This window comes from Myzus persicae, unplaced genomic scaffold, assembly GCF_001856785.1.
Source record: "Myzus persicae strain clone G006 unplaced genomic scaffold, MPER_G0061.0, whole genome shotgun sequence".
NCBI lineage: Eukaryota > Metazoa > Arthropoda > Insecta > Hemiptera > Aphididae > Myzus > Myzus persicae.
This window is the reverse complement of record NW_019100581.1, coordinates 877,179-949,267: the sequence shown is the minus strand read 5'-3', so window position 1 is coordinate 949,267 and position 72,089 is coordinate 877,179. Positions and strand designations below refer to the sequence as shown.

The 72,089-nt window shown below is 32.4% G+C and overlaps 2 protein-coding genes and 1 long non-coding RNA gene across 3 annotated transcripts in view; 2 read left to right on the top strand and 1 right to left on the bottom strand.

The window, feature by feature from the left end:
- Positions 1–43,821: 43,821 nt before the first annotated feature.
- On the bottom strand, positions 43,822–57,265 carry LOC111034718. The gene is made up of 3 exons (XR_002604575.1): positions 56,958–57,265; positions 45,784–48,277; positions 43,822–45,077 (listed from the first exon to the last, which is right to left on the bottom strand). It is a non-coding gene; the product is annotated as an uncharacterized LOC111034718 (long non-coding RNA).
- On the top strand, positions 50,089–55,509 carry LOC111034710 (maltase A3-like). The gene is made up of 11 exons (XM_022316045.1): positions 50,089–50,235; positions 51,426–51,628; positions 51,715–51,894; positions 51,976–52,148; positions 52,606–52,731; positions 52,794–53,032; positions 53,244–53,448; positions 53,620–53,866; positions 54,537–54,732; positions 54,813–54,956; positions 55,106–55,509. The coding sequence occupies exons 2-11, from the start codon at positions 51,442–51,444 to the stop codon at positions 55,290–55,292; spliced, it is 1,884 nt and encodes a 627-aa protein (XP_022171737.1). The 5' UTR covers positions 50,089–50,235; positions 51,426–51,441; the 3' UTR covers positions 55,293–55,509.
- Positions 57,266–69,511: 12,246 nt separating the features above from the next.
- The window catches only part of LOC111034518 (maltase 2-like), a 6,339-nt gene continuing 3,761 nt past the window's right edge, over positions 69,512–72,089 (top strand). Inside the window, exons 1-4 of the mRNA XM_022315791.1 lie at positions 69,512–69,794; positions 70,646–70,825; positions 70,902–71,059; positions 71,625–71,753. Of these exons, the coding sequence (XP_022171483.1) occupies positions 69,614–69,794; positions 70,646–70,825; positions 70,902–71,059; positions 71,625–71,753 (648 nt within the window). The 5' untranslated portion in view covers positions 69,512–69,613. The remainder of the gene's footprint in view (positions 69,795–70,645; positions 70,826–70,901; positions 71,060–71,624; positions 71,754–72,089) is intronic.

Sequence of the window (72,089 nt, the reverse complement as noted above, 5' to 3'; positions counted from 1 at the left end):
TTATTGAACCGACTGTTGCGCAGTTGCACAAGAGATTATATGTGTATGCGGCAATATTATCATACAAAGGGGTGGATTGCATAGTTATATTACATGTTATAACTTAGCGCACTGTTCGTAAACAGTGTCGAGCACAGACCACAAAACAACAAATATATATAAATAAGATATTATTTATTCAAATTTATCGATTAGGTACTATTAGGTATACCCAATACAATAATATGACAGATGTTTTTAGACTTTGTCTATTTTAAATATTTCGTGTAACCCATTATTATAATTCATGGGTTTTGCAAAAGGAGTTCAAAAGTTAGGCTATTACCATGTGTTTGCTAATGTGCTGGAACATAAAGTCATTTTTTTTCATATAACTTTGAGATCATGAATATTACTTTATATTTATGCAGACTTCAACTAAATTTTAAAAGTTCGTATTGTACTAGAGTACTTAAAATATTTTCAGAAAGAGTGCAAAACCACCGTGCTTATATTTGAGGTAAGAAAATTATTTTAAATATATAAATTATACTTCAATACTGCATAATTTTATCTGTGAAACAAGTATGAGATAAGTATATTATTATTCAACAGAATAAAAAGAATATGTGACCAATATAATGTTATTAATACATTTTAAACAATTGGCTTATTTCAACAAACTGCACACAGCCATTTGTTTAGAACTATTGGTACTCTGATGACTGGTACATAGGTGCGTTAGTGCGTTACCCTGGCACCCCTATATTACAATACATTTTAAATTATGTTCTTGAGTGCATATTAATTATTAATTCATCAATGTTTCTGATTAAACATCAGGAAGATAACCAAATGTCCGAATAAGTATATAATTCAAAGACAATACAAAATTAGTATAATACCTATGTTGACATCATGTGTTTTACAAGGCTGTGTGAAAGAGTTGGCTGCGTTTTTAGACGCCACTTCAATTCACCGAAATCAACACCGAGAAAGGTTCTTTCTGTATACCACTGCAGCGTGTCCGTGATGTTATCTGTTTCGCATTTGATCACAAAATGTTCTTAATACTTTGACTGCCAGTGAAAACACCTAAGGATAGTTCGGAAGATCCCTTTAAGTCTCTCTCCGCCCAAAGGGATCATTGATTGTTACGAATTCTTTTTTTTTCAATTTCTCGGCATTGCACTGTTTAACATAATTAATCAGACATAGCTATTTGCCATAATACGTATACAGGTACCTACATGCACGGTAATATAATAATATAAACTTATAGAAATACGGCAGTATACAAGCACGTATTTTTAGTTTTTTAAATCATCTTCACGATAAGGACGGTGGTCGCGACGCAGTCGTGACAACAGACCGAATAGAATTCGTCTTATCATCGGCGACCAAGACAGCCTTATAACTTATAAATTATAATATGGCCAATATGGGTGATCGGTGTCTGCAAAAAGTGGCCACCGGTTGTATTATGGTCTTCACGCGTAGCAGCAGCAGCAAATTTCGTTTACGTCATTTATTATATGTATTATTTTTGTGCTCATAATATATAGGTACGCGTTTTTTACCATAGGTACACATATATACCTACGATACATATAATTGTAGGTACGCATAATAATAACTGTGAAGTATCGTTCTGCAAGTTTCACACCATTATTTTGTTTCCATCGTGCGTATATGTCGTATACACATATTGTTCTCAAGACATGTGAATGTAATAAGAAAATCATAATTTACAAGCAATCATTTTGCTAACATATATATAGACTAGAATATCATAAGTAAAAATAACAATAACAATACCTACGCATTACATTGTACAAAATTTTAAAACATACTTTGTTTGCATTTTTTATGTTTATTTAATTTAAAGTAACTATAATGAACTATATAGAAAAAGTTGGCATTTTTTAAAAAATTTTCAGGATTTTAGGTTATAGTCTGTTCGTAAAACGAACGTAGGAATCGTGAATATTTTCAATTTGTTCGTGTCTAAACACGTTCTTGTATTTGTGGCGCAATAATTTATGTATTAAAATGGTAGGTACCTATTTATATTTCGTGATTAATTCGCCAAAAAATGGTAAATAATAATTTATCGCGGATTTCTGGTTTAAAATTTTCGACGAAATCGACAGACACGTCTGAAGTATACCGTGTAATTATAATTTGTTTATAATGTTATAAAATCGATAAACCCTAGAAATCGAATTTTTTTTGACCGACGACATAGTACGTATTATGTACTATATTTATCCACTGTATAGCTGTTTATAAAAAAAAAATATCAATACGTACCAATTACCTATATTTACACTACAGCACAGTATGTACCAACAAATAATCGGTCACATCGATTCATCGCGCCGATGACGTGTTTCTATGCTGAAGTGAGTAAAATGTACAATGGACGTGCTGAATGTTTAAAAAAAAAAAAATAATGTTTATCACATTTTTCCCGCATGAATACTCTGTTCTGCAGAAGAATTTGCGGATAAATGCTTCAAAGAAGAAAACGGGATTATAATCGGGCGCTGGGCACGCTTTTTGCAGTCGGCCGGCACCCTTATATTATCCTCTGCCAGAGTGGTCCTGCGCCGAAACGAAATACGATTGGTTCGACTTATTAAATTACGTATGTAACACCTGTTTTAGAAATTTGAAATAAAAAAAAAAAAAAAAAAAAAAAAAAAAATAGAACCAGTTTTAAAAACTCATTAATTTCATTTTGTTCCGGTGCGCGCAACATATTTTTCCTCTGCGCCGTCGATGCGAAAAATATAATATTATTTATCACTGCCCCGAGTTGTTGTAATGATGCGATGTTGTAGATACCTACGATGTTTCTTTTTCGAGAATTATTTTAAAGATATTTTTTTTACCGGGCACAAAATGTTATTATTGAGTGCAATAATAATATAATATAATAATAATACATAATATATACATATACGGAGGTAGGTACAATCGTCGATACAAAATGCATCATCGTCGAGATAGAAATCGTGCAGTTTTTTTTTATTTTATTATGTAGGTACTCGTATATTCAATGTATTATAATAATATAAATTAATAGATATGGGCACACTTGAGTGACGTCTAATTAAAATGAAAAAAAAAAAAACCTCAACAATTTGCCAATTAATAAAATGTGTTCTCCTACCCATATAAATTAACGTATTGTCTTTGTCTTATTCGAATATATACCTATATGCTGTGCGTAATGCGGAATGAGATTTGAAACCCGGTCTGCTGGTGTAGGTTTTGTTGAGAAATTCGCAACACGAAATAATAACATTATAATATCATATACTTTACGATAATATTATTTATTACTAATATCGCCATCATCGTTATTATTATTATTATTATTCACGTCCCGTCCGCGCCGTATCGATAAATCATGATCGAGCACGTCTCGTACCTACGTCAAATTAATCCCATCGGGTTAAGTACATTATAATATTATTATACAAGTGGGAAAACTTGGCCTGTTTGTATTTTGGTGTTCCTCCACTCGCCCGCCACGTCGCGAGACCTGTCATTGCGGTCGTTTCGTCACGTATTCACACGTCCTCTCCGTCCGGCTAGACCGCGTCACTCATTATGAATGTATACACGAGCCCGGAGTCGTCTCTATTGCTGTCATCTGTGCGCCGGATCCAAACGGCCATAATGCCATCGAATATTAAAATCTAAATAACAATTATTACGTGTACGACGCGTACACAATAATACGCGCACCAATACGCTGCGTTATTGAATATTGCCTCGCTCTGCATGTATATAATAATATAATATAATATAATATGTACCGACTGGCCCGACTGGCCCGGCTATTGATTTTTTTCCACGATAGTAACACACACGCTAATCGATTTCTCCTCTCCATTCGATACCTATGTGTCGGAACGTCCGCATGAATTAAATGCACTTATATTATATACACGTGTACGTGTACGTATATACTATTCGTTTTGGACATTCCCGCTCGCGGACAATCGAACGCTCGCGATATCATTACAATACGTTATAGTATAATATGTGCTGTGAATTGTAATAAGAATATTTCAAAGAAATGTGCGTGTGTGTGTGTGTCCGTGTGTGTCCGTGTGGGTAGCTAGGTGACGTGAAAATTCATATGGAAAATAATAACAATATAATAGTGTACAGACTTGACATACTTATGCAAAATTAATGCCAACATTATTATACATATTATTAAGTATAAGCTGCTAAAAAGCGATACATATTATGTTTCATTGTTTCGTTGAATAATTAGTTTCTATAATTGTTTGCATACACTTGTGAACTCTCCTTATACTTACACGAGAAAAAACATTACTCGTTAAATTCAAATTTTTTCCCAGTATATTTTATTGGAGTCCGGATTCTTTGTACACATAATTATTATAACTTATAAGGTATAGGTACGGATTTGTAATTATTTTTTATGCAATAAATTATGTATGATAAAATTTACAATTTGTCAGTCAAGTCAGTGGAAAATGAAAATAAATAATTGTGTGTTCCTTACTCCTATGTATTATATGTACACCACAAACTATATAGCAATAATGGTAACCGGTTACTGTAAAATGGAATCATATCATACGAAACCATTGATTTGGTTATAATAATCATAATTATTATCGATGCAAACGCACATACTTATAATTGTATTTGCAATTTATTTAAGGTGTAGGAATAGAAATTCATTTTATATAATTATATATTTTTATTTAAAAAAATAGAAATATACACCGTATGCAGGCTGTATAGAAATACTTTACCTCCATATAAACAAAATAAGTTCTGCTCCCTATAAGCTTAGTATTGCGTTTTTTTTTTCGTTTTAATCTAGTTTATTTTATTAATTTATGTTTTTGTGTTTCTAAATACTGTTTACGGCTACAACATTTTAATGAAAGTAATAATAATGTTTGCGAGAAAGCTTACAAAAAGGCCAACACTTGGGTATTTAGATTTATAATTAATTGCGGAGATACTATAACACCGGTTGTACGATTTGTTCACTCTGCAAAATAAACAAACATGTAATAATATTATTATTTTTTCTCTGAGAAAATAGTGTGATACTTATTATTAAATGCAGCGGCGGTAGAACGATTTACTCTGAAATTTACTACGGCAATTTAGGTATAGCACTTCGCCATATATGTATAATAAGTAAACATTAAATTTTATATTTATCATTACGTATAAATAACGAGTCCCGATTATTCGAGTTTTCATATGCGAATTCGCACGCTTAAGTTTATTCGAACGTTTTAAATATTATGTAGTTACCTACTGTATACGAGTACGTTTGGCAATAATATAATAATATTAGTTTTGGGCACAACAAAAATACTTAAACAATAATTGTCGTTGCACAAAAACGGTATGTAAATAATACTAAAATAAATATTAATTTACTGGTTTTATTTTAAACATTCCACATATTTATATCTTCTCCTCGTGATGACGATCCTGCCGCAAATCATCTCGATTCAGTCTTTTTGGCGGACCGTAGACAAAATATTTTAGGTGTGACATTTTGCTGTTATGTGCTAACTATCACTAGACTATTATGTGTTTTTTTTTTTAATACATTTTCAACTCAAGTTCTACAATTTTTTATCCGGTCGCATATGTCTGCATGCCCATACGTCTCAATTCAAAGGCATTTGTATTAAAAACAAAGCCAGCTATCTGGGCTACTAAGCGCTGAATTCGGGCCACAATTTTCAAATTTTATATTTTTATTTCTTGTTAAACACCACTTTTGAAACGTGCATAATATTCTTTTCCAAAACATAAATAACACGTTTTGTTATTACTATCACACTGTTGCGTATTTCAATCTAATTTGTATACATACGTATAATTTTCGTTCCTACAGGGTTTAATCAGCTGTAAATCGTAAATAAATAAAACATGAATAAAGTTTAATACCATTGTGGCGTTATTCGAAATGCGAATAATCGAATGCTGCTTCGGCCGCCACTCGAATTACGCCCAGAGCCGTAGTAATAATGATTAAGCGATCCTTCCATGTCCTAGGATCACCTAAAATAAAGGCCGTGCAATTAACAATACGTTTATCTGTAACACGCATATTACGGACACAATATATGTGTGCTATATATTATTGTTTTAACCCCTTGATATAAATCAAAAACGCAGTCGTGACAAACAATAATATTCGGTCCTCGTGTTGTTATTATTATTTATACATATACAGTATATAGGTGGGTATATTACATGTTATAATATACGCGCGGCCGTCTCGCACTCTCGCCGAGATCGCATTCCAAACCGATGATAAGGAGCAGGAGGAGGCGCACATCCTGGATTCATGAATGAACGACGCTGCACGCGCGTCATATTATATATTGTTTTTAGGTCTGCCATGTATATAAAGTATATGTATAATACGTACATAAAAAAAATATACATATATATTGTGGAAATAACGTATGGCTCGTACGGTATTATATTATATACATATTTCTTCGAAATTTATCGGTGTACTTTATTTTCGGGGAGGAAGGAGAAGAAGAAAAAAAAGTTACTACACATAATCGGACAGCCCGTAGTCCGTATACACAATAGTAATAATAATAATAAAAAAAAAAAGAAAAAACAACAAGGACTACGAACGTAAGCGCGAACCGCGGTGCCAACCGAAAGCCAATCCGGTCCGATCGGTTTTACGAATGTCATTATGATATACAATTTTCGTATAGTCAAACGTATCCAAAATATTTTAATTTTATTCATAACAATAATAAGCGTGGTGCCTACACGCGTGGAGCGTCTCGGATTTGACTTCATATCAATATTATTTATTACATATTATTATGTAAGTACTAAGTACACATTTCAATAAATATTAACGAGTGTATTTCCATTATTTTACTATTTTATTATATATAGGTGCTATCGGGACTTGATTATTGAGAGCGCTTATAGTCACTCGCAACAATTATTGGCATCAATCGTAGCCCGCGAGGTGCTCATATATTATATCATAAACTAAATAATGTAAGCTCGAACGAATATCTTATTTATCTTAGGAAAATTGATACTCACGGATTTATACACGGACTTATACAATATTATTAGGTACTCGAGCAGTGTCTGTCCTCCGGTCCGGTGACACTTTGCTCCGTCGCAGTACGAAAACACATAATATTATTATTATTATTGTTATTATTAACGCGCACACTCCGATATTTTCGAAATTCCATTGACGTGACTTGCCGTCGAGATATATAATATATATATTTTGCATATACGTAACATTAACACCGCGTATGGAGGTACTTTATCGGACTGTCCTCAGCGCCCTTCGCTATACGATGTGGTGGTCGGTGTCTGTCGGCCAGCGGAGGCGCTACGCGTACGACTCGGCATGGGGTCGCCGTGTGAAATGAGTGTGACTATTCGGACTCGAGCAGTACATAATAATATCTACCACATACGTATATATATATAATATGATATTATTTACTTGTTATACTGCCCCGTATGTATATTACGGTCGGTCGGACGGATAGTGTAATAATAATAATAATAATAATATGGAAAACACTCTCGGGAGAAACCTAACGGCGGAGACACTATTTTAAAACACAATATTATTACGGTGAACAAATATATAATAATATAATATTATGTGTATAAATAAACGATATTAAAAAGATAAATATTCATCGGGCCGGCCGCCGTCACCGTTGTCTCGGTCGGGTCTACTGCAGGATATACACAGTATAGGTACACATTATTATTATTATGTAGGAGACGGCGTTCCTGCAGCAGTATATACGGGAATTCCTCGGTATATCTAGTTTAAATATAATAATAATAATAATAATAATCGTAATCGTAATGATAATGTGGGCATTATAATATATTTGACGTTAACGCAGCGGGGGAAGTTTAGACTGGTCCTTGTTTTATGCCAACAGATGATATATCGCCATAACGATGATTGCTTCTCACCAGTCTTATTTTTCATTTATTTATTTTCTTTTCTCGTTTTTTTTTCTTTCGTTTCGTTTTTTTTTTTTTTTTTTTATTTTCATTTTTCCCATTTATATTTTATTTTCGGATGTTGTTACTGTTGCAGGGGCTCGAACAAAATATAACGTATTGGTGTAGGCGCTTATAACAGACGCTTGATATGTATATCCTACACATATAGGTACTCGCTGTACTGTCTGTGTCGACCGCTCATATAATAATATTCTACTATAATGTGGAAAAATACGTAACAATATTATTACAATAATTCATGCTCGTAAATATTTGGTTGTAATAATACTGTCAGTCTAATCTGCCACAATGTGCTGAAAAATTAAACAAGATGAAAATAAATATTTACTAACAACGCTTCTTGGAATACTGCTGATGATGGTCTATACCTAATTAATAATAATCATAATATATTATTATAATGTACTTCAGTTGTTCGGCCAAAGAATAAGACATTTCCTTACGGAAACAGTTTTAATTGGATTAATTGATTTAAGTTCACGATTCCAGCAGAGACTAAACACCTGTACTCGAAATTCGTAATCTTTAATGAGTTTTATGATAATAATCGTATAATATCATACAATATTTTAAATAATGGTGGCCACGGTTCTAAGTTTGGTGCTGTGGTCGATCGTACTATTAAAACTTTTAAGACCTTAGTTTGGGTATAGTGGCGGTGTGGTCAGAATTTACAAATTAAATTTATAGCTAAGTATCATTATAATATTTTATTGTTGATTTAGTTTTATTAATGTACTAATGCTTCCAATACGTTTCTCATACAATTACGAAAATTATTAAAATCAATAGGTATTGTCATAAATAATATTATAAATGTTTGAAACAAATTTTAGATAAGAATTATCATTCAACATGTAATTTCAGTCAATTCTAGGGTTCAAGATACAATTTTCAAAATCTTATTACTAAGGCGAAATGTAAATATTAAAGTTATTATTCTATAAAAAAATGCTGACTGGTTAGACGGCTTAAACTCGATAGAAATATTTATAATACTTCATCGTAAGTAGGAGAATGGGGAATGTATTTAAGTACAGCTACACTCCTTACTCTGATTACATTGGCTTGATTAAAGTTAACCAAATTGCATTTAAGTAAAAAAAAATATATAGGTACTTTAAGTTAAAATTATGTTTATACATATCTATAAATATAACAAGACTATAATACTAATAATAGAGAAAATTCTGTAGCGGAAAACGTTGCAAACATTGCAAACGCTATGATCCAGCGTTTGGCCTGTTTAGTTCTAGTAACCAGAACCGTGGTCGAATTTGTTTATACTTTTACCACTACCGCTAATCGCTATCACTATTCACTATTCATATTTATTCATATTTATAATGACTTATCACGACTTTGTATATCTTACACCATGGTTACCCAACATACCACACCAAACCAAGAGCTTACGAATTTTTATCTCTCAACGTTTCAAACGTTGGAGTTCTTACTGCAAAACGTTTTTCGCTACAGAATTTCCTCCTAGTGAATAATTATTTATTTAAATCATTCTTCAAATATTATTGGTTTGAAACGAAAATAGATAGATAAATATTCATTGATTTAAGAATTTAGTTGATACAAACGTGTCATTGCCTAAACGTCGAAACCATTATTATAGACTGTGTGGTATATAACACGCAATGAACAGTAAAATGGATTCTCAATCAAATCTTTGAAAGTTCCTCAAACATGGAGTGTACCATGGTACTTTAAAAACAATAATTAACTTATATTTATCTGAGTTAAGCGAGTACTTTTCTCAAAACTAACTTTAATATTTCAGAGTCAAATATTATTGTCAGTTAAGTTGTTCACCACAATACTACAATAACTGATAATTTAACGTCGATTTGACTAAACTAACTTGGCATAATTTTTTTCATTATTTCGTAGATAAATTTAATCCGATCATCGTATAGGCGACAATGTGACACGAAACAGTATGATTTATTACGCCATCATAATATTGTATAGACTATATTTTAGTGGCATATTTTTCACTTAGGAATCAACCGACAAGTTGGATGTATCAAACACTCAACCGATTATTATTAGGCTATACCTCTTTTTCATATGACGTTAAACGTCTTAAATTCGTAGTGTAATTTGTTGCGTCGTTGTTGTTGGATTTCGGGCAATAGCAGCGTTATTATAATCCAGCTTGACCGCAATTTACATAATTAAACGGGGAGTTTTTTTTTTTTAATATCCGTTTAATCCGTGTGTTGCTTGTATAATAATGCTAGAGGTAGACAACAATAATCCGTTGTCGTGTATACGTGAACGACTCGATAGTTCCCATATTTGTGAGATTATCTGTATTAGTATAATATACGCCTGTCGGTATAGTATTATTTTTCGAGTGGCCCATTATCCGTTTGAATTCATCGTGTCGATTCTCCACACATAAATACTTGGATATTATAGCCACATCACTGTGTCATGTTTATATATATATATAATATATTAAATGTATCTATATAAACGAACATTGGCAAGTGTTACATTGTTCGAAAACGGACATGTTTGTATAAAAACTCATGTTGCAGCGGCCGTCACAGTGTCGGAAATTGTTTTTGGATATTATTATAGGTATACATTTATAATATATTATATGGATTTGATTTGATGAGATTCGAAAAAAAAATAAAAATTTTAATTACTAGATGTTGCTAATAGCAGTAATTATATGATAGGGGACTGATACAATCGTAGCCGTTGACCCAAAAAATCAAAACCGAAAACTAAAATTCATAACTGTACCTATTATTTGTGATATTTATATAGTATTATCAAAAATTATTTGATTTTATTTATGAAAGAAATTGAATTGTAGAATTGAATTTAAATTATTTAACAACAAAGCATGTAAAAACAAAAATAATCACGCTATCTAGGCATTTAATTTAAGTAAATGAATAAACATAATTTAATGTCTATAAATACTCGATGACCATTTGAGGACTACAGACTTTATATGGGGCCCGTGTTGAAGGCACAAATATATTATATTATTTTATTTTCTCTCTCTCGCTCTCCGATTTACAATCCGGGGATATGTTTGCAGAAGTCATCCGGCCCGCTATTCTCCGTCGCTAAACTATTACTCATCTTTCGTACTTATTGTATCCTATACCTTTTGACACTTACCTACATGTTTTCCAGTTTCCACGGGAAAGAAATAATTTCTGTTAATTAAATCTCGACTAACTATTAACACTTATTTCAGATTAACATAAGTTACCTATCAAATAAAAACTAAAAAGTATATTATCTGTGATGTTTCATTTTATTTTCCTTTTAAATATTTATTAATTAGATTTAAAAAAAACATAATGTATTTGGCTCAAAAATGAGGTTTTGAATATTTTTACGGTGGTAAGTCGTGCGATAAATCCCGTTTGAAATGTTTAAATTTTAGCTAAAACATTTTATTTCCGTTAAATGAACGCACTCTCGCCCGAAGAATGCTTCGTTTCGAGATAACATACCTTTACTACATATAAGTATCCCGCGTTGGCCGATTTAGGGTGTCAGTTACATAATATGGTGAGATAAGATCTTCACATGACACACGACGTCCTGGACGGTTTTGGACAAGGTGTAGGGGAGGAAAAAAAAGAGTTGTTTGCTCGGACTTCTGGTGTTGTTTACAACGTATAAAACGGGGACTTCTGTTGAACAGCACCCGCTGTTTGTAATGGTGGTCGACGATCATATTATGTACATGATATCTTACGTGGAATTCGGGTGGAATTCTATAGCGGCAACAAGGTCTAAAATTGATCAAATCTCGATCGCAATAATCGCAAGTGACTAAATAAAGAAAATTAAAAAACCGGTTTTATATTTTAACCGTCATCCAAGTGAATAGAACACATTTTTTTTTTGATATTTTTATGCGAAAACAGTTAGTATCACCACTGTGTCAAGTTTACGAACTCGATTGACAATGGTACCTATATGATACTGCATTCATGTACAAACAAATTTTCCAATTAAAAAAACGATAGGTATATAATATAGATAGGCGTTGTCAACGTTGTAATGTTAATGCACAAATCTAATACTAATATAATATTGTTACAAGTATTTATCGGATTTTTCATTTTATGGTTACGAATACTACAATAATATAATAATATTATACAGGAGTCATATTTCCGGAAATATATATGTTAAAAATAGGGTTTTTTTACCTATGGTTATTATGTACATACATGTAACTCTCTTGACTGCGGTTTAATGGCTCCTCTATGGTTAGAAAAGCTCACCTACACTTCCGGGCGAATCCTGCAGTTAACATTGAGGCTAATACAATTAGTAATGAAGAATATATATATATTGATAGGTGCAATGGTCGTACAATAAACATTAAACATGTAGGTACAGTAGAATTATATATCATTAATTACTACCAAATTGTTTTCGGTGTAATACTCTAATCATATCACACATTTACACCTGCAGAATACAGGCAGACACCGAAATTGTTCGACTCTTGTCGTCAACTGTTTAATGTATTTCAATATAATAATAACAATACATAAAGTTTGTGGTCGCATGAAGGACTAATCGAAATCGAAATTCATCAAACCACATACTACATTCGAGAGCTGAAACGTGTACGGCGATTTTATATGATTTTATATTGACTATTAGCTGTCGAACTCGAAGTATATCATATGCGGTTAGGATAATATAATATATACATATATTTATGATCATACATGTACATAAGGTACTTGGGCCAGTGTATAATAATACAATAATGCCTACTGTTCGTACGTCTGGCTGCCACTCGAACTCGACATAGTGCGCCACTGTTATCCGAATTATAACGTGTAGGCCGTTTGTACGTATACTATACGTACATGAGTATATAGATAAATACCGTCGAGTGCATCATGACTTGAAGTCGTAATCGGTATGATACGAGTATATATATATGTGTGTGTGTGTGTGTGTGTGTGTGTGTACAACATATTATATACATACCCGGTATAATATATACGACACGGTGATATAAGGCATAACGATTAATAATGTTTTCTCGACCTCATAAATTAGACGTATAAATAATATAATATGTTATAAGTATGCTCGTATTATGCGTATACTTATATATATGTATGACTGCAGTGTATATGGATACGTTTTAAATAAACAATAATACGCGGTACACGGTGAACGGATATCACGTTTGTAGATTTCACAACTATTTATTAAAATGAAAAAACAATATTTTTTTTTTTTTGAAATATCATCAATCATAGGTATTATATATTATTTTTTTCTGTTATAATTATTATGGGATTTAATTTTTCTAAGTCGTAGAGAAACGAGTTTCGAAGTTGATCGCGAATATTAGAATTTCATGTACTTACAGAAGACATTAGACCATTTGAATTAATACCTTTTGCGTTCAAGTGGAAATCGGATCATACCTACCTATAGACGCGTTATCAAAGCGTTATCTGTTGTTATACAATATTTAATCTCTATAATTTGCATATATACCGTACAGTGTATACATTATACAAATATACGATGAGTAGAACCTCGATTATCTCAACCAAGGGGTCACACCTGCAGGTTCGGTTAACAAGAATATTTTTGTTATTGGGAAATCAATGCATACATGCTACGAAGAAGCATACATAATATTGTGTGAAACATATTTTTCATTTTGTTTTTTAAGTATTTTAATAAAATAATCTAGGTGTAAAATGTTGAACACCGTCGAATCAGAACATATTGTATATACGAGTATTTAATTCTAATTTCTTGTTTACGAGTAGCTGCAATACTCAAATTTGTAGTGCTAAATTTCGCAAACGTTGAGAAGAAGTAACTGTGGCCTGTGCTGGACGACATTCTGTCTTCTGGAAGTTATTAAAATAAGGGCTGAAAAGTTATTGGCGTTCGGATACTCCAAACTCGGTTCGGATAATCGAGGCTGCATTGCAATGTTATTATTAATATATTAAACAATAATAAATAACTAAACAATACTGTTGGATTTGGGCTATTTTGTATGACTACCGAGCAGCATTATACAGTAAGATTTCCGTATTACGAAGTCTCAACGGACGACAAAAACAAATTCGTATTGTAGAGGAATTCGTTAGATAAAATCAAACGAATTTGGTTCTTATTTGTAGGTTTGGTTAATAAAAATTATCAGTTGATTAGAAAATGTTGTTGAATGGAAGTTTGTCGTAATAATATATCATAGTATGGAAGTTTCATTGTGCCTATTCGATATAGGGTCTGAGGACTGCCCACCGCCGAGTATGGTTCTTGACTCTCGTCATAAGTCGTACAATAATAATTGTATACGAAATTGCTGCCTGAAGACGTCTCACATAATTATTCCCGCATTACATAATATATTATCATAATCATTGTTATCATTACTATTATTGTACTACCTATTATGACATTCTTTTATCGCCGACACGACACATCGTAATGCGCCACCGAAACGTCAGTTGCAGTATCACACATACACACACACACACACACACACATATTATATACACAATATTATAATATCATACACACTTATTATGTACAGGTGGTTTATAGGTTTACAGCCGGTATAATATTATGTACGTGCTCGATGCTTGACACGCTGTGTTATAGTAATAATGTGTTCGTGTACGGTGTACGTGCTACAGTAATATTACGTGTATAGCTCAGGGTACCCGGTTGGATTGACCTAGTCCCCCAAAACGCACACGCGTCCAGTATACGTGTTTATGCGTTTAATAGTGCCCACGCGTAGTGCACCGACATAGTGAGCGAAAAATAATAACGAGTTCCGAACATATTATGAGGTATGATAATATATTGTAATGTATATATATATATATATTATTTTGAGCCGCGGCCGAGGAGCCGACAAAAAAATAAATATTGTATCCACCTGAAACTAAAAATATGTCGGCAATAAAAGAGGACGAATCGTATACTTAATAATAATAATAATGATAATGGTAATAATAATAATAATAATAATAAATAGTAATAGTGCCTAATAATAATGATGATACGAACAATCGTCAACTGTTGTTTAAGAACAAGGCGAAATGGCGCGATGAAAAAGACAGACAGACAGAAATAATAATAATAATAATAATAAAAAGAACGTCGTAATGTACCTATTGTTGTTTATTACATTATATTTTTCAGTTTATTATAAATGGTGTGCCGTTAAGAGAAATGAATTGCTCCAACGGGACAACGGGTACCTTTTATTTATTTATTTTTTTATTTTTGTTTTTATTTTTTTATTCTTCCCGAAAAAGGGCAGATGACAAATGAGCGACTGTGTATACGCAACAAATAACATTACGGCAGCAAGGGCCAATCGTACGGCGCGCTGTGATTGGCCCGGCCGTGCAACCCCCGCCGGCGTGTTAACCCTTTACAACACTGTGCGCCTATACATTATATTTTATTGTATTATTATTATTGTTGTACATTTATGCACTATTACTACACATAATCGTCATCGCACCGATCGCCTTGCAGTGACCACTGACGACACCTCCGCGATAATCATAATATTAAATTGTGTTGCTCAATGCGATCGGTCGTCAGTCACTGCTGTCCGAACTCGCCGGACGGATGTCTATACATATATTACGTTTATAACGAATTCGTCTTGTACATTTTAATATTATAATTTATCTCGTAATCTGATAATGGCTCGTTTAAAATTTGATACGGCTGTCTCAAAATAATATATGGTTCATTCGGATTCCGTCCGAAATCCGTTGCGATTAACTGCAGAACCGTTTGATGTTTTATATTATTATTATTATTATTATGCGTTGAGGGTAGTACACTATAGCATTGTAGAAGCAGTTATTAAAATAATATGATTATAGACGTAAATAATATGTTATGATTTCAATCAAATTGGTTGAAAACAAATGGCTCAAATTCTTTATAAATTATAATCTACTAAATTACGTGTTTTTATTCTTATAAAACAAGTCTTTTTTTAATAATACACTGCTATTAGTTTGACGAATAATTATTGCAATAATGAGTGCCGGAAGAACATAATATATTTGAAAGTATATTTGTTGTTTACATAATTATATTATTATTGTCACACGTACCTCATCATAATAAAATCTCGTTTTTTTAGTGGTTACATTTTATGTTGTTATACATAATATATCGTTTTTATTGAGGTATTGGAATAAAAATGTACGTGACTTACAATGTCAAATCGTAATTCGTTTCAAATCACAACAAAATAATTGATAAATAAATGTAATTTTTTTTAAAAAAATTCTTTGAATTAAAAAAAAAAATTAATATATTCATTATAACATTTGTATTTATGCAGTGGTACTTACATATTATATAATATATTATATTTTCGTAGGTTCCTGGACTTAACACGGTCACTGTGACATATAAATATGTATATATTGTATACTGTAATGCAGAGATTCCCAAACTGTGGGTCGCGACCCAAAAGTGGGTCGTGATTATACTTTTGGTGGGTCGCTCTATTTTTTTAAATAATACAAAAATATAATCATCTATTACTTTTCGTTGATGTTCAAAGTTCAAATTCAGTTTTATCGTCAATCCTTATCTGTGAGTGTGACAATTACGAGTTTACTCGGCCGTGTCAAATACTATATATTATACTTATTATACTTTTTTTTCGTAATTACATACAATTTAAAAAAATAGTTTAATTTTCTGTTGTATGGAAAAAAAAAAAGGTCATTCATTGATATTGTGGGTCGCCATATTTTAAAAAATTTTCAAAATGAGTCGTACAATAAAAAGTTTGGGAACCTCTGCTGTAATGTATTAATTATATTATTATATTAATATATTTTAATATTGTATATACGACACTGGGACATAATATATACATACACACGCACACAGCATGGTACATTATATTGCTAAACACAGACACACGCATTTATTTTTAATTAATCAGAACAAACGATGAAATTTATTTTAAATACACAAAATTATGATAAAACATGTTTAAATACGTATATTTATAAATTAAAATGTCTGTGGCGAAAATGTACACCCGATGTTTAATTTAAGTTGTTTACAAGCAATAACAGAAATATTTTTTTTAATGAAACCATATTATTGTGTTAAGTTATTACAAAAAAAAAAGAACCTGATCTATAAGATTAACTATTGTACTATATAAATAGTGTGCCACTCTACATATATGTGTATTTATCAGACATATCATTAATTTATTGTTGTGAGGACACATGCAAATATTGAGACCAAAACAAGGTTCACATGAACACCTATTCACAGAGCCATAATTTTAGTATTTCAAATTTTTTACACAATATAGGAGGGAGTTATTGATATTATTATTTTTTAGCGTTATAGACCATTTGATTTGGTCCTTTGATGCCAATACCAAAGTCTTCAACTCTTCTCTATATCATACGCATGGTTCAGGTCCCCATGCCAATCATGACTCCTGCTGATGTCTCTTTTGACTACACCTAACCACCGTTGCTTCAGTTTATCACTTGGTATTTTCCTGTCCACAAGTACAGGAGGGAATTATACTAACTATAATTTTTCAAATCTCATTACTTCTTCATAATAACCCGATGTTATATATTATATGAACAATAAGGAATTAATTAATTATATTTTATTAATATATAATACTTGAATTTACGTTTTAATCGTTAAATTTATTTTTCGAAATTTATTCTTTTGAGGTAGTATGAGCTACGATATTGTTTTATACGTCATCATAACCTCTACGGCAGCAGATTTACGATTCGGAGGATGTTACCGTTTCGTTCATTTTACAAACAATACTTATAAAATCAAATATTTAATTTTCCGTCGTGGTCGGGACCTCCAGTCTCCGATTTAGTCTTACTCTGCACAATTTAAGTTTAACTATAATAACATAATATATGTGTTATTATTTTTCAGAATCTGAATGTAATTACGTTCTTACTTCCTATATTGTATATTATTTTATGATTGCAACAGTAAACGCGAGATCCGTATATTGTAATACAAGTATATAATATTATCGTACCTATATCAGAGTTGGAAAAAACCAAGTCTTATGGAAGACACAAAACCCATTTGGTAAAAAAACTAAAAAAAATCTTACATAGATTTTTTGAAATATGGAGAGTTATTGATTTTATCGGGTAGGTATATGGTAACGAATCTTGTTCATCTAAGATCAAGTGATAACATGCTTACTAAATGTTAACAAACCGCATTAGCTATGTTCCTTGTTTTTTCATCGTTGTAAACATTATCTGTCAGTTGTTACCTACTTATAATTTGTTTTTGTGAATAAAGTATACTATTGATAAAATATTTTATATTAATAGTAGGTACTTTGTTAAACTAATAGTTTTCAACAATTTCAATATTTAACAAATAGGTATACCTAATAGTAACCAACATCATAAAATTTATATTTTAAATTAGAACCCATGACCTTATATTATTTAAAGGGTCTGTTTGGTCATATATAGTATTAATGAATCAAGACACGGCAATATTTATTTTTGTGGATTTGGACTAAAAAATCCAGGATAATTAATGTGCATGAGCTTAATGTTATCCATTGCGTGTGTAACTGCAGTTATAGGTGGGTGCATACTAAAATTTTTTTCAAGTTATTTATGATTTTATCTCTTGAAATAAGTATGAGCTTTATCAAGCGTTTACAATATTGTGTAGAGGGGTTAGGGCGTTTAGGCAGTTTCGGATATACTATGATGGTTTTGTTTATTTTTAAGCAACTGAGTGTGTTAAACTCTGTTAACCTAAACCTGTACAGAATGTATGGCAACTACCTATATAGGGTTTTATCGGGCTGTGCTTTTCTGCGCCAACCCCGGTCGATATATTATTATTATTGTCGTATGTACACCACGAAAACGTTTGTAACGATCAATTATAATATATTATTGGTAATAATGAAAACGAAAGGGCCAAGATCAAACATTTTCGCCGATTTACCCCGGCTTGTCTTCACGTCAAAAACACTGCGCACTCATACGCGACCCGCAGAACTCTGCAGCGCAATTAATTACCACAAAACCGTCGCTCCTGCAGTTTAGTGTGTATATATACACAAGAGCGTGTATATATATATATATATACATAAGTATACGTTTGACTGTACCTACGTGTATCTTTATATTATATTATTTATAAAGGTACGTATACATAATGTATAGGTGCACGCCGCGGAACGTACGGTAGGACGCCGCCGCCGCCGTCGTCGCCAATCTCGCCGGTAAATCTCGTCCTTATAAATACAATCGTGTGACCTCATCTCGATGTATATTACACGGCGTTCCAGGGATTGCCGTAATAAATAATTGGGAGGATCGGATCGGAGGTGGGGGGGGGGGGTCAAGGAGAAAAACAAAAAGGGAAAATGTAAATAATTCCGTTAGCCCCCGTGTGCCGGCCGCCGCTGCATACGTATCATACGCGTGTATAATATAAATATATATTAAAGGTAAGGGTATAATATCTGCTGCAGCAGTGTGCACACATTTCATACGTCGTTGTAGTGTACTTGATAATATTATGTGGCACCGTCGCCACCGCCACGACGTGGGTATATGCGTTATTTTATATTAAATTCATATATTATTAGGTATACCTAAACGCGTTTCTCATAATATAATATTCGGTTGTCCGCGGTGGCGGCATTATTGTATTGTGCGGGTACTACAGATACAAGCGGCACCTGTGTATATATATATATATACTATAATATATAATGTATATAATGTTATAACTTATATGTATATACACGACGTTGCAACAGCTCTCTCGTAACATTCTTGTCATGTCGAACACACCCTCGCAAGCATTGTGCGCTGCGCACACAAACACGCACACCACACTCGGGGGTTGTCCGTTTCGATTCTATCTGAAACGATTCCGAGGGTTTTCTTCGTATATTATTCGTACAGGTATAATGCACGTGTATAATAAATGTTTGTACGCCAGTGTGTGCCTGGACCTATATGGGTTTTCGAAGACATTACCAGAAACACATAACTTTGTCATTTCTCACACACGATCGCATATATAGACGCCGCGCGGGGTTTGACATGTAGTATTCCCTCTGACTCCCGTGACCCTTTTTCTTTTCTATATAATAAACGGTTTTTTTTTCCATCTTCTCTCGGTTTTTCGAAAAACGCATTATTATCCGAGAAACCTCTGCGCAGGTAGGACCAACTGCAATACGCACACACACACACACACACACACACACACACACACACACACACACACAAACTCTTATATAATATAATATACTATTTGGGCCACCACTATACATCACTCGTGATGTTTTTTCTTCTCTCGCGCATTATCGACGGTATCCAATATTTATTATTATTACTATTATGAACTCTTGGAGAAAACCTGTTGCTCGGTGGATCGTCCAAGACAATTTTAATGGATATTACGCAAAGAGTAGGTATATTTTTCCCCCTTTTGAAATATTATTTCGATGTGCTCCTTAATACAATAAAATACCTCGATAATGGTACAGTGTCACGCGATTAAAATGAATTGTTGAAATAATTTCAAATACATTATATCCTAAGTTCGAATAAGCGGCTGTTTACAAGTCAAGGTCTGTTTTAATTAAAATTACGGTAGAGAAAATACCGTTCAAAATGTGTATTATTTTATTGGACTTTTTGATTGTAATTAGTTTTGTTGGTACCTATATTATAATTACCTAATTTAAATGATGTATGATATGTAAGTATAATACCTAGGAAGTAGGAACAATATAATATGAATTCCTCTTCACGTTTTATATTCTGAAACTCATTGTACTGTAATTTGTAATTTATTATTAGTATCTATATCTAAATTCACGTGTCTATATTTTAATAAAATTGATTATACCAACATATATAAATACACAAACAAAATTAATATTTTTTTATCGTGGAAAATGTTAGTGTGAATTTTCCTAGGAAATTGTGTATTAAATTATAATATAATACTTTTAAAATGGTTAATTGGCTCTAGTTGTTAAATAACATTTTTCTTTAAATTAAAAGTATTTAAAACCAACGATATTAAAATTAAAATATTCAATATTATTCTGAAGACTAAGAAACTGCGCAGTAATATTATATGTTACACCTCTAAACTAATTTTTTTTCAATAGGTATTGTGTGCAATAGAAATCTAATATTATTATTTCAAATAAATTGTTTAGTTTTATTCTTTTATGACTTCGTTATTCATAGATTAAATTCATACAATATCAAAATATGTTATGTAGTAAACGTTAATGTCTGTGAGGTGACTGCATATTATTACAAAAACGAAAATGGTCTTTGAAAAATATGTTAACGATGTTTATGAGGTAGAGGATAGCTGATACCTTATACATATTTTGTATATACATATATTACGTATTATCATTTGTTTTTGTATGCATAGTAAGAGGACAGTTTATTCGAGTAATTGAAAATAATAAACATTTTATCCTATATGAAAGCTAAGTTTATTTATTATACACAAACGTTTTTATTTACGACGATATGTAGAGACGTTTCTATGCATTATTTAACTTATATGTTTTTACTTAAATTAAAATATTTTTTATATATGGGATTTGTTTAAAAAGATGTTCAAATATTTGATAATAATATTATTACCAGACACCAGTTATGAATTGCTCATATTATATATTATATATACTATATGGTTATATACAGGTTTTTAACTTAATATTTTGATACACGTCAAACATACCCAAGTTCTTTATTATCTATATCTTTGTTATTCATTTAAAGACGTAATAATATGTTTGAATGTAATATTATCTTTAAAACTTTTTACAATTTATTATCATAAATTATTTTTATATAGACCAACAATTAATTATTATACAGTTAATACTCTAATCAGGGATACAATTATAAAATTATAAATATTATTATTTTTCAATTGTTTATATTGTCTATTATATATATTTGTCATAAATGGTTAATTATTATTTTAGAAATTATGTGTTATTGTTTATACACTATTACTATTTAAACATGTTCAAATTGTTTTTTGGCCAATAAATTGATCATAATTATATATTGTATTCATAATTTAAACCATCGTTCTGTTCAGTTGACTGTGTGTAAGACAAAATGTTATTAGAATTGTTGAGAAAAACTACATAGCTACCTACATTATAATATTATATTTAATCCACAAAGAAAAATGTACACGGCTATCAGTGTTAGAGCAATATATAAACAAATATAATAAAATAGAATATGTACACGACTTTGTACGTACCTACCTGTAAGTGTTCCAGAAATAAATTGAAAATTATAAAAAAAATATAAACATAATTATTTAACATTATTAACATTATTTAATAAACTATAGGGTTATGGCTATAATATATGATATACTTATACATACCTATATATAAGTAACAAGAGCCGCACACATATTTATTTGTATTCACGTACCTATTTAATTTTTTTTTTGCATAGGTAGTTCAAAACACATAATATTAACGCACTAATTCAATAGCTTCCGATGGGCCGCATCCACTGCAGCAGATTTACGAGAAACAATTTAAACACACCCATCCCACAGTTAACGCCATCACATTGGCATTTATTATTTTTTTCCAATAATAAACATCCGTTTAGGTATAACATATATATATATATTAGTTTGGTATACGTCGTCACAAAAAACGTAAAGAATTGTTGGTACCTATGTATTCATCGTATTGTGTTGCTGGGTTTTAAAAAAAAAATATATTTTTAGTGTCCGTATATTTGCTATACGTAGGTAGGTATATTATAAGTTATAACCATATATTATGTACGGTATACCTATAGGCACGTAAGGAATTTGTTTGAACGGTCTGCTGCGGGTTCATTTATTACTGTATAAATACATTATATGCAACTACAACAAAAATAATAGTTATAATAACAATAATAACGATTATGATGATAAAAAAAATTATAGCTCGAGCATCGATTATATCAAAATTAATTTACAACCCGTTTCCCGACACCCTGATGCAGCGGTCGTGGTGGCTGAGCTCAACGGTGGCGGTGACGACTCATCTACGAAAGCGGTGGCGGTGGCGGTAAGTCACAAAGAGGCGAAGGGGGAGCAAAACTTGGCCGAAACATCATTACGCCGTTCACCTCATTATTCGATCGGCGGTGTATTGTGTTGACCTGAAAAAAAGCCGACTGCGCCAATAGATCATATTGGTACCTGTATACTCTTGTAATAATAATAATACTAATAATAATATATAGAGTTGCATCATTAACGAAGAGACTTAATCGTTTTGTATTTGTGAAAAATTCTAAAATACGATAATCGTATAAATTCTCAGGTAGGTAGGTATAATAGTGGTATAGAGGTAGCGGTATTGCTTTTGTATCGACGTCATTGCAGCGACACAGTTTTTTTACTCCAGACATTACTAATGTATATACACTAACTACTGAGGTATCTATACAGAATGTAATATTGTTGTTTGTGTTTATGTTTGCCGTAAATTATTTTTTCCCTTATACCTAATAGTGATTTATATTTCTATGTATATTCTGTACTTACATTTTTAGGAAAAAAATATTATTGAAGTATGACAGGAATGTTTTATTCGTACAATTGTTCATAGGCTAAGATTTTTATTCTACAGATCTCGACATTAACAAGACAAATAATACGTTACAATTTTGTTTTATGTATATCATATTTGCATATTTTAATTTTATAAGGCAATTTAAAAAAATGTACTTTTCTGTTATGTATAAGTATAACATATATGGAATACTAAAACAAGCCTATATAAATCAAGTTATATTTCATGAATAATAGCATTTAGTACAAGCTAAGAAAAATAATTATTGCAATATCTATACCTATATAAGAGCTATCCTGAAAAAGTTGTTATCCATTCTCGCCGCTCATATACCTAAACTCAAAATGCCTATTATATAAATAAAAAACTGTACCTGTTTACGTTGAATACCTATTCGAAATATTTTATTTAAAATCGATGTTACTATTTGAAAAATATTCAGGTTTGTACTTAACAGGTATATTGGGCCTATATTTTTTTCTTTTAAAATTATATACGATTAGTATTATTATAATAGTATTAATATAGAAGTGGTGACAATCATTGTTTTGCCCTCAGCACAACATTGCAATGAGAGTGGCCTGTACATACAGAAATCTGTCTACTCGTGGTTGTAATATTGGTAGTGGTGAATGACCCTAGTACATCTGATGGCTTGGCCGTTGTGAACTACGAATACTGTGAGGAAAAACATACGGTGGATATGGTGGAAGGAATTGGACGAAGACCATCCTGCACCGGTGCTTCGACGAAAAGCTTTTTTCATGACCTAAAACAATGGAAAAATTGACCATAATATATTAATATGGTGTAACGAACTACCATCATATTCTGTTTTAATAACTGGATATGTTCTTATTCATGCTTATCCTGTGGTCGGTTGGCAGAGGATCTGATGTCGCTCGGGGTGGCAGTAGATGAGGACATCTCGCCGGATACGATTGGCACAATCATGTTGCGAAGTCTAAGATCACGGGATAGGGCAGAACAGTAAATATGTCATATATCCCGAAGGCTGAAGTCCAAGGATCACCAGAAATGGCAGAGGTAGCATCATCGCTTTTAGCACTAGATAATACGAGGTTACGGGCTAGAAAATGACATGCTGGTCTGATTAGCACTATTGGCAGGGGCGTGCCTAGAATAGTGATTGGGGGGGGGGGGTCACATTTTTCAAGGGGCCCCCCTGAACATTTTTTAGGCACGCCCCTGACCTTGTATAGACAAGGGTTTCCAGGTGAAATTCACAACCTCGTAAGTTGTGATAGAGCGTTTTGTTGTTATTTTTGTAAAAGAAAAACTACAAGCGATCGCATTGCCATAGTTAGATCAGAAGTCACTATATTTTTTAATTTTCTTTATGGTATTGTTTAGGAGTAAGTCATTGAAGTTGAAGTCTTCAACAACAAGTCTCGTAATTGTATATTTTTATGGTTTGAATAATTAACAATTAAATAATTTATAAATTATGTTTGCTTGGTGGGAATGCAAAGCAAAGGCAGTTATCTCCCTGTAGGTCGACTTAAAGATTTAAAAAAAAGTAGGTGGTAGGTAGTATAGTACTAAACAGTAGTAAGTATGAGAGCAGTATAGTAGGAGCTATAGTATAGCAGTTGCGGAGACTGTTATACAGCCGTTGTCTCGAGTGTATGTGTGTGGGTATTCGCGCAAGTGCATGTGAGCGCGCGCGTTACCGTCTAATATATAAAATAACAATAATAATAATAATAATAATAATAATAATAATAATAATGTACATTTATACAGAGGAGTCTATATAATATTATAACGACGTCAGTTGCAGCCGTCCGCACGCCGAGCAACTAAACTATACACACTATACCTATATATGTATATATATAAATATATATACACGCACTTATACTCGACGGCGGCGCGGAGGCTACACACGTATTTGACCACACGCAGGGCGCGACCAATCCGATAATGGACGTACAAAGATGGCATCCTTGAATCAATTATACACCTCTTCCTTCCGCCTCGGGGTCCTGCCGCCCCTACACACCCCTCCCACCGCAAACAGGAGGACGGCTGAGCGGTCCGCCCGCCCGCACTAATAGTACAACAATGATATAAAATATAACGCGATAATGGTATAACAATATAAACATATAATAATAATAATAATAATAATAATAATAAAAATAATGTGTAACAACGAACACGACGTTGAAGACGATGATGACGATGATAATAATACCTAATAGTAATCTACCATCACGAATCGGATGGACGTTTACTCGTCTATATTATAATAACATTATACATAATAATATTATATAATATTATGTACCGCGGAGACGAGTTTTTACAACGTACGGTTTTCTGCAGTAGGTGGGGGACACGTCTCTGCTTCTATAATCTCGGTGTCATACGGTGTTATTTTGTCGTAGTACACATAGTATAGTGGGTAACACAACCTAACTCTGCAATGCGCACCGACTTAATATAATATATATATTACACTTACCTTTATGTATTTTATATTTATATACGTAAATGTATATATAGTTCAACAATATGTTTTCCAGCTGATTTTTAAATACGAAATCCCCGCTGCGTTTATTTATAGTTCAACACGCGTCATTATATAGGAGAAATCGATACAAGGGTTCATATTTTAGACTGTAAGCGCCGGGACGCGACCCACACATTACAGCACTATAAAGGTATAGCGGTATACCTTGTTTTCGAACCAGAATTACGAAGTGTTATGAAACATGTACCTATAGATACCTCGTATAGGGTACCAACTATATACTCTCACTGGGATTATCACTACCAGGCACATATATCGACGTGTAGTATTGTACTCACGTAGCATCTCGGTAGTTAATTGCGCAATATCATATTAGATTATGACCCTGTGGTTTCGGGGTGAGAATAGGACCACTGCAGTAACTCCTGCTCGTCGCGGCGAGAGAGGCAATTAAAAGGAGGCAGCGGAGGGAAGCAGTAACCGCTACGATGACCGAGCATTGGAGATTTCCGAAGCGGATCTGACGACAATGGGAGGATTTCATGACTGCAGCTTGATAATAACTCATGAGTACGGGCTCATCATCGACTGCGACGCGGCGAGCGAGAAGGAAACTATTACTGCGTTATTGAATCCCGAGGATAACGACGCGATGGATAAAGCATAGAATTAAAAATATTACATTATACGTATGTATAACAATATTATAATATGGCACCCGTGTACAATATATGTGTAATAATAACTTAACTATACCTACCTATTCGGATGTAATGTGTGATTTCGCGTGCCGCTCGCCGCCGCAGAGGCCTCTTCGGTCACGTTTTGTTTACAGTGCCCCCGTGGCGGGGTGACGCGCGGCGGCGTCGTCGGCGGCGCTTATACACGCGCGTGCAGCCCGCGACGCCGGCGGCCACCACGTGCCGCAGACGGACCCGCGGCGAAGACACCTCTCGATTGGATATCGTTTACCCGTGAGTAGAAATATTCCAACGTTGACATACGACATATTTTGATTAGAATATTGTGTGTTATAATACAGACTGCATTGTGCGAGTATATATATAGGTACTCGTTTATACGCATCACGCGCATTGCATAAAGGTGCCCGCCACACACAGCAGCGGCGGCTGTAAAATGAGTCCGGACAAAAATTTACCGCCACAGCGGCGGCACTGCCAAGACGAAAGAATCTTACCGCAGCAGCGTGCGGTGGGGACCTTAACATTGTACGATATCGTCGCGTAGTACCCAAGCTATAATATAATATGCGTTGGTACTCTGCCAGTGCAGGCGTAGCCAAGAATTTTGTTTATGGGGTGGTATGGGGGGGGGGATGCTATAGGCCGAAATATGTGAAATCATTTTTATTATATAGGCTAAAATAAAAACGGTCAATGGAGGGGGGGCACACTTGACCCCTTGGCAACGCCTGTACGCGTACCGGTGCCGAGATATTACCTAAGATCGCTTGGACCTTAATCGCCTCCTGCAGCATCGTATCGTTGCTATATGGATTCAATACTAAAACCACGTACCTATATATTATATACACGATGAATGAAAAACAAAATTATCAAACTGATTTTTCAATTATTTGTAAATGTTTATAAATAAAATTGTATTATTAATATAAACATAATTTTGTTTCTAATATGTTCATGGCCCGCAAAACATTTTTGAAATTTAAATTAGGTACAAATATCAACTTTAATAAAAAAACCTGCATGAATAAACATCTGTAGTTTTTTGAAATTATTTACCTACGAAATCCAGAAATGATCACCAACTTTCACATTCGTATGCTCGAAAGTTGGATTGAGTTCAGACATAATTAATGAAATAATTTTCACTGTAAATTACCTTCTGATGCTGTGTTCAATCATGCACGACCTGCATCATAATAAGGATTCACATATGGACTCATATAGTATTACGAATGAAACTTGTATCATCCAAAAAATAACTGAAGCTCCTGTAAAATATGTGTATTGCTATTAATTTTGATAACAAACATTTACCCGGTAGGTTCTATCGATCTCTTAAAGTTTTTACGAGAAAATAGTTTAGGTGTGGAGTTTCGATCTGGCTATACAGGTATTATATTCAACATTCTCTGCACATATCGTTTGTGTTACCATCACTGTCCTCTCATCAATACGACGACGTAAACGAACGTAATAAGTAACTGGTAAGTACCGCGTGTACCTATATGGTACAGTAAGCTTTCGGTTATCGGCGGGCTAATTATCCGGGGTCTTCAGCGGAACTATCTACAGAACTAAAATTGTGTTCATGTACAATATAATAATATGACGTATATTGTGGATTTTTGGATAAAAATGCAACTTGTATGTACTTATCTAATTTTCTTTGAATACTATATTCAATAATATTACATAATTATATTATAGTGATAGCATTTTTGTATCAATTTGTATTCCGTGGATTAACCATGGAATTCGATTATTTATGGACTTACGCGGTTGCTGTGTCATCCTGTTCCATGCTGATCGTCGAGAGTATATACTGTATATATTTTAATATATTTTATATTCTCGGTGGAGTTTATGTTTATTATTATTTAGAATAAAATCGAATAATCATTGCATTACCTTATAGACTTGTGTTTCCGCACTTCCAAATTTCCTTACCATTTTATCGTCCATGGAAATTGAATCGAATAGCTAGGGAAATTAGAGTACAATAGTTGAAAGTTGAAACAATTATTTTACGTTTCGGTTATATTTTGTAATGAGTATTATAATGTCGGATAGATAATATATATATACACTATATAGGTATAATGTATAATGTATATGCAGCATTTATCATATAATATATTATGTTCTACAGGATATTATAAATGTAATCTATATGTGCATAATTATTGTCTATATTATTATGTGACTGTAATAAATGTTTTAATATATAGTCTACGCCTAAGTGTAGTAATATACCTATACATATCTGCCACAATTCGCTAAACCAATTTTAAATATTAAAAATTGTATTCATTATAATATTAAGTACTAATTTATTGGTGCATAAATGTTTGTTTATTCGTTTATTCGTATGTGTAAATCTGGCTACTTTATTTCTGGTTTTGATAGCCACCGCCCACCATTTAGTCATTAAAATTCACAGTGTGTTCTTGAAATTAATGGTTCATAATTCAGTTTTACATTACGTTTTGTTTTAAAAATTATTTCAAGTGTCAAATAAATTATCCAAAATATTAAAAGATGTAGTACAAGTGTATTTTGGTAATTAAATCGGTTTGATACGTTTATTTACGCAAACATGTAAATCATGTCGCAGTGATGTCAGATATCATAAACACCTGAAATAAACCATTAAATTCTTTTTTTTTACATTTCGACATACTATAATATATGGTTGTCATATGTCATATTATAAACAAAATACGGCAAACCGCATATTGATGTGTCCCAAGATAGGCAAATTATCGGTTAGATGAAACGTTTGTAATAAATCAACCTGTCTCACCCTTTTGATTTATCAAAACCAACAATCTAAAAACAAATTATGCCTGAATACTTTTTGAAAAATAATTTATAAAAAAAACAATTTCATGATTACTTTTGTATACCTAGTATTGCTATAGGTATTTGTGTTTTTTTTTGTGAAATTTGACTGTAGTAACGATATCTAAATAAACCTGCTGCGGACGTTTAAAATAAATTCATTGTATTTGACAATTGTGTAGTGAGCTCATACATTTTTATTTTATAAAATAATAACAATTTTATATATTTTGTTAAAAATATAAAAAGAAAATGTTAACAAAATGAGATTTTATTTTTATTATTATCATTGTCAGAAGTTTAATCTTATATTACATTCGTTGTTAATTCGTGAAATATATCGCTTGTAGCATATTAATGGAAAATATAAACATCGCAATAATTATAATATGCTTGGTATACCCAAAACTGTTTTTCACATGAATTATTCCGATGGTGATTCACACATTAAATTGATCAAGTATAAAAAAATATAATCATATTATGAACAATTTAAAGAATTCTAGTAAGTCTATGGTAGTTATTGATTGTTAATTCTGTCATGCAATCGAAAATGTGTTGTAATTCCTGCAGTATTGTTATAATATTCATTAATGGGTTTTACTGTACATCTACTTTAAATACTACTCAACGAGTATACAAATAAAATAAACCTAAGTCTATAAGACATATTTTTATTCTTGTCCTTGGTCAGTTCATTCTAATTTTTCCACTTGACCGAACATTTATATAGATAGGTACTTACTAACAAATAACAATCCGTCTGTCTGACAACTGTAATGTAAAAAAAACAAAAAAAAGAATAACTTCCAATTTCTCTCGAACAACTATACGAATTATACGTCCATATCATTATTGAAGTATGATTTGTGGGAAAATTTAATTTTAATAGTGGGTTTTATTCGTTGGATACGTACATGTTTCGAATCTGTTCATGGTTATTTATGACGAATTATTTTTGAAATATGTCCAACGAATTTAATAAATTCAACATTATAATATAATATCATAACTGTAATAATAATAATATTATGTTCACTCCAGAGGCCCGTCTGAAAACGTACTCGAACGAAAACACGATTTTAAACATATTTAAAAACAATATCATCCACGACTCACGAGTGGTCCGTGCAGCGTGCTTTGATTATACAATCATTACGCTGTTGGTCTGCAGACGAATATCATGCTTTAATTTATTACGCTCGATATCGATTAATTTTAACAACAACAACAACAACAACAACAATATACAAACACAATTTTTTAGTTATTTTGACATGGATCGCTGAGAGTTACTCGTATAGGTACCTATACAAACCCAAAGAAGAAAAACCAATCGCAGCCCAGCACTCGGAAGAATTATGATCTGAGTATATATTATATTATATCTACCAGCAATGTGTACGCTGTTGTGCATATTATAGATTACGCGGACGAGTATGGAAATATTATAAATATATGTTTTAATACGTTTCGTTCGAGCTGTGAAAAATAGCGCAAGTTTTAAATTGGATATCGTTTTTAATGGGAAACGCACGGCTCGGTCGTATTGAAATAATGACATACCTACTACGCTCCGCCTGCATATCATAATCGTGAGCAATAATAATAATAATAATAGTTATCGAACCGCGTGAAAAGTTATCGTTTTCGTTTTTGAAAAGGATTACCTATAATAGCTATTAATTATTATACGATCGTTGCGAAGAAATCGGTTTCGCAGCCGTCCATGTCGGCCCTCCAGTATACAGTCAATATAGTCATATATTGTGGAATTTTCATCTATCGGCAGTGAAGAACTTTATTCATTTTATTTTTATAATCATAATAGTAGAATTATACCCTTCTATAGTTTCTAAAAATGTCAACGAATAAAATATATTATTAACATATTTTGAATTTGTTCACCAAAGTTATACCGTTTCCATTCATGAAATTTTATGTCGGTGGACATTAAAACATTGAAAATCACTAGGTAGGTAGTATACATTTTTCTAAAAAAAAAATCTAAAATTTGACCTATTTGTAGACCATCCAATATTGTTGTGCCTACCTTTTGGAACAGTAAAAATGCAAACTCAATCATAAACTTTGAGGGTGGTTTTTGGTTGCAAACTCACATTGGTTTGTACTCACAAATAAAACTTTAACATATTATAAAATCAAAATATGTATAGGTAATAATATTTTATACCTACTATCACAATCGATACTAATAGACAACCTATAGAGTATAGGTACGCCTTTATAATGTCCACGCAAGGCTTATGGAATTAAAATATATTAAAGTATCACGAGCCGTTGATGTATACGAAATGTTATATAAAAAAAAAGTAATAATGATATTAAAGGCTTTAAGGGTGATTTATCCCACTCATCCCCTCCAATAATAATTACGCCTCTGCACCGGGGGTCGGAATGACGTCGGCATACTCCACCGTCGGGGAAAAGAAAAACCAAAGCACATTATAATTTATATCGTTTACAAGGCACTATATTTTTTTACATTATAATTATTATTAGTTTTTTTTTTTTAATTTCCCGACCAGTTTTATCCGATTATTATATTGTATTATATTCTTACACAGATTCCGGGAACGTTTAACCGTGTCCGGCCGAACCGGAAATAATAATATATAATATACAATTATGTTATAATAATACAATATATACATATATGTATGTACAATTATTATGTAAACGTCGTCTCCCGCCGGGTAAACGCGCTCGTCGATCGATCTCGGTACCACGGCAATTAAGTGTGGGCCCGGTGTTAGGCTGCTGTCGTAAGTGTTATATTTTGAGTTTTAGGTATCACGTAAAATGCCGAAGCCGTCATACGCTAGCCCGGTAGGTAGGTAGATCCATTGTACACGCGAATGTCGTGCATTAATGATATCATAGGTACTCGCAATATTATATTATTATATTAATTGTTCCGACGATTTTAGTTTCGTTTCAGGGGTCGACGAGTGAAAAAAAAAAATTAAAAAAAAACAAAAAAAAAAATACATTCGTAGATGTCCCACGACGTACGCCTATGTTGTTATTTAGTGGTGGAAGTGAAAATGAAACACACACACACACACACACAAATATTATGCATATATTCCGAACGGACGGACGCGGACGATGAATTTATGGGCGTGTGTTCACGGGGGTTCGCTGCCGCCGACTCCTTCCGAATATGCGTTATTTGTATCTGTCCGGAGATCCACCGTAATAATTCCAGTGATCTATAGTGTTCTGGCTGCACTTTGTTTTTTCTGCCCGTATAGATGACGACCATACTACATCATATTATTGTTATCGTACCCCTGCTCACGAATAACCGATCTACTATTATGAAACTGTGTGTTCCGATATTAATTATTATTGCTTATCGATTTGTTTTTTTAACACATTATTATATGATACAATATAAACGCAAGCCGTTGTTACACAGGCAGGATTATTATTCTGCGGGGAGAACAATATTATGGAATTTTTCTAAAAAGTTCTACTCCCATCATACGGTTTCAGTTCACATTGTTGTACATAATATATAAGTAATTTGTGTCTTACCTATTGATCTCCCAAACTTGAGCGTTTCAACTATAACGATATATTCTCAATGGTCTACTCTGTCAACAATATTTATGAAATGTATTTAATTATGGTTTGTATAATATGTTTAATGTGTATAATTGTATACAGCGATTGCTATCACGTGCAACGAGACACGCGGAGAAATATTTTATAGGTAAATATTAATATAATTTAAATTACATTTAAATAAATGTATTGAATGTATTTAAAAAACGATATAGTGACCAGAGTATCACTGTATCCTAAATATTTTTTGTTTTCTAATGATATAATTGACAAGTTTATTTACCAATTTATTGTTTGTGTCAAGTGAGAAAAACTCAATACAGATAATAATTGGCTGCAATAGTTCTGCTTATTACAAAGTTATTTAATACATAGTAAATTAAAGGGTTTTTTTTGTTCATATTTTACTCAATAAAAAGAAGAAAAAACATCACTTATTTATGAACTGAATTTATTGTGATTAGTGAGTAATATATTGTAATAGTTGATGAATTGCATTGTGATCGCAAGTTGAATACCCTCATAAATAACTAAAAAAAGTTATTTAAATCGTATAATACATTTCCTAATTTTATTAATCCGGATTATTATTTATGTACTTATTGCTATCATTTTAGTTATTATTATTTATGATAAGTGATACAAAGTTTATTTAGTTATGGGTGCTATTTAATATTTATTGAAAAATGTGGCGTCCGCTTCATTTAGCACGTTGAAATACGAGTATCTATCGACGTTTGTTTATTCGGTTTGCCAAAAAATCCATATTTATCGCATAGGATAATATATTGGGCGATCAATAAACCGGATCTAATCTATTCTCCGTTTGCACGGCTGCAGCATAATTATGTATAATATCTCGTGTAATAATAATAAACAACGGCGTAGAATAATAATATTAGATAAATCTCAACTTTATTTTATACACCCGTTCTCGTCTCGTGTGCCAGCTGCAGGGTATCACGAATATTATAATTTGACATATAATTATGCGTTTTACTCGTATTGTTGTTTTTCACTTCACGTGCACCGTTTACACGCACGAGCTTATCTAAAAACGGGGTGTATGATGTCTTCGGGTGGAATTCTATCGGCGTTCACGGTAGTCCGAATCAGAAACAAAAAAAAATAAATAAAAAACAACAAAAAACGACGTTAATCGTCGCGGTAATGTTATTCGATGTAACTACACGTGTAGGTACCTACGTAATAACATATTAATATTAAAAGACGACCATATGCACTTCGTCGGCGTTCACGAAACGGGTCGACCCGAGATAGACATCAACAGTACCTATACATATTATAGTGCCTTTTTATATAATACGCTCTGTACCTTAAATATTATTATTATTACTATTATATTCGAGCCAGCACGTGCTTTCGGCTTTTGTACGCCGGTAAAACAACCCTCGCTGGGAAGGCACCTAACACGCCGCACTACGCACACGCACACGCACACACACACACACACACACACACACACACACAAGTACAAGCAGAGAGCGTGCATTACATTGTATAAACGTCACATACACTGTTTACACGTACATAAATGTGTAGAGTAATAATATTATGTATGTGCACAGGATTTCATTCAGACCGAGCCGATCACGGTTGATCCTTCGGGTGCACGTGCTGCAGCGGTGGTCGGTGAAAACAGGACCCGCGCCAAGAACTCGCGACTAATGAACCGCCGCCGCCTGGATTCTAGATTATACGGGATCTATTTTCTATTGAAATCAATCGCATACCGTAATTTGTCGCGAATTCAATAGTCACACACACACACACACACACACACACACACACACACACACACACACACACACACTCACACGCACAGGCGAAATAATATTTGTGTAAACGCACACATGCACTTGCGATGGGGTCTCGTATTGATTTTCGTCGCCGTCGGCCTATAATATAACATGTAGGTACCTATATACGAGGTACCGCACTGCTTATAATATGAAATTATCAATGAGTACCATAATACTGAGATTTTTTAATTTTGTAATGCTTTAGTAATGTGTGGTAGTCTATATTTTTCATAAGAAGTTGTCAAAACAACTATTCAACTTGAGACCACAATTTATTATTAAATCTGAAAAATACCGGCAAGAACGATATTTCCAAAAATCGAAGTGAACTCCTTTACAGAACAATATAAAATATTTTCAATTTGGAGTTGTGTGTTAAATAAAACATTAATGCATAAACAACAAATTTCAATATTAATGGTGTTTAATTAAATTATTATTTTGGCTTTTACCACCGAAATAATATTGTTTATTTTGATTAAATATTTAATGTTATATTATCATATTCGTTATGATACTTAGAGTGTATAATATAATACATACCTATACTGTTAATGATAATTGGACAAGTATATACATTTTTTTAGAATATTTAGTGTTATGTCATTGATCATTTAAATTAAAGTAAGTATATAATATAAGCATATATTTTTAAATATTTTAGAAAATTATACATTTCATTTTTAAAACACTTATTTCAAAAGTTTGTAATATTAGGAAAAATAAAAAACAGGTTTTTCATTCACTATATTCCGATAAATTGTAGAAACATATCGTTAATGAAAACAAGTCAGTATCATAAAAAGTTTAAGTGTTCTAGGTGATGATAAAATTGATTACTGTTTTCAGTTCTGACCGAATTGTGATGGAGTTGAGAATATGAGGTCCGCGGAAGGTTGAGTTTTTGATTTAAAGTTTTCGTGAAATTTAAATCGTTTGTGTTATACACCTTTGATACCGGCAGTCGTCAGGTCGATAAAATGTTTTGGATGATGTTAAATTATTACACTTGTCATGTGTCTTGTAATATATTCGCCTCCGAGGTTTTCAGGCTGTTGGTGCGCTCACGATACATCTAAACAAACAGTGGTTGGCCGTAAATCGCGATACAATATACAGTCATATGATGTACCTAAATATCGACGATATAATACGCATTGGACATTATTACTAAACTACGAAATTGTTCGATGTACATCAATACTAAATACCGAGCCACTGCAGGCGTATAGTGATAATGTGCACATACAGCAACGAGCAATGTATTCCGGAATATTCCGCCCACTCAACGGCGCGACGATCACGATGACGGTGACGTCGGCGTGGCGGCGGGGAAAAATTGAAAACAGTCTGCAATTAAAATACTTACCTATACCGATATATACAGTGTATGCCGGCGGGACGAGTACAACGAGAGGGGAGAAAAATAATATAAAGAACGGTGCGTTAAAAAAAAAAAAAAAAAATGGGAATGAAGAAAACATAAAAAACCAAAAATATAAAAATATATTATCCGTTCCCGGCGTTCGAGAGACCTGTTTATGATATTTCATTTCATCCGTGGCTCCACGGACGACAACCATATCGTAATTCAGTTTTATGTTTCAGACTCGCTGCGCAGGCCTCATCGTGCACCGTGAACAAACTCGTATTTTACAAATACGAAAATCCGTTTTGTCTCCCATAATAGTAATAATAATAATAATAATAATATAATAATATATACATGTGCAGGGCACCGGGTGTACAGCATATATTATTATTGTGTATTAATACGAGTGTATCGAGGTATACCAAAAAGTATATGTGGCGCAAGTCATCGGTCTTTAGTCGGACAATGTAATATTATTATTATGGCCGGTATTATATTATTATTATACGCTCGTCGGGGGCATATTATAATAATATTATGTAATTTAACGAAAATCACGGCACGCATACTGTCGTCGCTGGCGATTACGTTCGAATTTATCACTTGACCGACTCCATAAACAAACATATTATTTTAATAATTAGTGGCGGATACGTCAAAGGCGGATGCTACGTCGTACAATACCTAAGGTCAGTTCATTCGTCGTAGAGCGGTCGTTTTCGAATACATTTTTATCGCGCTGTCTGTTGCATTCAAAATTATACATATTGCTTTCGATGAACTGCGATTCTGGACCGCGAGAGCACAAAACTATACAGTTGAAATCGTGTATCGCGAATATTTTCGAATATTGTGATGCATTCATTATTTGAATAAAATGAAATACCAGTCGAAGAATTACTATCACATTATTTTCGTACGAAAACGTATCATACTTGATATTATATTTATACAGCAGCAATATCTCGTTAAAGAATAATAAATATGATGTGCTTCTTACGACCCACCTACATAATATGACGTGTAGTTAAAATTACACGATGGTAAAATCTCAAGACTCGAAAGCGATTCGTAGAATTAAAAAAAAAATAGCCAACACAATTTGTGCCCTAAATATATTCAATACAAAAGCCTCGCGAAACAATAATGCCCGTCATCGAAAATTAATGTTATTACCAGCTATTCGTATTTCATATATTTATATATTATGTATTATTATATCGACAAAATGTGAAACGGCGCTTGTGCTCGTTATTGTTCTTTGATTGCACGGAACATTTCATTATTATTACACTCTTGTATTATAATAATTCATCAAGGAGTATACTACAATATAACGAATGCGATTGTCGTACACAAATAATAATAATAATTATTATTATTATTATTATTACAATATCACACGACGACGGTATATTGCGTGAAGAAATCGTTTCTTCACACTTCGATGACGCAGAAATCAAGTGGGCCAACACCGGCCGAGATGACACGCGATATTCGTCCGTCCATAACCATGTAAAACCTATGTTTTATACCTAGGTACATTATCGTGGCCATCGAGTACGGTACCCACGGCAGACCGCAGAAACCGACGTGGGTATTTCTACGTTTTTGTTGTGTCAGGTTTTCCGAGAGTCGAGTGCGTCCGTTTCGTTCCAAACACAAATAATAACAACATTGCCCACAGTGCGCGTGTGTCGGTTTTTCTACGACATACCTACCAAAATACCATAATATCGTATTAACAATATACAGACAACTACAGATATAAGTACATCGAGACAGCCGTCGTGTTATTACGGCGTTACGGATTAACCGCAGTTTTGGGAGGAAAAAAAAAATTGAAAAACAGTCACAATTTTCACAGTCTAAGATTAAAACGGTGTGTCCGCCGTTTGCCCATATATATATATATATATATATATGCGTATAATACGAGTATTATATTATTATGTTACACGCTGACGACGCGTATATTGACAGATATAATATAATAATGTTTTCGAATTGAATTCGAAGTTTGCGTTCCATTATATTGTTATTATATTATCGTATCTGTGAGATGATACATCGTATTGTATAGTTAGTCGACGTTTTCGGCCCAAAAAAATAGAAATGTCGAAAAAGAGAAAAACTCGTCAATTACTGACGATAAATACAATTCATAATTCACCGAGAGACTGCAGCAGCAATAACAAGACAAGACACGCTGCGGGTATCGTCGTGTGTGTTATTATATACTTATTATTATATTATTATACTATCGTCGTAGCACTCGTATAATAGCTGTTGGACACTGTATAGTCGATTTGTATTATCGTATCCACATCGCAGATAAGTGTTACCCATATATAGGTAGTGCTTGTAATCAATGGTACCTATTATAGTCGTTTATATGGCAAGTATACAGGGTGTCCCGTGAGGAGGATATTGCAGCCGTCATTAGCCGTGGAGGGACGAAAGCCCGGGGGTTTTTGCCGTCTTGCTAATATAACCCAATGGAAATTATTAAAAATCACGAAATTAATGAGAACAAAACGTTGAAAGGTCAACATTTCCGGGAGAAAAACTCTACGAAACGGATGTCTTCAATTGTTTCAAAAACGAAAAAATAAATTTCTTAACTTTTTCCCCGACAAATTTAATAAAATAAAAAAAAAATGAAAATATTCGATGCGTAGTCCTTGTCTCTGCGAGTCCAATAAAAAAAAAAAGAAACAATAGATTTGTGACATATATATTTTATTATCTCACGAGATATCGCAACGGGTAAATCCTTCGCGGGGCACCCTGTACAATAAAATAGCGGTGTTACCCGCGGGCGCTGCACCGGGCTATTCGAAACGTTTAGTCGCTCGGTCGGCGAATTCCGCCGCCTCCGGGACATAAGATAGGACCTGTAGCTGTTATACGGCGTGTTACGACCACTACACATATAGGTGCGTACATATGAGCGCGTTTACCTGCAGCAGTTATATTATTATTATTATGTACCTATCCGCGTGTAATCCGGTCGCGAAGCGAATCCGCTACAAAAACGGCGAGCGTACAAAGAAATCCGAGACCCAGGTGTGTGTGTGTGTGTGTGTGTGTGTGTGTGTGTGTGTGTGTGTGTGTGTGTGTGTGTGTGTGTGTGCGTGACTGTTATTGACTTACTCCCGCGGATAATTGGTGCACCGCGAGCGTACACAATATAATAATATAATATTACGTCCATCAGGGGGGGTCCTCTCGGAGAGCTCACGTCGTACGTGTGTGTACTTACTATACACTCACACACACACACACACACACACACACACACACACACACACACACAGAGGTGTACGTACGCACACGCTGTGCCGGACTCAGCGGGCACACACGTCCGTCGTCGGCGTTATTTGTGAATCGCCGCCCGAGCGGGGTGGGTATTTTTCTCTCCCCGTCACACTTTTACGTTTTGTTTTTCGTCTCGTTTCGTTTTGTTTTGTTTTTTGCGAAACGGCAAAAAGCCGTTACCCCCGGCCCGGAGCGGTTGACTTATACCAGCTCGCTTACGGGGGGCTGCATTAAAATCGTTCCTATACACATATCATACCTGATGCAATGCCGCCCTGCAACCGTCTCGCCGACGTGTACGATTGCGAGCTCATGTTGTTGGGCTGTAGGCAGTGGATAGAATCGATACCAGCTATACCGTGTTATGATAAGGTACCTACCAGCTAGTGACCATGCCACGCCACGGCCTATGGCTGGTGCGGATCAGCCAAACGCAAAGCAAACACATCTTCGAAAGCCAACCATAATATCGCTAAATTGGTTGCGTCGAAAGTATCTCATTTATGTAATAATTATCATAATGTACGAAGTGGTCTGCCGTTGGATATAATAATATGCTCAATCGATTTGTTTTGTTTTCTACGGGACAAAACGATATGATATAAAATATTATACTTCACGAACGTCAATCTCTTACGCAGACTTTGAGTTTCATTTATCATTTTGAACATTTCAATAGCGTTCGGCTGATAATCGAGTCGGATTTTTTTTTTTTTTTTAATAAGTCCCGAGTTGGAAAATAATGGTAAAAGCGTAGGTACCTACTGATGTACTTGTCCGAATTAAATGAACTTTTGAACTGGAAACTTGTTTGGAGGATTGGTCCTCATTTTGTGATGTTTTTTCGTAGGGGAGGGGGGGGGGTCATTACTTGAGACGTAGAACTTAGTGTTTGGCACTTTGGCAGAAGGAACCGGTCGGACCTACGCCCAGCTAATGGTTGGACAATTATTGTGTACGCGAGACGAGTTTTTAATCATGAACACCAGCAGTGGGCTGGAGCAATATAATCTCTATATTATAGTTTACGCAAGGTGGACAAAAATAGTATTGCCGATTTATAGATAGCGATATCACTATCATAGTAATATAGGGTATTAGTAGGTGTATGGAAATGTGCTGGTATAATGTAATATATTTTTTTATATAATACGGCGTTATTTTGTCTGCATATGCATACGCGTGTGTTAATATTCGAACATTAAACGAGAAGTGAATTGACATTTAAAAAAAAAACACTCATTGAACGTGCGGCCGGAGCAATATCCAACGCGTCGACGAGTCTATTTATTACGTATCACGCCACTCAGAAGTAATGCACTTATGTAGGTATCTTTATACTAAATTAGGGGTACTCGTACTACATTTTTCGAGATTTTAGAAAGTGTTTATTAGATAAATAATATTGTGGTTTAGAGATTTATCGATAACCAAAAACAAAATAATATTATCACTTAGATAGTATCCCATTGTTATATTTGTATACTGGTACACTATAGTATAATTAGTGATTGTAATAGTTGTTCCATATTTATTTCGCAACCACCTTTATTCCGTAAGTGGAAAATGGAAAAGATAATGTGGAGATTACATTTTAGATTGTAACTGAAATATCGACATTTATATATTTTAGTACGTACTCAGTTTTTCACACAAGTCGTTTATCGTAAAGCAATTACGTTGTACATAATCAAAGCGTTGAGGCCATCTTGTAATATGGTATATTTTTTCTTTGGTTATTTTTAATCAATATTCATAATAAATACAGTAAACAATTACAATGATACAACGGTACTTGTTAATACTTTCAAAGTTTAGATTATATTCTATGCTTGTGACTAATCAATTGCGCTCATAATAACACATTTTAATATGATGTTATGTGATTTCAATGTCAAATATGTTCAGCTTTTACTTTGGAATGTAGAAAGTTTAGAGAGTTTATTGTTACTTTTTAAATACATAATCAATGCAATACACTAATATTATATACAAATGATGCAATTAAATATTATGTACCTACCTCAATTAATTGTATTTTAAACATTAATCATTATACGGTAAATAATAGAAGAATGTGAAAAAATATTCTTGTCAAAACTTAAAAAGATCAAAGTTTTAAAAACATGAAAATTCTTCCTAGTCGTATTTTAAGCGTGTTTGTTCCTCGTGTGTATACAATGAACATAATCGTCATGAAAATCATGTTCCTATGATAAAAATAAATAAAATATTAATACGTCTTTATTATTAATATATTTATACAACAATTTGGATTCTTATTATTTTTTCTAATAAATTTTTATTACAATTCCATGACATCTGAATATTTGTTAATAACATAATTTCTATGCGTTTTTGAAGAGTATACTATTAAACAAATTTGACATGAAATTGTGGAGACTTTAACGATTATTTTATTAACACAGAAGTTATTATTTTAGTTGATTAGTATACAAACTCTATAAAATGGGTTTTTATTATTATTACACTGATTCAGTTTTTAAAACCCGAATATTAAATTAAAATTGATTAAATTTGTTAATTTAACGATAATAGTCTTATACTAGCTACACCTATATAATATACTCGTATAATATCTATACTAATCCTATATAATATGAGGATTTTAATAGTGCGTATAAAGTTGTTGTTCATAAAATTATGAGAAGATAAACTAATATTTTTGATTAAATAATTAGAAAGAATGTTTAAATATATGGAATGATATTATATTAAATAAATGCTGCAGTATTTTGAATTTTAAATACCTAATCGTTTTAAAAGATTTTTATTGTTTCCTTTAAAAGTAATTTCTTCTATTGAAATAATTTACTGTGAAATTGATTCAATTATAACTATATATAGTTTCATACTATTTTATGTACTTTCATTAGATCATTTAAGGCGTTTTTAGTGTTCTTACATATGAATACCTATGCATAAAACGTGTACCTTCAAGTTATATATTATTATCAATATTGTATACAAAATAAAAACTGAAATTTTGCTGGCAAATATATATATATTTTTAATTATCTGTATCGTTTGCTTAGTGAACCCAACTCGATCTATTTTTTAACTTTTATTTTTTCGTTATTGTTGTTGAGAAATTACACAAAACTACGCAATCCAGATGTTGGACAAATATTTTATTCAGATAACTAATCTATATATTATAATTATTATATAATATTATCACATAATCTCTATCGTTTCTTATAAAGCAATTTAATTAGATAATGAAATTAGGACTAAACTGATTTCTTAAATTCAACTATAGTGGTGTAATTTTATATTTTTAGCAACTGCATGTTAGTCAAATTAAAAATATTAAAACATTTCCTAAAGAAAATTAAACTAAAGTATTTTTGTACTTCGTAGTTGTTCACTTGTCCTCAATTTGTCTTATAATTTATTGATTTAAATTAGAAAATCTCTATTCATCCTTTAAATCCATCGTTTTTCTACCAAAGATTATAATATAATGTTTAGCCTCGAGAAACCCATATTGGCAAACAAATATATAAATATAATATAACATTACTGAACTATTATGTTTTTTTAATTTAATTAATATATACTATTATTTATATACTTGTACCTTTAATTGATTTGCAAACACGTGGTGTCATATTATTATAATACTCGTATGTTGTACATTGTTATGTTTAAATATAAAGTAACAGCAACACAAGAAAGACGTATGACGAAAGGCACGATACATTTTCATTTATTTTCCTTTTTTTAAAACGCCCATGTAACGATGACCATGATTTATACTCGTTGAGAAAAAATCCCTCTCGAAACCCGACAGCGCGTCTAAAAATAAATCGTCGAAATTAAGGACGCTGTATACGCAGGCGGTTAAAGTAAAAAAATAAATATCGTTTATTCATCTGTCTCACCTACCACGGGCAACCACGTTCCCCGCTGACGCCACTGCTCTGCACAGGGTCCATTACGGGGACCGCGCTAGCGTACTTACAACCAGTGAAAACCTATAATATAATAAAAATATTAATGGAGGTCATTTTTCCCGGGCGCTAAGTGCCGGGCGCGCCGTGAAGAACATCGACAGGCACTCGGCCTCTGTCCGCGGGGGGTGGGCTTTTCCTCGAAGAGAGTGAGAGAGAAAAAAAAATACATAGAAAGAGAAATCTACCAGCTCGACCGCCTCCGCCACACATCGGCGACGACGACGACGGGTACGGGGCGGCGAGAACCTTCATTCGCCGTTTTTTCGTTCATTTATCGTCGGCAAAAATAATGATTGTTTTCCCGTTACCACGAAATCATTTTTCCGAGAAAAAACGATGGGAATAACACGTTGTTGTTGATAAATCTCTCGCCGTAATCAATTCGCGCGACCTGTTGCGATAAATTTGCCACACTGACGAAGACGGTAAATTAACGCTACTTCGGAGGGGGTGCCCGAACGCCGTCAGCTCCTGCAGCACCAGCACACCATTCATTTTGTACAACGTGAGTGCACATATAGGTACATCGTATAGGTGTATATAATATACATATATATATAACTATAGGCATATAAATCTGGATTTTATATACATTTATCGCGTAACGGAAGGTGGAAAACGAACAATTATTATTGATATTCGGCAATTTGTCGGTTTTGAAATTCCGTAAAAATCTAAATTATCGGAGTTTGTTCCTGTAGACGTCTTACGAGAAACAATAAACTCGATCTGAAGCTCACTCAAGCAGTCTTTAAAGCAGTTGAAAGTTTTAAATTATAGATGTCGTCATATTTTTTTTTTATACATCAAACAGTTAAGAATTTATTGTGGATCATATTATGTGATATCATAGAACCTATAAAATATTATTATATATTCACATAAAATATCCATATATTACAATATATTCCTTTAATTTCACGATGTTTCAATTATTGAATTTCATTATATTTGTGCACTTTCGCGTACCCTCGTCATTGATAGTATATACATGCATTTCATTGTGTATTGGTAATAAATTGTGAAACAATGATTTCGAAGGTCTCTATATTTTCTGTTCATCTTATCGAGGAGTACATCGTTGAAAATCGAAATGAGTGACACAGATATATTCGTAGCAATCGCCAATAATTTGACATTACTCGTACTTTAAACTGTTAATTTATTCCCAGCGAGGCGTTGTACAATGAGCCCTGCAAGTAAGATAATAATTTAGTAAGACATAAATAGAAAACGATTTATTGCATCGGGTAGCCTAATCACACGTGTATAATAATAATTAAGTAATAATTAAGTACATAAACTTATATTTTATTTAATGTATCAGCTTCAATACTGTTATCACAAGTTATATTATAGATTAGTACCTCCTACATAGTATCAAGATTACATTAATTGTTAGGACTTGAACGTTTTTAGTTTTGTAGATTATCATAAAATTATATATAAAAAGTAAAAACATGTATTTACAGTGACCTCTATTTTTCAAGAAAATGCACCCAAGATATTTTTTAAAAATTTAAACGCGTTTTTAAATTTTTAAATCTATACAATATATTGTGCATGCTGTGTTTCCTGTACGGCAGTTGTGCCCACTAAAGTATGGTGCTGACACTATGTACCTTGACACCAACCGTGAAGTTCACACCACCATACAATACCTGCACAGTGCACACCCAAAGAAAAAATATGTGCCTATTATTAATATTTATTTTATCTAGATAAAAAATAGCTCTATTCTGTCGTTATTTTTCTCGGTTAAATTGAACTTGCGAAGGGCGTGGTCGCTTGCAATCAACCCTGTACGACAATAATACGACATCCGTCAAAAAGGAACAAAAAACGGTTAAAACAATTTTGAAACGAAAAATATAATATAATAATATAGCAATAATATACATATATAGCTGGTGTTGCAGAGTCCGGTCATTTCGTCACGATTGACGTTCCCACGAGTCATTTGCCGGAAGAAATCCGTAAGGCAAGACCGATGGCAGTGAAACTTAGCACGTTCCCACGAGTGGTTGCATTGTATGTGTTTGAATAAATGTTCAGAATTGCACGGTGCACTACCAGTTACCATACACTACAACACAAGAATCCGATGAAGTCGAAAAACGCCTTCTTCCGGTAGACTTCCGCGGATTCCAGCAGTGACCTGCACCGGAAGGCCTTTGTACATCCTGTTGGCGTAGCTGTGGCAATTCCTGAGTGGGGGACATGTAATAATCATAATAATAATAGTACAGCAGTAGTAATAATAATAGTAATGAATAGGATAAAAAAATTGTATTCATTGTATTCTATATAGGGTGCATTTGTTTCGTACGGTTTTCTCATGACTAAGCGCCGTTTATATTCATTAAATAATAGCGCACAATGTACTACAAAAGATTTGATTTTTCGATTTGACATATAATGCGTACGCGATGACGTACCTATACCAATACTCTGTTGCAGGTAATGGGTTTAAAATGTGAAAATGAAAAGAAATAATGAGGAATATCGTTAAATCTGTCCGTTTGGTTATTTGCATATAGGTTAAACTCGATCAGACGACATCACCTAATATTATTGCCGAGATTAACGATGAGGTGTCTGACGGCATATTTTGTTGAAAATCAATTCGTTTAGTTGTGTGATAAAAATGCATAAAAAAAAAAAAAAACGTGCGACGGACCAATGACGATAATTTATAAGAAATACTAGCCCATGGCTACGCCGAGCAATACGTAGGTATATAATATAACAACAACACACGTTTTACTGTCACTGTCCCACGTTCCTTAATTGAATATTGTAATGTACCACATCAAATATAATAATAGTAATAATAAAATAAAAAGTCTAGTACTACACAAAAGGGGGGAATCGTGTATTGTCGGTGGAATACTTATGATATAGCTAGGTACCTTAAACCTTATTATACAATTTATATTGTATGCAGTCGCATATGTACCGGTGATATTAAATTATTATTGTACACATATATAGGTACTTCTTCTTGTTTTGCAGCCACCGCATCATTACGGGCGTTACGGTAAAAATCATTACGGAACTGAATAATTTACTGTTATAAAAACACGCGTAACCCAATTATAATATTATTGTACTGTGAATGATATACGCGTTACAATAATAATATAATATGCAGATGGGTACGGACTTCGACGTTGCAATATAACGACGTGGTAGCGGCAGGACGCGTGCAGCGAATAATGATCTGCTAAAAAAAGAGTCGACAGAGTGCACAATAATATCGTGACATATAATCTAGATAGACTCCCCTAAAACAATATAATATAATACAATCAGATAATAGGTAGTTAATAGCATTGCATTAGTATTATTGGTTCTGATCCGGTCGCATACGATATCGTAATGTCTGTGCTCAAATCACGAGCGTGTTTGGCAATTGAAAATTCGTCTTCAACTGTTACTTCAGGTGCGTTATGTATACATAGGTAATATAATATATACGTCAACGGTGCACCAGTGGTCGAGTTTAAAAAAAAAATCGCGTAAAAACTGTCGATGTTTGCGTTGAAAGGAAAAACAAACATTGTCGAGAATGCATGTGTAGTATAATTATGTGTACCTACACATGTATATCGTACATGTTTGTATTTAACTAATCAATTTTGTACAAACAATTGTTTTTCAGGACCGATTAAAACAAAAATGGCTGTATGCATGTCTGACACGATAACACTTAAATGTTTTAAGTAGCATCAAAGTTAGTGAACATATAATAGTTAACTACTGCATCGATTGAAATACAACAGAAAAACATGATAATATATAATATCAACTATACCTAGGTACAGGATGCTTTTACAATAAATGTAATCAATGCGATAAATACTTACTCGGGCGAGTAGCCAAACAAAGAGATTTTTGTTGTACAAAATGCAATTATATTCTAAAAACAATGGTACTCCAATTTTTATTTTAAAAATAATGACTACAATTTAAAAATGTATATTCCTTATTTCGTTTTTCTGCAGTCATCGTACTAAATTATCTGTCTCGCATGGTTTTCGCAACATATTTATAGTCCATAATAGGTGCCATTATGGTGAAAAATTATGTGACCCGTCATTTAATTACTCGATGGCATAATATATCCAGCCATTGTTGGTATAGATAGTTAAGCATGTAACAAAACATGTTATTTACAGGTATTATCAAGTACAAACTATGACAAAACTATGGTAGTGGCTACTGTGTAATTAGTACTTACAATTGTACGGGGTTTTTTGGAAATTTCTTTTTTGCCCCACTTATTCAACGTGTACCTATGATGTGTATTCTATTTCAATGGCGAATTTCGTTGCAGAAACACCCTGTATCCAATGCGGTCATTTGATGATTGAAATGTACACAACTTTATCTACAACGACAAACAAACAATGTCATAAATTATTGGAATCTTGGATTAGGAGAGCTCTTTCAGAAATAAAGCGAAGCCACTAAAATGTCAAAAACAATCGTTTGTAAATAATATTGGTAAAAAAAAAATAACATAACAGATAACCACACAATAATTATTATTCGTACACGAATGTGAAGTAGACAAATTATTATTTGAAATATAGATAAAAAATGACATATTCTATATTATCTTCCCACTCTACTTGTTTAAACATTATGTAACAGCAATCAGTAGGTACACAACTTTCTTGGTTTTGACTTAGCGGAAGGACATTTAAAACAATATATTCAAATAAATTACTGTGTTTATCTGGATATTAATTTAAGGTATAATAGAGTTATAAAAATAATAAATTAAAATCCGGACATGATATAGTTGAGATCAGGCGTACTCGTCTCGCTCCACTCAGATAGACTCAGAATAATGGTGTGCTGTGAAATAAAACATTTGAAAAAAAATAAATCATTAAATTCGAAAAATGAATTCTGTGTGGAGTTCAATAAATTACAACCACGTTTGCCAAAATGTTTTCAGAATGGTTTTTCATTAAGGCTGTAGTGAAACTATTGAAAATAATCTATTCGATGCACAATTTTTACTTGAACATATTATATATACCTGAAGGTTTTATTTTTTACATTTTAATAATAGTCAATGAACATATTGAAAGTTATATTAATAATTTCATTTCAAACACGAACAATTCCAAATAAATATACACCAATAGGTAGTATAACAAAAACGTTGGTTACGTTTTTTAGTTTGTATATTTTACATAATACATATTATAAGGTAGTGTTTTTAAATATATAATCAATACTTAAACACATTTTTAGTCAGGCATATTTAGGCACATAATGCGTGAATAATATTCTATTTAATCTGAATTTTATTTCAAATGTTATAAACTTATAAATTATAATCAAGTAGTATGACAATTTTACCACGGACATTTTTGATTTTGGACAATTTTACCTAGATTTGTTTTCACATTGACTCAACGCCTGAGGCTTAGGGTTGCAAAAAACTGATTTCTTATCGTAATTTTCATATCCAATGAACAAAAAAATAATAGATAAACAATCAGTTTATGTATAAGTCAAACTCCTACTTAAAGTAAAATAAAAATAATCAATAATTTATCAAACATACAAAATCTAACTCACAATTACTCGCTTCATCAACTTACCATATATTATTATACCCAATATTATGAATTAAAATTAGAAGAAATTATGTAGAAAAATCTCTGGAAATCACAATAAAGCCAAAAATGTTTGTAATATTTTGCAAACAAATGTAACAATATTATAACTTACTGTACCTACTACTAACATCACAATTGTATATGTATAAGTGACTACCTACAAGCATTGTATGTAGAGTATATTTTAATTAAATAGGTACCTATTTATAGTTACACTACCGCTATATAGTGGCTATAATTTAGGTCGAAAACCCTCTTCTGTCGACGAGTTCCTTTGCTAGTTCGTCAAATGGATAGGTAGGTAGGCACTAAACATGTAATGTAGACAATGTTATTTTATCAATTACTTGGTTCACTTAAAATTATTGTATGCCTATTCGTATGCTGACATGATTAAATAAATATAACGTAACACATATTCGTTATATCGATATTTAATAATAATGATTGTACCTACTTCATATCAGTTATTGATTTTAGGTATTATATTTTAAAATTTCATACTTATCACTAATTTCATTTTCATATAAATAATGAATATTTGTAATATAAGTGTTATTTTTCATTTTGCATTAGATATATTATAATTTCTTGAACATATCAATGCATTACACTAAGTTGTTTGATTAATTTACAGTGGTCTTCGGCCGAAATTAATATTATTATTAACTAGCACTTTTTAGTTTTTTTAGGAAATATTTTATTCTTCGTAAGTACTTCAATTAATATCAAATTCTAATTATTGTATTTCATACACATTGCCGCATTAGATAATTTTAAACATACAAAAGCTTGCTTTAATAATATAAAAGAATAATACTCTATTAATAGTTCACTAAGTTAAATTATAAGTTTTAAAAAAATCAATTAAGTTATAAGTAAACTATAAGTAGGTACGAATAAGGATAATAATCATATTATGAATTTTTTTAAGTTCTACTTCTATTCACTAGAAGTGTTTCACTGTTTTCCATTACAGTGTCCGAAACAAGAATTTATTGTGGTAGTTATGGAATCTAATTTATGAAGTATACAATATTTCTTGTCAAAATTGATTTATATACCTAGTTCCGTTAAACTTTTATAAAAAAAAAAAATTTTAAAAATTAAAGAAGCGTATTATATATTTTTCGTTTTTTCTTTATAATAATTTATTTAAGAATATGATAGGTATAATGTTTAATAATTTTCATTTGATTAACTGTTATGTTAATCATTAACTAAAAATATTATCCAAATGTCAGTTAAGACATAAGAAAGCAAAAAAATAATTAAATTTATAAAACACAAGTCATTGTGGGCGTATTAATTTCTGTATACCTGTTCTAGTTAAATAATTTATGATCACAGAAACTTGAAACTTTTAAGAAAATACAATTTAATATTTTATAATTGTTTTTGTTTTTAAATGAGAAATTGTAAAATTTAATTTACAATTTTAAAATGTTGATGTATTATTTTCTGAGTTTTATTTTAATTTAATTTAAAAACTGTTATATTAAGGAATATGCTATAATTTATAATGTTTTATATCCACAAGTAATTAGATTTTATGCATTTTCATTTATTAAAAAAAATAATTATAATATTCATGTAAAACAATACAATAAGTATGTAAGTGTGTAATAGTGTTAATTAAGTTGCAAGTCATGAACATTACCGAAGGTGTTGACTCTTTCCAGATTTTGACCTTAAATAAATTATTGATGCAAACGAAATTATATAAAAAAATTGAATTATTTCTGATCTCAGGCAACACTTAAACTGCAATTAAAAAAAAAAAAAAAAACATTTCCAATAACTGTAATATTCTAAAAAAAAATATAAATTTTAGGCATTTGTGTGGATTGTCTAGTTGAAAAACGTTATAACAATATAAAAAGGTCTTTATTGTTTTAGATCAATATTACACAAAATGACGAAATTATATACTTGCTGGATAATATTATCCGTGGCATTAACGTCCGCTATACACGGAGAAGAAGAAATACTTTTTCCAGTAACAAAGCCGAATGACGATTGGTGGTCAAATACAATAATATATCAAGTACTTCCGAGATCGTTCAAAGACAGTGACAATGATGGAATCGGTGATTTAAAAGGTACACACTATTGTTAATCATAATAAACTGTTCGACATTCTAAAATACAAAAATTATTAAGCATTATCATACCAAATGTCATAAAGGAATCACTGAAGAATTGGATCACTTTGTCGATCTCGGTATAGAAATCGTATGGATAAATCCAATATTTAAATCACCCATGTATGACATGGGATATGACGTAGAAAACTATACTGCGATTGATCCTATGTTTGGAAGTATGGCAGATTTCGAAGAATTATTATCGGAAATGAACAAGCGAGGTACCTTCCTGTCTATTTCAATATAAAAATACTAAGCAGAAACTCAGTACTGTAATAGAAAAAAAATATTTTTATTTTTAGGTTTAAAACTCATAATAGATTTTGTACCAAATCATTCGAGTAGTCAGTGTGAATGGTTTTTAAAGTCGATAGAAAAACAAGACAAATATGATGAATATTATGTGTGGCGTAATGCCTCAAATCAAGACCAACTCAGTAATTTAACAATCACACCAAAACCTCCAAATAATTGGGTAATTAATGATGCATTTATTATATTGGCCATTCAGTTGAATAAAATTGTATACAAACCAAAACTAAATACAAATAGTTAATTCTTATATATTTGATGAGTGGAGCAGTGGACTATACATTTTACTGGGCAATAATTTAATCATATCAAAAAAAAAATATAAAATAAAAAATAATATTCAATTTGCCTGATTTTTACTAAAATAGTCTATTTAAAATTTGATGAAATTTATAATAATAGTAAAAGTATATGTTTCTATTTTAAAGTATGGTAGGTAGTTATTTTTCCAACAAATAATGGTAGCATAAAATTCTAAAACTGATGCTCGTGTCTTCAGTTTTAAAAAAAAGTTCTTAGTGTTCAAAATAATGGAAATAATAATATAAGCCAAAATACTTTTAAAAAAAAAATCAGTTTACCTATATTCCTAAGTGGTAACCTCTATAATATGATAATAGTTAAGCAAATATGGCGGCCCTGCGTGGACATGGAATACTAAACGGAAACAATTCTATTTGCATCATTTTAGTGATAAGCAGCCGGATTTCAACTTTAGGAATCCCGAAGTTCATAAAGAAATATTGGTAAGTGTTCAATTCAATTATTTTAATCTATAGGTTATCTTACGTTTTGTATCGATTTAAAGAATATTATGGAATTTTGGATGGACAAAGGCGTAGCCGGTTTCCGATTTAACGCTGTCGGTAGATTATACGAGGACAAAGATTTTCGAGATGAACCAAAATCGGTTGGCAGAGAGGATTGGCCTATTTATTATTCTTTGGATCACATATACACACACGATCAACCTGAAGTCATCGATACGGTTATTGAATGGAGAAAATTCATGGACGATTATTCGAAAAGGAAGAATACATTCCCTAGGTAGTAATACGTACCTAATACCTATTACATTAAATTTAATGCCACAATGATTATTGATATAAAAATCCATAGTAAATAATGAAACAAATGTATGTACCAATGTAATCATAGGCACATAAGATTGTTTAAATTTTTAAGTATGTAAAAATAATCTAATGAGTTAATATTATTTTTATATTTTCGTTATATTATACTTGTATAATATGGATAGGCTTTTAGCTGCAGAAGCACATCACCATGTCTGTGTATTTTCATTGAGAGATTATTACGGATATGAAAATAATCTCGGGGCTCAAATTCCATTTAATTATCATTTACTGATTCAAGTACGCAAGGACGATTTAGTATATTCAGTGGATAGAGCAATTAAATTCTGGTTTGAAGTGATGCCGGCAAACAACACACCAAACTGGGTGGTAAGAACTTTTTTAGATCTGGTGATTAAAAATAAAAATCGAATAGGCAGCTAAAAGACTTAGAAAAAGATTTAATTTTTTTCGTTGGTATTTGCATTAATGGTCACAGTAAAAATCGAATACAGCGACTATTCTATTGTTTTTTTTTTTTATATAATAATATTTGTTTAGATGGAAACCCTAGACACCGATAGGATATCATCGAAATATGGATCGGAAATGGTTCAAGTATTTACAGCACTAAAATTGTCGCTTCCTGGTATTGATGTGACATATTACGGGAGTGAAATAGGCATGGAAAATGTGTATGTGAGATCTGATCAAATACAAGATTCGTATGATTCTGGTGGTCAGAGGAATATCGAAAGCAGAGATTTCGCAAGGAGTCCTATGCAATGGAATGATAGACCCAATGCAGGTGCGTAAACAATTTTTAAGGTAGCTTTAATGATTTGTATTGTGCGAAAGTCCATTCTTATAATTTGATATAATATTTAAAAAAAATTATCAAACACAGAAAAACTCATGTGTTATGATTCCTATACATAGTATACCTACGTAAGGAAGGCGATGGGAAACAAAAATCAATTTACATATAATGCGCACTATAATTTATTACGTTTTGCAAAATACTTGACCAAATGTGTCTTGTCAATTTTAGAAATATCAATTGAAACTAATTATTACATTATTCCTAAAAAATAAAATCCAAATAATTTCTAACAGCTATACAATATTACCGATAATAAACGATAATCAAATCAGTAGATTTTACAAAAATATTGTTCCAATTGATTTTTTCTACAATGTTTATAAAAATGTACAAACTTTGACATTTGAATTAACATTATTAATTAATTTGTTGTAAAAGTTATAATAATGGTACGGTAATATTAGATGATAACTAGTCTAGTACAGTCTAGTCTATAACATCTGAAACTTAAGACGAAAAGTCAGATTAAAATGAAGTAATGAATAAACTTTTTTCTAAAAATTCATTCTGCAATCCTTCGAAAATGTTTTTTCGTGGGTTATACAACTTATGAATTAATTTTATAATCATACTTAATTTATTGAATATCTTTAAGGATTTACTGAAGCAAAAAGGCCATGGTTACCTGTAAATCCAAATTATTACAAAATAAACGTCGAAGAACAGAAAAAAATATCTACCAGCAATTACAACTTTTACAAACAAATGTCTCAACTCCGAAGAACTGATACTTTGAAGTATGGCGATCTCGAATCGTTCAATATAACCGATTCGATATACATTATCAAAAGGTCATTCCCTGTCAAATAAAATAATCTCATCAATGTAATTTTCATTATTCTCAAACTGTCAAACTTTATTTGGTTTTTAGATCGTTGCCCGGACACGAAACGTATCTGGTCGTAATGAACTTTGGAAGTGAGACCGAGACAGTCGTCTTGTCTACAATTATGAGCAGCCTAAAAAAAAAATTGCACGTCTATTTAGGCAGCGAAAATTCAGCATACAGCCGAAGGTATTATCTGCAGTATTAGAGTATTATTATTATTTAAATTATAATTTATCCATACATTTCGTTCAAAATATTAATATTGTTTAAGTACAGTCAATACACGCATTTTGAAATGACAGACGTAATTTAGGATATTATTTGATTTATTTCAGTGATACCGTGTCCACGATTTCCATCGTTGACAAACCGTTGCACCTTCGACCACAATCGGTAGTCGTGTTGACCGATAATTTAGTCAACGTCGATACGTTCAAGAATAATGCGATCAGTTACAAGCAGTATAACTCTTCATACATTAGTCTCCTGTGTGTCTTATTACTGGCTGGATATTATGTTTGAATACTTGATTAATCGAATACATTAATAACTTACACAACGAAACTTAAGAAAAAAAAAAAAAATGTATTATATTTGTAAAAAAAATGTTATCTATCCCGACCAACCAATTGCACCATGTTTATATTTGTGATACTGGATTACATTTTCAAAATTCAAAAACACTACGACGTGCTGGTACCAATGAGTTAAACAATGTACTTTTGTGTTATAAATTCAATACGCCTACACAAGTGTATACCCTCATGTCCAATGAAATAATAAGTTAAGTAGGTAGGTTATTGTTGGTATTATATTGGCCATTAGGTATTACGTGTTTTACTGTCACCAAAGTATTTAGGTAGTTTGTAACACTTTTTTATTTTTACATAATAATACAATTACACATACATACTTTATTTTGTGAAAAATTTGCCAAAAACAAATACAATAAACTTTGTGTCTTCTAGCTCAAATATCTATTAAATAAAAACTTTAAATAAATTGAGATTGTATATACTTTATTCTGAAGACTTAATTTAAGCATAATGACTACGTAGAAAAATTGATAAAATAATGTGTCCAATAAATTACATTTAAATACCTATTAAATATTAAATTTATTAAAATTGTTTATTAGCCAAATAAAGATGAAAGTATTAAACTATACATTAAAAAAAAAAATTAAAAAATTGTAATCAGTTTTAAATTTGGTTGAATTATTATTTATTACAATTCATTACACTAGCATATTATTTTGGGTGTACCTGTTAGAAGTAGCGAGCAATAATGGAGGGGAGGGAGGAGGAATAAAGTAGAAGCACCAATTACATTTATTTTTTAAAACAACACTTTAAAATCATACAGACGTAATGTAGTGAATACATAAAATACCTATTTATAATAACACAAACAATTGAAACTAGAACAACGTTGACACTTATTTAAATAAAACTAATAATAGTTCACACCAAAAAACTTGTTCAGAACGTTTCGGTTAGTGCATAGTAAATATGATTTTATTAAATATTATCAAAATCCTTAAGAGAATCCTTTTTACCATATTGTTTTTAAAACTAGAGATAATTTACCTATTATACAATATAAAGGTAAGATTATTTTTTCTAGGGCATCTCAAAAGATGTTGTTGATATTTTAATATTTTAATTACGAATGAGCATTTTAAAATTACCATCAATTCAAAATTATAAAATATCAAGAAAGATTGCAAGATGCCGTATAGAGAATGAATAATAATCTCACATTTAGTTAATTCACTCTAATAATAATAAAAAAAAAATTTATCAAAATGAATTATTGTGACCTCAAAATGTGCTATGTTCTACTTTTGTAAGACTGAGATAACACATGCGGGTGTGTCTATTGATGTACAAACGTAATACGATTAATACATTTGTATGCACGAGGGGCTTGATATATTAAAATATTACAAGTTTTAGAAAGGTCAATTTTTTTAAAATTATACATTTGTATCATTACATAGCCGTGGTTAAATATATAAAATAATTTTGATGCATACAATTAGTACTAAGAACCTACAAAATATATGAGTTTTTATATGTTCAAAAAATGCTTAGAAAAACGTAAATGTTATATTATTATATTAGTTAATGTTTGAGAATAGGTACTTACATATTATTATATAAATATATATTATTATAAGCCTACCGTAAAATTTTTTTAATTTGATTGTAACAATTGCAATATTACACTTTCAGTTAAATCGTTTCAAAAAATTATAACGGAATAGTTATTGATTGAAATGATATTATCATGTATCGGCATTATAATAATAAATTATTCACTCCGAATGAATGAGTTTTGAGACGTTTTGAAATATCGCGTTAGAGAACTGTTTTGGTGCCGATAGGTACCGTAAAGAAAGTGAACATTTAGCTTTAGTCAAATAACTAAAAAAAATTGTATACCGTTCGATAGGTACATATTATACCTACCTACGGGTTCTCGTTATTTACACGCCGGGTACAATATTTATATTCAACTATTCAGTATTCGAATGTAATGTAAACGTACTTGTTGAAAATCAGTGTTCAACATGTATAATTATGTTTTCATAATCCGTCAAGTAGTTTGATTTATTTGTTTAATATGAAACGGCTTGCGGAACAAGTCATACGAACATTATATCTTTACCGATTCGATGCGCAGAACTCAAGGACGTGACAAAATATCCGCTCGGTTGATGTGTGTGGTTTGTGCCCATAATATGCATTCAGGTTTCACAGTCACTAAATGTCACCCATACTTTGCAATTAATATTTAAAAACCCGATATTATGGGGTGGTACCGATGAGTTTTATTTTGAAATTTAATTTCTAAACAATTTTTTATGTAGGTTTTTATAACAATATTATGTCTTACAGATGCGACACCCATAGAATAGAGGTAGAGGTAGGTACTGATTATACATACAAAATAATACAAGACTTTTCGGTCGAGTGGTTCGCGAATGTTTTTCGAAACTAATCCGTAGGTATACAGTGTTGATAGTAATGGATTTTATTTCGATCTGAAGAATAGGAGTAAAATAATAATAAAAAAAATAATAATAATAATTACAACGATTTGATTATCGCGCAGACAGAGGAGCGTTTTTTTTTTTTTTTATAATGAATTTTAATTTTAAATTAACAGAATTGCTCAATAAAACGACATATTGAGTGTGCGTGTGCGTATATTATGTGCAATAAACAGATGTGAGTGAACTGTGACGATATTAAATTAATTTTGAACACCCATCGTAGCGTTTTTAATGAAAGGTAAAGACGTAACGTAATAATAGCATAATAAATATAAAATCGTTTTGGATACTCCATTGTTGTTTTATTCTATAGGTTAATTTAACTGCACAGTATTGAGTTTTTTTTTCAAATGGGTCACGGACAAGAATTTAGAGATGCGATAGGGGCGATAACAAGTTTCCATTTGACACATGTCTCTTCTGTATATTATATTATAATGTATACAAAAAACTATTATTTTTAATATACAAGCATACCGTACACAATAATTGTTTCGTTTTAATATTGTACAATTTTTTTCATAGAATAATAATTGCAATCTTGGACACCGTGTAGGATGATCTATTTATTTTAACCACTTTTATACCAATACATCACGATATAATAATAGTACGTTTATGTTGTATCATTGGTATTCATTTCGTCGAAAAAAATTCTCCGAAAGACATGTTTTGTATTAAAAAAGCACCGCCTGCGACTCCGGCTTCCTTAAAATTATGTTTACTTGTTGCTTTTGAATATTTGGCTTTGTCTTTTATAGGTATATTGATAAATTTTATTGAAAATTCCTCTCAGGTATAAAGTACAAAAAAAAATAGATATATTAACAGTATACTATCAGTATATAATATAACCTATTCAAATCATCATAGCCCATTAGCCCTCATTGGCTATAATAATTATAATATAAATCTATTTTCATGAATTATTGTCGGTATTACTAAATAGAGTTTAATAATTTTTCAAAATCTAATAATTCGATTTGTATTTATTGCATCAACATTTAAAATAAAATCATCTGTTTAACAAAGTACAGAAAGAAAAAAAATGTTAGATACGTTATTTGCATCATCGTCACTAGACATTGGTTAAACGGCATAACCTGTTTGTAAGTATTTGAAATATGGTCTTAAAGTAATTAATTCAGTTTACTCCAAAAATCAGAATTTGAATAAATCTAATAGGTATAGCTAGGCATTAATGAATGAAATGGCGATAAGCATGCCTGATGAATCCCCCCCGTAAATCCTGTAGCTTGATCATTGCCCTATCAAGTTTCTCAAATCAAAAACCACACCGAGGAGATACTATATATTACAATAAAATGCTATTATAATAGTTTCAAAAACTAATTTTTTTTACACAAGAAATACAGGTCGTCATAATTGCATGCACCCCTGGCCAATGCGCAATACGTCGATCGTTTTTCATTCAATGACCGAAAAATTGTCACCACGTAATGCGCAGTAGTCGTGTGCGATTATCGAAGAGGGTGGGCTAAGGGGCAGGGGTCCCCTCCCAAGCCCGTATTTCTAAAAATTGTTTACTGTTGTAATCAAAATTTCATAAAAAACGTATTGTAACATCGAAAGTTTTCAGAAAATTTTAACTTAGCCCCCCCGCCTCCCAACCAGGTTGAGCCGCCCCTGAGACCCCACCGGAAAGTTGTCGATGGGCACTCATATTACGATATTACATCCGTATACAACGCGGTTTTACGATATGATATTACCATAATAGTTGTTATATTGTGAATATTTCGTTCACCTTATCGTCTCATTCGACTCGCGCCTTCAGACATTCAATATCGCTCTGCGCACGCGTCCGTGTGTCAAGTTCGGCGGCCGATTTAGGAGTGTCCGAAGGTATTTTCACATCTAAGAGTAACAATAGAGGTTATGTTATTATGATATTATTGTTGTTCAATAATTATCGCGGAACCCAAATTGTTTGACCCCGTTTTCTATGTCTTTATTTTTGTTTTGTTTTTATTTTATTTTTATCTTTTGTTGCATTGTGCAGCGGCGCGCGCTCAAGACGAGCATTGTTTATCGGAATAAGAGACGATGATGGTTCGAGAAGAGTCGGCGGCGGTGGCGGCGCGGACCGCGGCAAAGGAAGTGGGGGGGAGGATGCGGAGAAAAAAAAAATTGTAATTAACTCGTGTATCATTCGGCCTTTTGTTTTATCGCGTTTAATTACTTCTCATTGTTGTAGCTATACATATATATATATATATATATATAAAACATATTCTTATATTGTTGCCGCGTAGTTGTTGCTGTCGTCGTCGTCGTCGTCGTCGTCGTCGTCTGTTACCAAAGTCATCTCGATTCTGCATACCACTCTGTGATGATGTGCACAGTTCATATACCAGTATACCTGAATGCACACGATCATAGATTTGCTCAAGCTCGATATACGCACACAACGTCATTGTTATAACTCGTCGCATCCGACAATGATTTCCATTACCTACGAGTCATATTTTAAAAAGTTTAAACTGCAACACGTTAAACTCTGCGATGCACATACCACTCGTAGGTATATGTGCCACTGCACCTATCTGCAAATTTGTGCAATAATGATTTGCATATTATATGTCCGTACACCTATGCACATCGTAACTCACGTTTTTATATATTACGTTTTTTCACCTCACCGACTTCAATATAAGGTATAGAGGATTTGCCAATCTGATATTATTAACCGTTAGAATCATAATACTAAACAAAATTCAAACTTTATCTTAATTATATTATATACGACATTTCATGTATAAGAAATCTTCCTTTGGATGGGTCTTACTTCTTACCAACAACTTAAGACATTGATGTGACAGATATGAATGACAAGACTTGACCTTTAGAAGCTGATGATGATCATATAAGATTGATGCAAAATCTTAACTAGAGCTGTTATCTGTTAATATACATTTTAATTTTATTGTTCTGAGCAGTTTGTAGAATAAATTATGATAATATTGGTTATAAATAGATGTGATTTTCTTTTAATGGTTTTTTTTTTATCAACTAACCAAAAAATTAAACACCTTAAAAATACCCATTTCCCATCTGAATTGTGTCTCGCGTCTACATCGAGCAAAACATTTACGAATCTTGAAATTCTTTGTATTTATATTGCGTTTAATACAATGGAAAAACTTCATTCTAATGCAAATTTTTTTAATATAAATCTGCAAATAAGCGATTTATAAACCCTAAAATCTAAAATTATTTTTCTAAACGAATAAATACAATATCGTGTGCCCATTGTAAGACGAAAAAAATAAAACTTGTCGTTGGTGAAGAATATCATAGCATCGCTTTCATCCATTCCGAGGGTCGAGGCGCTATAATTATATAATACCGACAAAACGATAAGACCATATAAATAACGTCTTTAGAGCACCTATACATCGTATGGGTGCACACTGCGCTGGCTCTTGCATTGTTCGGTGCTTTAACGTTTCTACTAAGACCCTTTTGTGGGCGCACGTCGAGTTTACTTTGCAAGACTCGAAATTCAAAAAAGGAATGGGTAGGTACTTATATTATAATACATGTATCCAGTGCTGTTCTTCTTCTCCCGATTCTCACACAATAAATAACAACAATATATTACGCTTGTATCATTGTTATTGTAATCAAGTATTATGTTTTGTGATAAAGTAAAAAAAAAAAAAAAACATAAATAGTGTACCTCTATATATACGCGTACCTTACGGTGGGGTGGCTATGTGATGCCCGCGATCATATAATGAACACTTGCTTTGGCGTGCGGCGCATCATCAATTTATCGTCCTGTCGTCTCCTTATAATCCAATGTTATAATAACGTATTAATACTATGTACATTTTTTTTATTATTATTATTCTCTACGGTTTTCCAATACTTATTGTCTGAGTTCATTGTTGTACGATAATAAAAGTAATAATAATAATAATAATAATAATAATAATAATAATAATCATACCGCGATCGAAACGCCGTTATTATTATTATTATTATTAATGTTAATCTCTATCCATCTCCATGTATAATAGCATAATAATATTATATATAGTCCTATGCGCATATTATGATTACCATTTTTATTATTATATTATACTTAGTGCTACAGTGGTGTGCGCGGGTTATGGATAGAGCCTGTGCTGCGGTGAAAATCAGAACTAGTAGAAAAAAGTCACACACGCCGACGCCGACATCATGACGTCGACTACCCGGTTTTGTGTGCCTACACACCTATTTGTATGCAATATTATAGGAGCACCTGAGCCGCTAAATATGTCAGTTCGTTTTCAACATTTTAGTTGACATTGGGTATAACCAAAACCTTCCATATAAAAAAGAAATCATAAAAATTGACCTTTCCAATTCAAAAAACATTATATTCTTTTATCGGGATTCTTCCTTTGTAAAATAATATTAGAAAATTACACCGAATCGTATTCATTTTTGTCTTTCGCACTTTATACTGTTGTACTGTTATTTAACTACTGCAAAAAACGCACTTTGCTATGCCAGAATACTGCGACGGAGGTTTATGTTTAATTCACGATGTGAGATAGACTTGCTAAGTCTCATCGAATAGAAAATTCCTGTTTATAGCTGTCAAGTATTACGACGCACGATTTCTGGACGCGTTGGCTATCCACCCTTTGCATAATGTATCGAAAGAGAATAACCCTACGGCCATGCATTATTATCGCATATTTAGTGCTGTAGTGCCAAGTACGATATTCCACTTAAATATTGCTAACAAAACATAATACCGTGAAAAAACCGGAAGGACGGCGGTAAAATTATTAACTTCACGAATCATCGGCCAGCGGTATAGAGCGTAATCGTCCGGAAAAACGACGGACGTGATGGTGTTGTCAAGAGACGGGTGTGTGTGAGAGAGAAAAAATTTAAAATCGTATAACAGAAAAACTAACCGTCCCACCCGCCGGCCACTCCGGGGCCGACGAGTGCAGTGTGCATTATATTATTATTATTATTATTATTACTATTATTGTATATACATTACGTATTATTATTATTATTAGGTACACGTAGGTAGTACGTCTTGTACTCTTGAAAGACGGCGGGCGGTGGTGCTGCAGACTCGTGCTCCGCGCGTATATAATCGACGAAATAAAAGGGAAAAACGGCCGAGAGAGCAGAGGCGCGGCGGAGGAGCGAACGAAAAAATAAAAAAATAATAAAAAACCGACACCTGGCCCACACGCACTCGGCGGCGGATCGTCGTGTCCGTTCCGGTGGACGTCGTCGGGCTTTTTCGGGATATTGTTCGACATTGTTTTTGCTCAACTCGAAAAACCACCAGTGCCCGCGGGACATCGGACTGCCCACCGAGTGTGTGCACGCGTGCGTACATACTACTACGACCATTTACGATTGTGATTGTGATTATTATTATTATTATTATTGCTCCGAGCACGCGTTACGGCCGCGTTTAGGATTGCCGGGCTTCGGCTAGAAAATATTATTATTATTATTGCTGTTGTAGCGTCGTCGATGGGTTTTAAACGATTTCCGATTGTTTTTTTTTTTTGTTTTTCGTCCACTTTCCGGCCGATTTCAGCTAGCGCGTTATTACGAATTTTCGAAATCGCCGCTAAGACCACAATGACATTACACATAGATGGCTGAGCTTGAGCCACCGCCACTCGTCGTTGGCGTGTTTGATCGGGTGGGAGGTTTCGATTAAAAACCCTTGTCGTGGTCGTCGAGTAGCTATAGGTATATATAGGCGCGCTGCAGGGCGGCGCGTGTGGCTTGTATACCGAAAACAATTATGTACTATAATATATGTATATATATAAATGACTAATGCGCAGAGCGGACGTTATTTTGTGTCGTAGTGTAGGAGGAGTTGTGATACGACTTTCGAGGGAGTTTCGCAAAAGTTTTTTGTTTTTTTTTTTTTTTTACATAATTTTATTTTTTCCATAAGTGTGCCATGCTGTAATACTAAAAATACAAATTATTACCGATGTTTTATCGCGAATATAGTAATAATTATGCGTAGAGCCCGCGATTCGCATTATTTCACTGGCTAATTGTACGTGCTAAGTGAGAACAAATAAGTTGCGAGGAGGTGTGATTAAAGTTAATGAAAATTCATCGGGATCGTACCTATTGCAGCATTTGTGCATATTTCAATATTTTACAATTTTTTTCTTTTAGTGAAGATTTTGCAATTTTAAGGTCATATTCCTCATACTTCAGCTTAGCTTGATATTTTTTCTTCTTATGTCATATTCATTTTTGAAGTAAAGTTACAGATTTGTATTAATTATAGGAAAAGCTAGTGAAAACTTAAGATAGAACTTCAAGAAAATAAAAATTCCAATAATTCTCGTGGAAGAAAAAAATTATATGTATTCAAAGTACCTATCTTGTATATAATCAATATACAATATATTGTTGTAATTTAATTTTTTGTTTAATTTTGGGGAACTACACAATAATAAATGAACAATTTATCATTGTCGTAACTAGATTTATATTAATTTAAAACAAAATTCATACTTTTTTAGATATCGTTATTATACAAACATATTAATTTAAGTAAAATCAACTATCTTTTGCCGGTATAAATAATAAGCGTATGACTGTAAAACACCAAACTACCAAGTTCGCTTAAATTATAATATACTTGGCACTAGTGAGGTATTAAATGACGTGTTATGTGTTCATATTTTATCGTATGTTATCAGCTGGGACAGACGAGTGGAAATCAGCTGCGCTCGAATTGGATCAAAGTACTTATAATAATATCGTTTGACGAATTTCGCATAAATGTTTTCTAGAAAAAAATACAAATTTTCTAACCTATATATCGACTTTGAATCGACAAATGTTAATTTCGCGAAAAAATCATCAACCGTTACAAGACGTATTCTATCGATCCAAACACGCATTTGGCCGTATATAAGACCACTCAAAACTAAGTATAATATACGACTCGTACGGTTCTAGACGCCACACAATAATGACACGGTATTAATGGCAACGTATCGCGCTGCAGCCGAGTCTTATTGGAATTTACGCGAATCTTAACGAGCGAACACCGGCTCCGTCGGAGTAAAGTAATTATTCCGAATTCTCGTCGAGCATCTATATAGTATATTTCCGTGTTATAAACTTATTACATATTATTGTATAGTGCGCCGATAGGAGGCGACGAGTGTCCATATAACACTATATATATATATATATATATATATACAGCAGGCGGGATTGTAGTGTAAAACGATAATTATTTTATTGCAGTTATATACTCGTGCACAATATGTAATACATACACATATATATATATATATATATATATATACATATGTAATACATACACATATATATATATATATATATATATATATACACACGTGTAAGATTACATTCCGAAAGTCTGACCGTATAGCTTGCACTATGTGCAGCGCTCGGCACGGTATAACGCAATTACAGGTCATATATATATATGTGCTATATGTACCGGAAATAATGGTATTGGACGCGTTATTGGGTTAAGTCGTTGGTTTGTCGGTCGCAGCAATAATAAGTGGTTAGCGGTAATGCGGTTTCGTGACCACCGAAAGTGTTGGGCGTTTTCACTTCGTATATAATATTCGTCCTGCGCATAAGTACCTATATGTGTGCAGTACAGACCGTACGCGACATAGACGTACGTACAAGTGCCGCGCTGAAGGGCGACACAGACTATATCTATACAGTATATATGATATTCCGTATGCAATAACGTTCGATGACGTACACGCCACGGGTAATTAAATGAACACGTCCGATACGTGTGTTATATGTTGTGTACACGCATATAGGTAGAAACGTGCACTCTCACACGCTCGCAATTCGGTTACACGTATTATCGGTGTATACTTAATAGATTGCGTATATGGAGGGCTCGTCATCCCTCGCGCGTGCACCGCGACAGTCGCTGCAGTCCGTTTCATTAGCGGTCCATTGAAATCGAGACCTACCGACGTGTTATTACAATACTCAAATTCTCCCCCCCCCCCCCCCCCCCCGAGACGAGTTTCCGAATACTGTTTTTCTCCTTTCCGTATTCGTCCGATAACCCGCGGACTAACCTGCGTACATATGCTATGATATAATATTATTATCGTCGTGTGTGCTTCATGGGTACACTTATATTATTATTATTATTATTATTATTATTATCGGTAGTAATAGTAATAGTAGCAGTATTGTGGCTGTCTATATAGACGTCGAGAACAATTACCGGTAATTATTATAAACATCATATCGACGATAGATCCATATCTGCACGGTCGTTGCGAGGGGTGTTCTCCGCTCCGTAGTGCGGTTGGGTACATATTTTATTATCCACGTGTAATGATATAACTATTGTGATGGTCGATAGTGTATTGAATTGAGCATAATATCATCTCCGCCGACATGCACGCGCGGTTTCGAGTGGATATCGATACCAGAGAAAGATTTACACGATTGCCACCCCCCTAGGATAACTCGTCGTGGCTCCTTAGTCCTAGACGCATTTTTCCGAGGATGTCATTATTTATTTTTAGTGAAACGGTTTTCATAAGCAGCCTTGACATATATGCATACTATGTATATATTCAAGTACATAAATTCACATCGGACAATCGTTCTAATAATCGCGGTAAATAACACACGAATAGGTACGATATTTATCTTGCAGGCAAACGATAATCGCAACGAAAGGTCCCGAATAACTCGCCTTGCCGCGAGCTGAAAACACCGTTCTGCTATGCAGTAGGCGATGAGTGCACCTCGTCATCGAAGAAGTCTCTGTAATTTATGTGCGTGAGAAATTTGAATCCAACGACAAACTCTGATCGAAGACTGTCTGACAGCCCACTATAATACTTGGCGTACCTATTTCATTATGTATATTTTTTTATATTGCTATAATAAGTAATTTATTTTACTATTGGAACTACGCGGTAAGTCGATTGAAATTTTTGCCGAAAACATTGCACATCGATCACAGCGTTACTATAACTGTAACTTGCTTCGTCGTATCGTTTTCACACTCAATTCTGCCGACCGTATTTTGTCTGCCGGTTCTAAATCCGCCACAGCAAAATAATATATGCACATTATACGAGCACCTGCACCATTATATTGTGCAGGTTAATAATTCATTGGACACGACCGCACGATACGCCTACACTATCACTCGCACTTTATGTCATAATACGATACGACGACGGTCGATGACAATATATAATATGAGTGTATAATATTTTAATAACATATATACGCGTAGTAGCCGAGTGATCGTAATTATAGTGCGTTCGCATATTATTGTTATAGCGCGTGCACGCTAAAAGGTCCGGATGTGAACGAGGAGCGAAAAAAAGGAAAAAAATTGCGGCTAACGGTCGGTGGTCCTGCATAGTACATGACGTGCCTTGTATATGCCTACCTCTAATCGTAACGATGACGATTGGACAATATATTGTATATATCCATGTAGGTATATTATATACACATAATATGAATAACAATAATTGACGGAAAATCGGGTCTATTCACTTGTGAATGGAAATGATTTCTCTTTTTGTTGTTTTTTTTTTTTTTTTGTTTATCCGACAAAAAGTCAGTTAGACCCACTGGGATACTCGATGGGAGGTTTGTTTTGTGAACGGAGACCACACTGGGTGCAACGGGAACGCTAGTTCAAAGGCAAAACGAATAAAAAATAATAATAATAATATGTAAACTCGTACATACATAAAAAAAAAAAAAAATAATGACTATAATGGTTGGCAATTTTTTATTTACGCATATTACCGGTGAATTGTTAATGAGTAAATATTTATCTTACATTTAAAAGTGAAATATACCTAATAATATGTATGTATTATTAGTTATCAAGTACGTTATTATACCCACACACGTACCTATTATCGCAAACGTCATTGAGGCCGATTAGCTGGATTACACGTTATACACTATTATTTAGGAATATTATGACTTATGAGTGTATTATAGGTACTATGTGTAGAGTTAATACTTGAAAGAACAATATTTATCTCATTCTTTCGTTTAAATTATTTTTCGGCAAGTATTTTATAGTTTCGTAATTACATTGTAAACTGGTTGACTTCAAGACATATATATTTTTTTTTTTGACACAATAAATTTGTACCTTATAACTTTTTAATGAATGTTTATGTGTTTAAACACGTGACTAACCTATACCTTAACGGTACCTGCATGGCCGGGTTTAGAATTTTGATGGCCTGCAGGTCTAAAAATATTGTGAGATTTAATACATTTTTCTTCCTTATCCTCTCAAATTGTGTTCACACTAAAACACAACATTTCACATCGATTGTTTACAAATAAATGAAAAATATTGTTTTCTTTCTATTATTACGTTGAAATCGAATAGTATTTGTTGATGTCTATTAGTAAAAAACCCAAGGTAATTTTGTGCATCCCCCAAAAATTCAAAGCCATGAGCATTTTCTCTTATGACCCTCCGTTAAATTCGGCCCTGACTACCTATTTATAATTGAACTGCAGTTATATTAAGTTATGACCTGCAAAAATGATGATCATTCGTAAACCGTAATGTCTATATTCATTTAGACATTTTGATAATGAGAAATTCTAAAATCATAGACAGTTATTTTACCGTCAAATTGCTTATTATTATTTATGATCATTAAACTACTTAACAAAGTTTAACCATCTCAAACATAGGTATTACAAAATAAAGTAAAAGTATCAACACTATAACTATTTCGTAATTATTGAATATTGTATGAGCAAAATTTTAGAAACAAGAATGTATAAGATAAAATGTTGAAGATGGCATCCTTGATTAATTTAAACTGAAACTCGATGATAAGAACATGGATATTCGAGAGTATTGCTAATTTATGAAAAATATATTTGGTGTTATATACAAGCATCCGTGGCATTCAAACAGTGAGAGCGATGAGGAGGATAGACCCCATGGTCTACTTTCAATATTTATAATAACTTGTACATAGGCATAAAACGGTAACAATAAATAGTATTTTTAGTGATAAAATAGTGTATGCTAAAGAATGAGCCACACGACCCACCCACTATAATAAAATCATTTGAGCGATAGGTACTTTCTGTACACAGATTATAGACTAACATTATATTATTATTTATTATTAAAAACATAATATTACACAACTATTATATGTATTTTGTATAGTATCCTAAAAGCTGTAAAAATTGAATTGTATTTATTTATTCAAAATTCTTGACTATTCGCCATTTGAAATTCGGCAATGCTTTAAATATTATAAATATTATATTAGCTTGTATTTTTTTAAAGTTTTGTAATTTGCCGAAAAAAACTATTGAATACCTGTTAAATTCAGATAGTGCTGAACCAGTTAGCACACATTGTATGTCAAGGACCACCTAATAATTATTGTACTTTTATAATACAACAATAATAAGTTAAGCTAAGATAATATTGACATTCGGTAATACAACGTTATATACCTGCCATAAAACAGGGTTATATAATGAAATGGTATCTAGCTAGTATAATATAATATTATGTTATTTAGCCCAATAAAGATTAATATGGTTCCGATATTATAACAGGCATAAATCATCTATTAAAATAATTATAAGCTTAAAACATATATATATAAGTGAACACAACTCCTATTTGGATTAGCTATTACATTGGTGGCTGTCCGCCCGCGTCGTCACACCGTTACCGTTTGTAATTAGTCTTAACGTCAAAATGTTAAGAATAATTACCTTTGTTTCGCTGTTGGTGGCCCATACATTTGTGTCCGCAGAGTACATATTCAAAGGGTTTGACGACAAGTTCCAACCAGATTGGTGGCAATCGGATATCATCTATCAGATTTACGTTCGTTCTTTTAAAGACAGCAACGGCGATGGAATCGGAGATTTCAATGGTACGTACGGTGTATTATTTCGTAATTGATTGATGTTCTTGATTATAATATACATACGTGGGTTTTCGAATATTTAAAAAAATAATAATAATAATATAAAAACAGTATCTTCTAATTCCGTAAAAATGTAATAATTTCTATTTTCTATATTTTCCACTTTAATTTGTGTGTAAAGGTTCAGTGGTATTATTAAAACTAAGGTTTTCACGATCTTTACATGAACATTAAAAATTAATTTGAAGAATGCAGAAATTCCGGAACTCTTATAATCACGATAATTGGAATGAAAAAAATCTGAATATTTAAAACTTCAAGTGTTTGTGGTAAATAGGAATATTTGGGTAGATAAAAACTAAACACCAGAGGCGAATATTTGTTTACAATTTTTCGTGCGATGTGAATAAGTATTAGTTATACTTTAATATTAGAATAAGTCTACTTATTTAATTGTTTTACTGAATTTATCAATTTTTCAAAAACAACAATTTAGTCCTTATTCATTACTAACAAAATAATATTACCCAATTTAGTAAACTATTCAAAAGTACATATTATTTTAAAATTTCAAATCATTTTTTTTTTTGATTAAAAAAAAATGTATTAAAAACCAATTTATTTTGAAAAGTATGATTACTCATACCTATTAATACAATCATAAATAACACTTTTCGTTTCATTTTAATCAAATATGACTGCTCGTCAAGCACTTCGGTGATATTATAACTATTAATTAACGGACAAAATATCAAATAGTACGATTTTTACTGTATTTTATGGTACAACCAAAATGTTATAACGCAGAATATTTTTTTTATTTAAGATTTGCTTGTTTACTAATATATTTTTTATAGGTATTACGGAGAAAGTTGATTATTTTAAGAGTATAAATGTTGGAGCGGTTTGGCTATCTCCAATATTCGAATCTCCACAAGATGATTTTGGGTACGACGTATCAAACTTTAAGCGGGTCTACCCAGTATACGGTACCATGGCTGACTTTGACCGGATGAGGGATGCATTCCACCAAAGAGGTACCTACGTTATTTATGATTGATGTTTTCGGTTGATGTTTGTACAAGACGCAATATTAACTTAATTGATTAAAAGGTATTAAAGTAATATTGGACTTTGTGCCAAATCACACGAGTGACGAACATTCGTGGTTCATCAAATCTGTAAAGCGAATTGAACCTTACACAAATTACTACGTGTGGAAAGACCCAATTATCGATGAAAATGGAAACAGGACACCTCCGAATAACTGGGTAAATAATAAAAATCTATTTGACAGTAATTATAGTGTAATGTGCTTAACAGAAAAACCTGTCGGAAAAAAATAAAATACTCTATAAATAAAGTTAAACGTATGACAAAATTAAGGAAATTATACGGATGGTAAATTATATTTGAAAAATATGCCTATTCCAGGTGATGCCCAAAAACAATATTTTGAAGTTATTACATGTTTCAAATTAATTTAATCCAAAATTATATAGGTATTTTAAAAAAATGTAAAATAAAAATGACCTGACTTTAATCAACGTTTTTACCGTCAACATGTGTCTAAAAATTAGTTTTATAAACAGGCTATTTTGAATTTTGAATGTTGCGGTACTGAATAAAAAAAAGTCACACCTATTAGACTTGTAGCTCGAGCGCCTGTGAATTGAATTTAAAAAAAAAAAATGGTGAAATATTAATTGAGCTATTTCATTTGATAGGTCTTTCTGTTATATCGTGTGATATTGACTTACTATCAACCACATGATTGGTATTTTTTATATAGCCTTCAATCGCATTGCACTTATTGCTCTTTTGTGACTTTTGCAGTTGGGCGTTTTCAATACTGGGTCTGCTTGGGAGTGGAACGAAGAACGTCAACAATACTATTTCCACGCTTTTCAAGTAAAACAGCCAGACTTGAACTATAGATGTCCAATGGTCGTGGAAGAAATCAAGGTATTTATTCTCGTATACTTATTCTCAACTCGAAAAGTACTATAATATTTTGATGTTGAACACATCAGTGCCGGATTTAACCGTTGTGCCGCTTTAAGCACTAAATAATTTGCCGCCTTTTAATATAAATATTTTTCTAGTCTAAAAAATGTTATTAAAACATACAATTATAGTTTTTCCTTTATGACTTAAAATTTTAATGATGAAAACTAAAAACATACATCTGTACGATTATGAAATTGGAAAACATAAAATATAAATATTACCACAATCCCGTCGGTCTAAAAATATTTTATAATTAGTTCTATATAGTTACATATTGTAAAAATGTAATGT

Bases quoted from the DNA above. Each gene is read 5' to 3' on its own strand.
- LOC111034710 (XM_022316045.1), top strand. From the start codon at position 51,442: ATGACGAAATTATATACTTGCTGGATAATATTATCCGTGGCATTAACG. The intron at 51,895-51,975 runs GTACCTTCCTGT...TTTTATTTTTAG, and splicing joins ATCGGAAATGAACAAGCGAG to GTTTAAAACTCATAATAGAT. The intron at 54,733-54,812 runs GTCATTCCCTGT...TTTGGTTTTTAG, and splicing joins TCGATATACATTATCAAAAG to ATCGTTGCCCGGACACGAAA.